Genomic DNA, 72,089 nt, shown 5'->3' with positions numbered 1-72,089 from the left:
TCCAACCTGGGAGTTGCTTCAAATAATTCGAAGTTGAAATTTCAGCTCAATCAGGAACATATCAATCCGAGACTGTAGAGCAAAGCAACATGCACACATTTTATTTCATCTGTAAGAGTTCTAGTGTTACTACGTCGAATCAAGCTTGCAAGATCTTCCGAAGAGTAGGTCGCGGAGATCAACTCTGCCTCACAACGGTTTATTATTTTATTTTATTTTCTAATCTTGTTCGATTCCGAACATTGGTTGCGATTCTTTGATATTGTGTGAACCGGATGATATTCTTGCCTCATCATGTCGTATCAGACTCTTTGCTGTATCAAAATTGAGTTATCCTTTTTTCAAAGTCACAGAATTTAACTGAGTTGAAAACATGGCCATCTGGGTACACGTAAAACCTCCATCTTTCCACATCTAGAGTTCGTTTAGCATAGGAACATAATTCTTCACGCATATTATGCTTTGGTATTGTGAAGAGGATTGAAGTTTTCGCAGGATCACTCAGAGAAGCTACCAAACTGCTACCAGCATAGATCATACTCTCCACAAGTTACTAAATCTCATGAAGAGGTGTTGGATGTCTTGTACAATAGAAGTTGGTTAATTAATTATTGTTTTAATCATTAGACACAATAGATTTACCTATTTGCTAATAAATGATGTTTTCAACTTACAAGGCCTTGTGTGAGAGATACAAATATAATGTATATATTTTGGAGATATAGTTTCATGTAAGACACCTCTTTAGTTTATAGAGATGTTTTCATTTGGGATAGTAAGTTTTTTTTTTTTTTTTTTTTTTTTTTTTTTAAATTCATATTCTATCAAACTTTTTGAGGTGGTATAATTCATTTGAGGTCTTCTATATGTAGAAGTTAATATGTTTTTCTGATTTTTTTTCATTATAGTCAATAAATCTATATAAGATAATTCAATCTATTTTTATTAATTATACCAACTCATTATCTAAATATTTAATCATACCATTGTTTTTAAATAATACAAAGGTAAAAACCTACAATTAGAGGTTATAAAATCTTTATTTCTTCAGTATATATGTATTATTTTCTAAATATAACTTATTATAAGTTGTAATCAAGTTAAAAGTTTTTTTTAAACCTTATTTGTTGATAATGTAAAATTTATTCATTCTCCAATTTTATATTTATTATTTAATAAGAAATTTTCTATTTTTTAAAATTCCTAGTATTATTAATAAAATTGTGCTTCTATGCATATACTATTAAAATTCTACTCTATATTAATTGAGTAAGTATTTATTAATTTATTAATTTATATTATATATATATTATTTATTTTATTTTAGTCTTATTTAAAAAAAGACCTTTTTATATAAGTAGTTTAAAAAAAGATCGATCTAAAAAAATCTACTTAATCAAATTATTTTTAGAATCAATCTTTCTATATCCTAGTATATATTGTGATTTAAATAATTACATGTATAATTTTTCTATTTAGAAGTTTTTTTTTATTATTTTTAATTTATTATTTTAATTAATTTTTTAATAAAAAATATTATTTTAGAAATAATATATTTATTTAAATTTTAGATTAATTAATAAAAAAAAGATTGGAAGTAAATTAAATCTAATTGATTGGAAGTCCTTCCATTCTCTAATCATGCATTAAAAACTTATGCACAATCAAATCATATTAGATTTAGAAATCTTTAAAATTGACTAAGTATATTTAGAGTTTGGACTTTAAAAAAAGTGTAAGTAGTTTTATTAGCTATAAAATTATTTTGGTTTAGATTACAATTTATTAAGAATAAGTTAATATTAAATCTACTTTTTTTTGATAGGACTTAGAATTTTTAAATTAGTTATGTCATATTATTATCTACAAAAAAATCCACTTAATTATTAATTTTAAAATCTTTTAGTCCATTTATATCAAAGATATGAATTTAGAAAAAATCTAAAAATAATATACTTATTTTTCACTAAAGATAAAAATAAGTAAAGAATTAAAAAATAATTATAAGATGCAAAAGTTTTAAAATAATTATTGCCAAATATAAAGACACTAGAGAGTCTTAAAGTAAGATTGGAATATAAGAAAGGTTTTGAAAAGAGCAAAGATGGCATTAATCTTACCTCTACACATAATTATTATAAAAAATATCTTTTGGAAGCTTCTTAAAAACTGCAAGGCTTATGGCTTAAGCATCAAGTTGTAGGTTGCATCTAATATGACTTCTTAAAAATATAAACTTTTGGAAAAAGTTTTAATATTTATATAGTATATCAATAAAAGTCTAAATGTGTAATCTACATCTAAGAGACTTTCTTGAAGCTTCTTTGAGAAGAAATCATCTTCTCAATATATTTTTATCTACTTTTATTTATTTCTATTTAATTTTATTTATTTAAGTAATATATACATCTTTTATATTACCTTCTCTTTCAATCAATAAGTTCCATTAAAGTTGATCAAATTATCTCATAAGTTAATGATGTTTAAGATCCACCAAATCATATTAGCAAAAAACTATGATCTTTATTTTATACAATGGTAGTTGATAGTTTCCTTTAAATATTAATAATGTCCCACTAGAAAGCAAGAAGACCAACTTGTTATTTTTTTATTATTAATGTTCTCATAATTGCCTTCAAACGACATATTATATATTCTATTAAGTGTGGTATCTACCTCCATTAATATTACTAAGCATCAAGAGTCTCTTCTAAGATTAAGGTATTAAATACAATATATCTTACTACCTATTTTTAAAAAATAAGTATAACTTAAATTTTTTATTATAATTCTAAAATCATTCAAGTTAAATAATTTATGTGATTTATTTGGAAGTTCTCCAAATAACAACTCTTAAGATGTATTTGCTGATTACATTGATTCTTTATGTAGTAAAGAAATTTTATGAGTTAATCCTTAAATTTTTTTTTCTATTAATTTATTTCATTGTATTATCAATGGGGGGGGGGGGTTAATTTTCATAGATGTTATTGTTTAAAAGCCTCAACAAGTTTTAATGAATTTTAAAGATTCTTAGATAGATTTTATGTAAATTTTCTAATAATATATCTATACCTATATTTAAGATATTCCAATTTATTTTGGTGCCATTTTAAATTTAATATTTATTTTAATTAAAAATCTTGATTTTCATATATTTTAACAAGATGTGGTAGTAATTTATTTCTTTTTAATATTTCAATTACAAAATAAGGATTAATAAGAAACAAATATAATATAAGATGGATCTTTATTGACTATAATAATTTTAATAAATATTCAATTTAATTAATTAATTTATAAAAATAAAACAAGAAAATTCTTTAATAATCCAATTTCTCATAAGGTTAATTATTCTTAAATTTCAATATGATAATTATATCTTCTTACCAACTTTGATACATATTGTTCTTTTTTAAAAATATTATATTAGCTTTTTATTTTTCTTGAGTCTTCTTTAGCTATATTTTTATTGTTGTATAATTTTCTACTATTCTACTTGCCAAATTCTTTGTTACTAGATTTTTAATATTTAAAATATCAAAAAATTTATAATATGATATTAAAAAATATTATAGATGATAATTATAATTTTTTTTATAGAATTTTTGAATATATAAATATATTGTAATATTATATAATAATAATTAATAATAAAAATATTTTTTTAAAACTATCTTAATAATAATTGACATTGCATTGCAAATACTACTCCAATATTTGATTTGTATATTTTATTAATTAATTAGATTAAAGATTAAAAAAATTAAATTAAAAATAATATTAATCTCTAATATGTAAAAAAATATTTTAAATCTTAATATAAATTGAGATCCTTGATTAAATATAATATCACTTAAAAGTCTATGATATCAATAAATATTAATTAAAACATTTTGATTTTTCTTTACTTATAATAGTTTTTTCATAAGATAAAAAATATGTCATTTTGGTGAAATAATCCACAATCACAAAAATAGAATCATGGGAGTTTGAGATTAGAAGAGCTATAAAATTAACCCATTAAAACAAATGACTATAGTTGCTTTAGACATAATAGAAGTTGAAGAAGTCTATAGGATTAATTATGTGGAATTTTTGCATAAGAATAAATATAATATAATTAAATAAATTCTTTGACCTCTTTTTAAATTTGAAGGTATTAAAAATTACTTGAAAAAAGATCCAAAGCTTTTCTTATATTCAAAATGTTCTATATTAAAAAATCATGTTGTACTTATAGTGCATATAATTGTGCTTGATCTTTTTAAATATATAAAATTCTTTTCTAATAGAAAGAGTTATCTTAAAATTTAAAATTTTTAGAATCATCATAAAGTTTATTTTTAACATCAAGGGATTTTTTTTAAACAAACTTAAACAAACTTCATCCAAAAAATTGGTCACAGCTAGAACATAGATTTAATAGTTTAAAGATGTAGTTATTTAGGATTTTTTATAATAGTTTGTTATTTATTATACATTTAATTATCTTCTTTTGATACAAGATAAGAATATATAAATAAAAAATATAATAATTTTTATTATATATATATATATATATATATATATATATATATATATATATTATAAATAAAGATATTCATAAAAACATGCTCTTATAGATTTGGTGACAATTTATGACATGTGTTAATAAGAAATATTTAAGTTTCTTGTCATTGAAAAAAGCAATAACTAGATAAAAGAACTTTCTAAGTAGTGATGCTATTATAAAAGAGAATCTATATTAACAAGAAGTTTTTTGTTATAAATCTCATAATTAATCTTAATTATTAATTTTTTTAAATAAAAGAAAATAAGATGATGTCTATTATTTATATCTATTTGTGATAAAACTACATTTAATACATGCATTTCTATAAAAAATGACTTCAAAAAAATTTAGAATAATATTAAATAGAAATTGAGGTGAAATTTATATTTAAACCTTCAAATGCTATTTTTTCATCTTTATTCTATTTTTATTTGACTTTAGAAGTTAATTTTTAAGGCATAATAGAAATTTAAAATAAATTTGTGATAAATATCTAATAATAATTTATAAATCTCAAAAAGCATTAGACATCAAATATTTTTTCCAAGATTATTTAATCTACAATATTTTTTTATCTTCTTAGAATTTAATCACAAATGGTTTTTTAAAATAATATATTCTATATATATATATACATATATATTTCTTTTGATATATAATTTTTTATTTCTAAGATTTTATAATATAAGAAAAATATACTATTTTATTCATATATATATTCTTTAAATAGATAAAAAAATAATTATGCAAGTGAAATATAAAATAATTATTTTAAAATTCATAAAATATATTATTTATCAAATAATAAAAAATAATTAAAATATTTGTAAGCTAAAAGATATAATAATATTTTTGAAATGGCTATGCATATTCTAGCATGCAATCTTTTATTCATTTCTTTTTTTTTTTGATACGTACCAAATTTTAGGATTTTTATAAATCTATCTTAATTTACAGCTTAGCTTCATTCTATAGATTTAAAAGCTTAATATCAAAAGCTAAGAATCCCAAATTCTTAATGGTCAATTTTTTGAGTTTATAATAATCTATATACATTTAAAAGTATCCATCTTTCTTCTTCATAAAGAAGATTGGAACATTTGCTTGATCTTTGGAATATTGGATAAAATTCTTTACAAGATTTTTAGCAATGTATTTTTTTATAATATTTTTTGTACGAAAAAACAAATTGGTGGTTGAATTCTTTATTAAAAATCAATTATATAATTATAAAGTTAATGTATTGGCAATATATCAATATTTGTTTTTCAAAGATATCTTGGTGTTCTATCTATTGTCATAAGATTCTACTAAAACTTTTATTTGAATAAAGACTTAATGATGTATAAATAAAAAAATTGATATTTTTTTTGTATGTTTTATAAAGGCTTTAACTTTGAAATATAAAATTTGAAATATTTTTATTTTATTTAGAATACATTTTAAAATAGCCTTTTTTAGTTTCCAATGAATATTATGATAATATATGTCAAATCAAGGAAGGCCAAATACTAATGAATTTGAAAGACATAAAATGATGATGAAGATAAATTGGATACTTGATCTTCTATTTTTTTTTTTTTTTTTTTCTTATTTTTTTACTATATAGTCTAACTTAGCTATTCATAATTCATTTGATTGTAGAAGGGTTGTATTAAATCCTTAAAGTTCTGTTTATAATTCAATTAGAAAATAAGGTTAAAAAATATTTGTCTTAATATTCTTAATTTTTTTTCAAAATCCTCAATTAATTTAAAAGTCTATCAACTCTAAATTATAAATATTTGCAATTATAAGAAATAAAAAAAAAAATCTTAAAAAAATCTTAAAAACTCCTACATAAATCCTAAGTAAGATCAAATCAATCTCTAATAAATTCTAATAAATTCTAATAAAATCCTAAAAAAATATAAGTAAAATATAAGTAAATTTTAATAAAATTATAATTTATTTTAATTTAATATTAAATAAATCTTGAATAAATTTTAATTGATCTTAAATAAATACTTAATAGATCCTATTAAATTTTGATAAAATTCTAAGTTGGAAAAAAGCTTAAAAAATATTAAAGGAATGATACTTATAATTTGAGAGAAAAGACAAAAATAATTTCTTGAATCTTAAATAAACTCCTTTAATCTTGATATAAAAGTCTCACTAGTAAGATTTTTTATTTCTATAATTAATATTCTTTCAAAAATTTGTGTGGTTTCTTTTTTTATCATGTCAAGTACTAATCTACAAATTTTTAGCTTAATCCAGCCAGAAAATATTTACAAAGCTCTAATGTTCTTATTTATCCTCAAACTACCAACTATTAGTATCACAACATACTTGTAATTCTCAAATCTCACCAACAAACTAAGCTAAAAGTTTACACATACACAAGTATATAAATAAATCTATTAAAATCTAAGCATGAATCTTTTATAAATTTTATAATATTCTACAAAGCATATATCTCAATTTAATACTAAAAAGAAAATTATCAAAATAATATCTTCACTTTACTTAACTCTTACAAAGTCATTGCATACTGAATTTGCAAAATTCTATTATACACAAAATGCCTTAAAATTTGCTCTCTAATTCTACTTTCTAATCAAAATGACTATAAAATCATTCAAAGATAGTATAATATTAAACTAAAATGACTATTGCCAAAGACAAAAAGAGTAGAAAGTCCTGAAACAAGACTGAGAACTAAAAAGGTATTGATAAGAGTGAAGAAGGCTTCATTCTTACTTCTATATGTATTATTTAACTAAGATCTATGTGGCAACATTATATACAACCTCCAATATGTGTCTAACTTGTAAAATATATGTCTAATTTTTAAAACAAGTTTCCTATATAAGTGCACATAATTAGCTTGTTCTATAAGCTACTAACACATGCAATATGTGGTTAAATTATTGACTAAGTTTCTAACCTATTAATTAACTACAAACATGTTTAAAGTCAAATACATATATATGAAGATTCTAAGAAGATTTTCTATAAGATAATATTAAATCTACACATATTTATCTTCTATCTAATATTATTTATCAAGGTAAATATATATGTTTGTGAAAATATCTCTCCTTTTAGAAACAAGTTCTACAAAGAGCGGCAATCATATATTGAAAAAGTCTAAGATATAAAAAATTATATTTGTCACATATTCTAATCTTTATTTCCTTTGAAGGTGGTTGATAGGTCCCTTCAACCATCAATAGTATATCATACCAAGGCAAGAAGACTATCCTATTATTTGATCATTGTTGAGGACTTTATAATTCTATTCAAATAAAATATTTAAAATACCATTTAAGATGGTTCCTACCTCTAATAATATCACCAAGCATCAGGAGTCTCTTCTAAAGTTGTGATACCAAACACATTATATTTCACCATCATTTTTGAAGATCTTCATTTCTATTGTATCATCTTGAAGGTTATGACAATCACAATGTCTTGTCTAATAACTCAACAAATAATAGCTTTAAAGTTTAATGTGCTTACAATTGGTTCTCTATCTCTTTATTACTACAAACATATAAAATCTACAAACAAAGATAGAAGATAGACTATAATTTTTTTAAAACCATATTTCTATTTTAATAAAGATTTTCTTTAGTATTGATAGATATTATGGATAAAAAGTATTAATCTTTTTTATTGCATTTATAAGATTCTTGGCTCACTTCTATGTACATTCATTAATATCATATTTATACTAATAAATAAGATATTTCAATCTATTTCCGTACTACCTTAAGTCTAATTCTTCTTCAACTTTATACTCTTAAATATTATCTTTTTATATAAGAAGAAGTGGCTTTTATTGTCTTTTTAATATATATATATATATATATATATATATATATAGATATATTTATGGCTCAAAAATAGATACATGTAATATAGAATGGATCTTCAATGACTTTGATAGGTATAATTAATAAACAATTGGATTGATTTCTTCACATATAAGAAATGGTCTAAGTTTACAATAATCCAACTTGACACAAAGGCAAATAGTCTTGATATTACAACAAAGTAACCATACTTTTTTGCCAATATAGAATTAAGGTTATTTCTTGGAATAAATATTTATATTAATCTTTTATCATTCTTAAGCTTCTTTTAATTCTATCTTTACTGTTGCATGTTATTCTGACAAATCTTTTGCTATAAGATTATTGATTTTTAAAAATTCAAAAGTATCAAATTATGGATGATAATCATAATTAATAAAAGAAAAAAATATTTATTAAGTAGAAAAATATACCATATTATTGTAAACAAACTTTATCAATTATAAAAGAATTGTTCAATCATCTTACTAATAGTTGATGGTATACCTCAAATACTACTTCAAAACTTAATTCACCTACTTTGTTTATCCATGAATTTGAGGATAGAAAGCCAAAGATATTTTTATGTCCATCTTTAGAATTTCGAAGAGAGTTCTCTAAAATCTTTATATAAATTGAATCCCTATCTGATATAATAACTTTTGGTAATCAATGATAGCAATTAATGATGTTAAAAAAAAAACTTAGCTATTTCTTCACATATATCAGATTTTATACCTAGTATAAAATGTGCCATTTTGGTGAATTGATCTACTATCATAAATATAGAATTATTAAAACCTAAGATTTAAAGATTGTGATAAAATCCATAAAAATAGAAGACTTTGATTGTTTTGGAATAAATAATGGCTAAAAGATAATATAAGATCAATGTCAAGGACAAGCTTTTGATAAAAGAAAATAAATAAGTAAGATTTTTTTAAAGAAGTATAACAAAATAGAAATAGAAAAGTATGTATGTTAAAAAAGAAATTCGAATGGCTATTGCCAAAAGACAAAGAAATTAGAGATTCTTGAAACTAGAGAAAAAATAAAAAAAGAATTGACAAGAATAAAAAAACTTCAGTTTTGCCTCTATATAAACTATTTACCTAAGAGGTCCTATATAACATTGCTATCTCTATGAAGCTTCTAAAATTTTTTTCTAAAAGATATTATAAAATTAATCTATCTTTATTTAATTATATCTATTTATATTACCTAAATAAAAATTATAATAAATATATGTTTGTGACATTATATATCTTTTAGGAAGAAGTTCTACAAGGATCAATGATCATATGTTAACAAAATCTAAGATACGGCAAATTATATTTACCATGTACTTTGATCTTTGTTTCTTCTAAAGGTAGTTGATAGATCTTTTCAACTATCAATAATGTCTCATTTTAGAATTAGAAGACCACCCTATTATTTAAGCATTGTTAAGACTTTTGTAACTTCTTTCAAAGAAAATGTTTGTAACACCATCAAGAGTTGTTCCTATCTCCAATAAAATCACCAAACACTGAAACTCTCTTTTAAGGTCGAGATATCAAATGTATCATATTTTGCCATCTATTCAAGGAAAAACATGTCATTTTTGAAAATCTATATCCTTATTACATCATCTTGAAGGCTATAATAATAACAATGTTTCATCTGATAAGTCAATAAATGATTGCTTTTGAGTTGAATTTGCTAGATGTTGATTCTCTATCTCTTAAATACCTCAATTATATAGAAATTACAAACAAAGATAAAAGCTAGAATGTAATCTTTTCTCAATTATGTTTCTTTTATAGCAAAGGTTTGCTATCTTTTATCTTGATTTTGATGGATGTCATTGATGAAAAGCTTTGATCTTCTCTATTATATTTAACAGATTTTTTGCTAGTTCTTATGTATATTTGCTAATATTGAAATAGGATTAGTCTATCTTTAGAGTCTAAGACTCTTCTAATCTATAGCCACATAAAATCTCATCATGATATAGGACATAGTGGACCAAAATAAAACTAAATAGAATAGGACACAAAAGACAAAATTGTGCAAATGGAAATAAAACAAAACAAAACTAAACAGGAAGGTGCAAAATCAAACTTTACTAAGAAAGAAGGTCAAAAGCCATACTTGACCAAATGCTTAAAACGTCTTAGCCAATTTTATTTTTACTTTGTTCTTTCACTTTTGACTTTTTAAAATATTCTTAGATAATGGATCTCATTTATACAACCGTCCTAAACTCCTTCTAGAAGGGTTCATAGTAGGTCCTACCTAAATAACCACCCTAAGCCTTTTTAGAAGGTTTTATGGTAGGTTCGACTTAAATAACTATCCTAAGCTCTTTTTAGAATATTTTACGATGGATCTTGTATTGTCTATTAAGTTAACCTCAATTCTAGAAACTTCCATAATTTTTCAAGCATGGTTCCAACTATTTATGTATATGTATCAATAATACAAATATCTTATATATACTCTATTATAAATATTATATATGTTCCAATAAATAATTTATTCTAACCTATGTTGATATTGCCTTGAGTCTAAGATTTTTTTTATCTTGAATTCTTCATTATTATCTACTTCTATAGGAAGTGGTGGTATTTGTCTTCTTTTTGAAATATTCAGTCTCATATAGCTACAAAAGAGACATGTGAAATACATGATGGATTTTAATAGACTTCGATAGATGTAATCAATAAGCAACTAGATTGACTTATTCACAAATAGAAATGCTCAAAGTCTACAATAATCTAATTTGTTACAAGGACAAATAATTTTAATATTATGACAAAGTAACCATACCTTATAACCAATATAAAAATCACGTTGTTGCTTATAATAGGCATCTATATTATTTTTTTATTATTCTTGAGTCACTTTTAGTTGCGCCTTCATTATTGTATGTAATTCAGATAAATGATTTGCCAAATCTTTGGCCATATGATCATTAACTTTTGAAAAGTCAAAAGCATCAAGTTGTAGATAATAATGAAATTAACAAATAAAGGTATTTATTATATAGAAGAATGTATCATTTTTTTATAAGCAAACTTTATCAATGGCAAAATAGTTGTCCAATCAACTTCTTGATAGTTGATAGTATACTTCAAATATTGCTCTAAAATTTGATTTATATGCTTTATTTGTCCATCAATTTGAGGATAGAAAGTTAAAGCTAATTTTATATCTATATTTAGAATCTTTAAAAGTATTTTTTAAAATCTTGATACAAACTAAATTTTCCTATCTGATATAATATTCTAAGCAATCCATGACAATAATAGATGTTGTCAAAGAAAAATTTGGTTGTTTTTTTACTTGTAATAGATTTCATACATAGTACAAAATGTGCCATCCTAATGAAATAATATATTATTACAAATATAGAATCATAAGAATCTGAGATTAGAAGATTTGTAATAAAATCCATAGAAACAAAAGACTATAGTTGTTTTGAAATGGGTAATGGCTGAAGAAGTCCATAAGGTCGACAATAAGGAGTTTTTGATGTTCAAAAAACATCACAAGATTTTATAAAATCTTTGATTTCTTTCCATATTTGAGGCCATAAAAATCTTTAAATATTAGTTTCAAAGTCTTATTATATCCAAAATATCTCATTGTTGGAAAGTTGTAATGAGCTTCAAAAATACATAATCAAGCTTTACTTTTTAGAATATATAAGCACCCATCAAAATATAATAGATTCTTCTTGAATTCAAATTTGGAAATATTATGAAACTTAAAAAGATTTTTTTTAATATCACAAATAAAAAAATGAAAAGATATATTTGACTAAACTTATTTAATGAAAGTTAAATCAATAGTTAGTATTGATTTCATTACTTAAGGATGAAGATTCTCCGACTTCAAGAGAATTATTTGTTATTGATCAAAAGTAGCATCTTCTTCTTTTGGTGCAAGATAAGATTATTCAGAGAATGTATATGACAAATTTTATTGTTTTTTTGATCAATAAGTGAACTTAAATTTTAATCTTGACAAAGATATGCTCCAACAAGCTTGGTAATAATTCAAAGAGATGTTGACATAAAATATTTAAAATTCTTATGATCTATATATACAATGACTAGACTAAGAGCCCTTTTTAGATAATGGTGCCATTTTTTGAAATGAATGCACAATTGCAAGAAGTTCTTTGTAAAGGAACTTGTAGTTAATCTTGAGTGTTGAAATTTTTTGGAATGAAAAGCTATTGGATGAAGTTTATCATTTATTCCTAATTGTGACAATACAACATCCAAAGTAAAATTTGATGCATTTGTTTTTATAAAAAATAGCTTAAAAAAATCAACACAATATAAGATTGGTATAAAAACAAAGGCTGTCTTTAAAGCTTCAAATATATATATATATATATATATATATATATATATTTTTAATTCTATTGAAGTTTTTTTATAAGTCAAACATATAAGTAGAGTTGCAACTTCAAAAAAGTCTTCAATAAAGATTTAATAGTAGTTGGAAAATTCCAAAAAATATTAGATATTTTTTTATTGAATTTGAAATCTTTCAATCTATAATAATTTGAATTTTTTTAAGATCCATCATAAGTCTATTATTTAAAATAATATATTTTAAAAATTTTAATTAAATAATATAAAATATATACTTTTCTATTTTGACATAGAATTGTATATCTTTTAGTTTTTGTAATATATAATGAATATGAAATTCATATTTATTTGCATTCTTAGAATATATTATGATGTTGTTTACATAGTAAACAAAAAAATCATCCAAAAACTTTCAAAAGACATCATTCAATAGATGTTGAAAAGCTGCTTGTGCATTTGTAAGTCCAAAAAGCATAACATTATATTCAAAATGTCCGTACATAATTTGAAATGTAGTCTTTTATTTATTTCTTTCTTTAATGCATACCAAATTATATGCCTCTTATAGATCTATTATTGTATAGTTCTTATCTTGATTCAATTAATCAAGAAGTCTAGATATCAAAGAAAGTAGATACTTATTCTTAATAGTGATCTTACTGAGTGTTCAATGATTGACACATATCTCCAATGATCCATATTTTTCTTTAAAATTAAAGTTAGAGCTCTTATTAGAGATTTGAAATGGCATAAGAGGTTCTTAGTTAGATTCTATTAAATATATTCTTTGAATTTAGCCAATTCATTTTGTGATAAATTATAGATTGGTCCAAATGGCAGTTGAGCTCTTTCTTGAAGATCAATTGAACAATCATAGGGATGATGTTCCAAAAGAGTATCTGCATACTTCTTCTCAACTATATCTTAAAAATCTCAATATTAGCTAGAAATGTCATTTGAAGTCTTTTCACCATTAGAAACAAGTGTGGCATAAATGACACAAGATGATCTTTTTTTTGCAATATGCAAGAAAGCTCTTGTACTAGCAAATATAAGTTTGATTGTACTAGACTTATGACTTTCTACTTCATTAATTATACTCTTAGTTATACTATAAAAAAAATTAAGACTAAAAGGAATTTAATCTATTTAAAGATTATATTTTTTTTAACTATTATAAACTTAAAATAATTAGATTAGAAAGAGATCTAATGATATTAAATACTAAAAAGCTAAAATAACCATTAGTTATTACTTTTAGAGAAAATATTTTATAAATAATATCTTTAGAAAATAATAAATGACCATCTATGACTTCTATATGAACAGATTTTATTTTTTTTATTAAATGTATGTTATATCTTTTAACAAACTCTTCATTTAAAAAATAAGTTGAGGCTCTTGAATCTAACAAGGTAAAAGATTTTTGATTTTTAGGTCTTAAATTAATATTTATTATAAAATAAGCAAAGAATTCTAAGGAAAGAATATAACCTTCAATAGGTATTTTGTAAGGTTCCAGCTACATTGTCTCTATAATAGCTAAAAAAAATTATTTTTTGGCATATTGTCTTCTTTGACAATTATACATCTTATTTTATGATTGTATTGTTTCTTTGAATATTATTGAATAGTGTGCTTTGATTCTCCACAATATAAATATAATCCTTTTTTACAATAATAAGTCTTTTCTTGCTTAATAAGAAGTTTCAAATATATTACATTAATTTATATACTTTTTACTTTTGAAGATATGTATTGAAAGGATGTTGGTATTACCATTGAATTGTAATAAAATTGAGGTCTATCTATGCAATTGTTAGACTAAAATTCAAAAAATTGATTATTTTACTTTATAGCAAAATCAATTGCTTGACTCAATGTTTAAAAATCAGATAAATTAAACATCATTTTTTTTATTTCATATTATAATTCATAAAGAAATTGACTAATGAGTGCAATATGATGTCATTTGATAGCAATTGTAAGTTTTCAAAATAATGAAGCATATGATATTATAGATTTATTTTTTTATTACAAAATACAAATCTTATTTGTTGCAATACAAACTACATCATGTTCTCCATACATAGATCAAAAATTTGCCAAGAAAGCTTCCAAATTGTCCAATATTGAATCATATTGTTCAAGAAAAGATGACAACCATGATAATACAAAACTAAAAAGTAGTGTTTCAATAAATTTGACTTGTGATCCTTGGATTGGATAGCTTTGGAGTTGAAATTTAATTGTTAGTTGTACTTGATTGATAAATCCTTAAAACTTTGATCTTATACCATCAAACTTCTCAAGTAACATAATTCTTGATTCTGTAGTGCTTGAATGATATTCCACTATAGGAAAAGAAATATGATTTGATGTAGATGTTGAAGCAGCTCCAATCATCTCTATATCTTTTCTTTCCATCATTCTTGTTCCTTCTTATGGTGGTAAATTGAATTGATGCATTCCAAGTATCGACTCCTTCAATTGTTCATGCATTTATGCCATTGCACTCTTCATTTTAATAAGTTCTATCATAAAAACACTTAGAAGAAAAAATATGTCTAATCTCACTTAAGAAAATTTAAAAATAAATTAAAAATAAAAAAATATTTAATATAATATTAGTTTAGAAGAAAATAATCCACAACTTTTAATATGGTTATGTTTTATCAAGAGAAACTACTAATTTTATCAAAAAAAAGGATAATCTACTCTTAATTAAGAAAAGACAAAGTTTTGATATTATAAGAGTACTCTTGTCAATCTATCAATAATAAAAATTAAATCAAAGCAAAGAATTTTTTTTTTTTTTTCAAAAAAGTATGAAAAATTAAAAAGAAGAAAGTATGTATATTAAAAAAAAATAGAATGGCTATTGTCAAAAGACAAGGAAACTAATGACTCTTGAAACTAGATTAAAAGCAAGAAAGGACTTGACAAGAGTGTAGAAGGCTTCACTCTTGTCTCTTTATATACTATTTATTTGAAAGTTATGTAGTAATGTTCTATAAGACTTCTAAAATGTGTTAACTTTATACAACACATCTCTTAACTTATAAAGCAAGTTTCTTATATAGGCACTATATAATTAGCTTATTTTACAAGCTATTAACATATGTGGCATGTGGTTAACTTATTGACTAAGTTTCTAATTTATCAATCAGCTATAAATACATGTAAAATAAAATTAATATCTATGAAGTTTTTAAAAAGCTTTCCTAAAATATATTATAAAATTAACCTATCTTTACTTATTTCTACCTATTCATATTATTTAAGTAATAATTATAATAAATATATGTTCGTAATAATCAATGACAAGGAATTTTTAATCTTGAATAAATATTACATGATTACATAAAGTCTTTGACTACCTTTTATATTTAGAGCCACCAAAAATCTCTAGATATTAGCTCCAAAGTCTTATTATATCCAAAATATCATATTGTTGAAAAGTTGTATCGACATTGAATAATACATAATTATACTTTATTTTTAAAAATATATCAGTGATTCTTAAAGTAGAGTAGATTATTTTTGGACTCAAATTTGGAAGTATCATGAGACTTAAAAGAATTATTCTTAATATCATGGACAAGAAGATTAGAAAACATACTTCACTCAACTTTCTTGAAAAAAATAGTTAATGTTAAAAAAATAGTTAATGTTGATTTTGTTGCTTACAAATGAAAATACTCTAATTTTAGGAGAATTGCTCTTTGTTGGTCAAAAGTTGTATTTCTTTCTTTTGATATAATATAAAAATGTTTAGAAAGGCTATTTGACAAATCTTATTTTTTTTTTGGTTGATAAGTGATTTTGAAATCAAATCTTAATAAAGATATATTCTAATAGTGTCATGTGTGAAAGTGTTTAGCTTTATAAAACTTCAAAACTTTATTGCAATTAGTTAACTAAGTCCAAGATTGATTATAATTTTGAACAAAAAATTATGATAGATTTGAGTACAAGATTGGATGAATAACTACAAAAAAAATTGGATGAAAATATCTTTGCAAAATAGATGAAATCTTGCCTACAGCTATAGACAAACCTCCTTTCATTCAAACGGCCGATTTTGATGTCTTTATTGCTTCAAATTCAAAGATCCTTGGCTTAATGAAAATTTAACTTTAAAGTGTCTTAGTTCTAATAAATTTTGTAGAAAACAAAGTTTTGAGCCATGAAAAATGTCTCTTTAAAGTTGGGATTTTCAAATTGCTATGATTGTAAATCCTCTTCTACTAAAAACAAATCTCTAAAAATTCATATAAATTCAGATTTTGGATAGCCTTAGCTTTTTGAAGAGTAAAAAATAAGATGCATCTATATAAAATAATTCATTTCATAGTTAAATAAAATTAAAGGACTAATTTAAAAAAAAATATGAAGTTCTTTATTTCTACTTCACTATTTTATAATTTTCAAGCAAATGAGTATACATAAGCCTCTTCAACTCAAATTAGGCATCATCTACAACTCAAAAAAAGTTAAATTATATGAAGAATGATTTCATATTCCTCTACATCTATTTTATCTATACATCACAAGAAGATCTAATTTTCAAAAAGCAAAGGAAAATTAAGCAAGATAAAAGAAAATATTCTATGCCAAAGAAGAAAGCATCCTCCTCCAAGAAAAGCCTCCACCCAAAGTAAAGGAAAAATCTTGGTATCATCTCCAATCTTTCAACCTTAATCAATCAATTTTTGCTATTCATAAGATACTCATTTTTCATTGGTCAAAATTCATCTTTTAATTGCTTATAAATAGTAGTTCCAAATGACAAATCAATTTTTTTATTGAATTCAAAACCTCAAAATTAATAAGAAGACCTTTTTTTTCTATCAATAATAAAATCCAACTTATAAATCAAATTTAATTCTAATTCTACTATTTTACCTAATGAATATCTAAAATAAAAATAAAAATTAATGAAAAATATTAGTAGTAAAAAAATAAATAAATTTAGATAAAATAAAGATTAAAAAAGAAATGAAAGAATTTGAAAGGAAATTATAAAATTTAAAGAATTAGAGATTCAAATATTGAACATACACTATACTTATCATCAAAATCCATGGTTATTACCACAACCTCCTTCCTTTTTCATTTATAATTTTAGCTAATTTTTAATTAATGTAGTATTATGCAATATAATAGTAGTGTCAAAAGAGGATGGAATATTTTATAAATTAGCTTAAATATGATATTAGTGAATGCACATAGAAGCCATCTAAGAAGGTTGATGCTTTTTTTTAAGAATATCCATCAAAACCAAGGTTAAGAGTCAAGAAAATCTTTGCTATAAAATAAAGTAGGTTCAATAAAAATTATATTATATCTTCTATTATTATTTATAGTTTCTTTTTATCTATGAGATTAAGATGATGGAGGATCAAAAATCAACAAATTTGATTTAAGAGTGATTTTTTGTTGAATTATTAATATTGTAATACATGTCATCTTATTTGAAAATGCATTAGGTGCATGGTTGTAGAAGATAACTTGTATTTTGTAACAAATAAATAACCTAATAATTCTAATACAATTTTAAATACCTTAATTAAACTTTAATAATTCTAATCAAATTTCAATCAAATAATAAAAAATCTTAAAGTAATCTTTAAAAAAATATTAAATAATTAATATAAAATATCAAAAATAATTTATAAAGAATATTAAAAGAAATCCTAAAGAATCTCAAAAAATTATGATTTAATCATAAAGAAATATTTATTAAAAATAATTCAAAGAAATTATAAAAAAGTATTTAAAAAAGTATTGAAAAAAATATTTAAAAAGAATTTGAGAGAAATTATAATTAAATTCTATATAAAATATAAAAAATCTTAATAAAATAATAAAAAACCATGATGATATTTAAAACAAATTTCTTAAATATTTTAATTAAATCTTAAGTAAATCCTAGAAAAAGCCTAATAAAATCTAAATCAAATTGTATAATATTTCATATCAATTACTTTCATTTTAATCTTCTTACTTATAAAGTAATATTGAATATCAATGAGTTTGATTCTTGAATGATGTTTTGAATTCTTTAAAAAAAGAAGGTATCTTTGATTTTCATACTTCATTAAAATTACTTTCAATTACACAAGTCCAATGTCTTCAAAAACTAGTCTTCTTTAAATTGCCTCTATTATATCATAGCTTGCTGATATGTATTCCACTTGTATTAGAGATCTTGAAATTGTTGGTTATTTGTTGCAATTCTATGTGATGGCTTCTATTTCAACAAAGAACATATATTCTATTGTTAATCTTCTATCATTTGTATCTCCAACCCAATCCACATCACAATAATCATACAAAGCAGTGTTATCACCTCCAATAGAACAATTTGAAGTGCTAAATGTCTTTTGAGTACCTCATAATTCTTTTGATGGTTGTCTAATGGATTAGTATAGCTTTTTATATGTGCTAACTCATAATACTCACAATATATTAAAGTTCTATCTTTGTGCCAACCATTGCATATATAAATAAATTTCTTCTTATCTTGTATTGAACACATTTCATTCGACCTTCAATATCAGCAAACTTTCCATTTGTGAGCTTTATCAACTTCAAATTGATCTCCAAAGGTGTTTCAATGGACTTGCAATCTCTTATGTTGAATTATTTTCACACTTCTTCAATATCCTTGCTTTAATTCATTATAATGGTCTTTTAATTAAAACTTCTTATAAATTTTATTCTTAAATAATATTCAAGATTTTTTAAATTACTCATCTTTTATTTATTTTTTTAGCTTTACATCAAATTAATCAATTATTTTTAATATATTAATTAAGATAATTAATTCATCAGCATAAATAATAATAATTAACAAGAGTTCTTTTAATTGTATTATATACATAAAATAATTAGCTTCACTCCTTATAAATATTTTATTCACAAAGAGTGTATCAATGTGTTGATACTATATCTTTAATAATTGCTTGAGTCTATACAAAAATTTCTTTAACTTACAAATAAGGTGTTATTTGTCTTTTTCAACAAATCGTTGACATTGATCTATGTAAATATCTTTTTTTAACTTTCTATTCAAGAAAGTTGTCTTTACATCCATTTAATGCATTTCTAAGTCTTTTGCTACTCTATTTGCCACAATAATTTTAATAGTGATGAATTTGGCCATTAAAACATATGTCTCATTAAAATCAATATCAACAACTTGTGAATAGAATTTGACAAAAAATCTTACCTTGTATCTTACAACATTATCTACTATATCCTTTTTGGCTCTAAACACCTATTTATAACCAATTGAAGATCAATTTAGTAGAAGTTCAGTTAATTTCTATGTTTTGTTGTCCAAAAGTGATTTTTACTCTTCTTCTATAGCCTTCTATGATTTCATTATATTCATGGACTTCATTGCACCACATAAAGTTAATGAATCAACAAGAAATGAAATATTGGCATATTTTTTACTTACTTAAGAAAAAATGTGATTCTTCTACAATTCACTAGGTCGTTTTTTTTTTTCATAGGATATATATTTTTTATTTGAAGAAGATTTTCTTTGATTTTTTAATTATAAGTAAATAATACTATTATTTTATAGATTTTATAAATATTATTTAAATAAAATATTTAAATATTTTTAATCCATAAATTTCATAATGATAGTAATAAAAATAAAATAACATATTTCTTATTTTATAATTTTAATTTTAACTTTAATAATTATGTTAGAAAGATAAAGTAAAAATATATGTAAAAATTTTAGAAAAATTAGTTAGAAGTTTTTTTTTTTTTTTTTTTTTTTTTTGAAGTAATATCAAATAAATATTTTTTTTCAAGTATCATTTATATTTTTTTTATTACCTTCTATGCCTTTTTATTATTATAAAAAATTCAAGTTGCTATTTGAGAAATTTAATATCTTTCAAATAGTTATTATGTCTATTTAATAAAGACATGAATCATAACAAAACTTTAAAGAAGTCATATACTCTAGTAACACTTAAAGAAGGAAAGTAGACAAATCAAAGATAGATATAAGATAGAAATTAGAATGGCTTTTGCTAAACACAAAGAAATTAGAGATTATTGTATTAAAACAAGAATATAAGAAAAATATTGATAAGAGCAGAAATAGCCTTACTCTTTCTTTTATATATACTCTCTAATTAAATACTTATATAGTGATGTTCTATAAGTCATTTAATATGTATCCAATTTGTAAGACATATATTTAATTCAAAAAGCAAGTCTCTAATATGTGCACCATATGGCCAACTTATATCACAAGTGACTTACATGTGCAATATATGGCCAATTTGTAAAACAAGAAATCAACATATGCAACATGTGGCCAACTTGTTGGCCAAATTTTTAACCCATAAATCACCTACACTCTCATTTACACATCGCAGACAATATTCAACTAGATAAGGCCATATTATATCACTTGTTGAAGAAAATCATATAATCTAAAAATGAGCTGAAAATAGAGTTATATCACTGTGTATAGAAATAGGAAAGCTTGATCCTAACTCCCAAGTTGTTCAAGTTCCTTTAAAGTGAAGCAAAGCTGAAGCTGAATCTAACTTTCCTAGATTTTTCATTCAGGTCGTGTGATTCTTACAAGAATGAAGTTCTAGCCACATTCGCTCAAGCTATGAAATCTACCAGGATATATTCTGGAGGGACATGAGATTCTTACCAGTTTTATTTTTTATTTTATTTTATTTTTTTTGCCCACTTTACATTTCAATAAACAATATGTGGAGGGAAATCGATCTGCATTCGATCTCCTGGAAAATGAAGATGAAAACTATTCACTTCTGAACATTTTTTAAGCGTGTAGTTTAATTCGATAACGATTTCCTTAGTTTTGGTCTTTTCAGAGGCGAAAGACTGAAACTATGTGCACGTAAGTCATCAGTTCAGACGAGTCGACTGAGCAAGGACCTCCCCCCGACATTAGCGTAGCCCTCTAATTCCAACTCATCTCCTGTCGATTCAGGACACCTTTAGTGGACAGCACAGATGTTGGTGGGGAATTCAGATGCACACCATGATCAGCCGCTGACAAAGATGCTGCTGCGCCTGCCAGAGCTGGTCTGCTTTGCTGCAGAGCCATGTACACAGTATTTTCCTTCCTTTCTCCGCACGGTGAGTATACACAGCCAACGACTTCATACTCCGACCCTTGTTTAGTTGTTTATTTACTTTCTTTTTACCATTCACAATGTGTGTGTGAGAACATGAACTCTACAGCTTCAGGGTACTTCAAAGCTGCCATCTCAAATATCTCACAAGATTCAAGCCTACTTCCTTACAAAGAGAGGAATGTGAAGGGTTGCCCAACAAGCCTGATGACTTGTGGGAGTAGTCAACCTGTACTGAATATCTCCCATAATCCAGAAACTTTCACAATACAACTTAACCTTCCTCATTCCACTGGGCCAAGTTACTCATTGTGTTTGCCTTTCCAGTCCCTCTTTTTATTTTACTATTTTTATTTCTAGGCCCTAATACTTCCTCAGTAAATAAAATCAATTAAATTACATTATTTTTCTGACAGGAACTATTCATTTTGCTTTTTACTCTGTGTTGGGATCACTGCTATGTGGACCAATCTTCCTACAAACTCAGGTTTGTAGGTTTTAAAAAAAATCAAAATCAAAACTTCAAATTATGGACCCTGTCCATCACATTATGTTGTCTGTCCTTTGTTGATTTGGTTTTTTATTTTTATTTTTATTCTTTTGGTTTCTTAAAAGATTTCCTTAGAGGTATGTCTCAAAAGCCTTTTATATTCACTGCATACTTTATATGGATAACAAGCCCTGGCAAGTGGGAGGTATTCTATATAACCCCCCCCCCCTTTTCATTGTAAGGTTGAGCAGACATATGTGAGCTCCCATCTAATGGTCCACCATGCAAACTCCAAGATTCAAACACATTTGAAATCAGAGAGTACATTGCACAGCAAAACAATAAAGACAAATCTTGTGTTTGTCATTACAGACACCATTATGGCCATTTGGATGGTATATGTCCTTATATCCATGTCAGTGTGTGTGGGTGTCTTCTGGATGAGCATTGACAACACTACATTTGAAACTCATATGCACATGTGTCAGGCAACAAGAGGATGTGAACGAGCCTGATGGTTTGATAAGCTTTCTAGAACTTATAACTATTGGGAGATTGCAACACACTGTTCCTTCTATTCTCTTACAATTCTGATTAGATATTATTGGTTTTTTTTTATAGAAACATTGGCAAACTTCAGGGATTCTCTCCCAAACATTCTTCAATGAGGAGGAGGCCAAGTCAACATTTATGGTCGGTTGCCAAATTGAGAAACAGAGCTGGATGGTTTTGTTGAAAAATCCAATCTCATCTGTTTGGAACATGAGGATAGGGAAGAGAAAGGGGCGAAAAGAATAACACATCCACATTCTCAAAAGCACAGACTCAGATGTTGCCGGCCATTACTCAGTCAAATGGAGGCCAGTTCCATGCCACGCAAACACAATCATAACAGTACAGTGATGCATTGAAAAATCTAGAGAGTGAGAGAGAGCAGCAGCAGCAGCAGCATTCGCTGTTCAATCAAAGATCAAAATGTATCTGACTATCAAACATTTGAAAACATATGTTTCATGTCTTTAAATGTATAGTTTTGGAATATCATAGGGTATGAAATTCACATATTTAGCTTTTTAGTGTTATGAGCTTACAATCCAAGAAACAGAAGCTGAAAGGGACTGGAAGCTAATTACATTGGAATCCAAGAAATTTAATTTTTGTTTCTACACCCACCACCCCTTCATATATATATATATATATGTATATTAAATTCAGATACTTGAAGAGTGGTTTATCACACACAAACATATTGGCATTTAAATACTGTATGACCCAATTGGTTGAAATTTTCACTTAATCTATCTTGCAAATGCTCTGTGTTTACAACTGGCATCCATGGAATTATAACCTGTTAGAAGACTATGAATGGAAAAATTATAAAAGCAACAAGGGTGGGCTTTCTTTCTCTGTAAAGCTCTCTATCCATCACAGCTAGGGATAGCTTCCCTTTTCTCACAAAGATTGTTATGTAGGTTTTTTCTTCTTCTTCTTCCTTGTCTAACATTCCACATAATAATTACCAACACTTAACTTTGGTTCGTTGGAAAAAACAGCATAATATCTTCTATGAAAAATGGGGTAATTGCATTGCCTGCGAGGATATGGGGAGATTGAGTTTTTGACTACCACTCTGACACAGCAACAGAATTTTGTTGATTCAGTTGGATTCTCTTACATTCTACAACTCTCACCCCTCCCTACCACTGCGAATCATGTAACAAACCTTGTTCATATCCCATTTCATCTATGAACCAGGTGCTTTGCCCTGAACCCCAAAGTGCTCCCAAGTAAAGTACTGGTACACTTAGATAGTTCTGGGTGTGACCCAATTCCTAATTTTTACTCAAAAGGAAAGTTAGGAGTGTTGGAAAACCCTGATTAAGTTGACCCTAGGGTTGGCAGAAGAGTCTTCATTTTGATGTGTTTCCAACTTGAGTAACTGGATGTTCATTTTTGGGTTTGTAGGGTGGTTTTGGGATATTGTAAGGGTCTTGCTAAAATATGTCCAGCTTGGGGTTGTCTTCTTTCTGTAACTACTTGTTATCCTGTCCACAACATCACATGCAAAACCTTGATGAAAATTTCAACACAATGGAACTCTTAATGATCAGTATTCCAAGGGATGCTGAGATTGGCACTCTATTTTGATTGGGTTTACTTCAATCATACTGCTAAAACCCAGTTTTGACCAATCTAAACTTAATCAAGAGTCCCATCCTGTGCAGCTAACTTTACATCTACTTTTTGACATCATGGAACCATATGCTCAAAGTGGTCAACCATTTGTGTGTGCAATGCTAATGAGGGGCTAAATGCATTGAAAGGTACCCAGAATTCTATTGCTCAGACTCATGAGGGTTTGTAATATTCAGGACATAGGATTCAAAATCTGAAACCCTTAAACCCTGTAAATATACTGTTTGTGATTGTTTTTTTGTTTTTTGTTTTTGTTTTTTTGTTTATTATGTTTTTTTTATAATGATTAATACTCTTGAAAGCAGATGAAATGAACAAACTCACAGAGAACCAGGTGCAGGAAACATGCATGAGAGGATTATGGAAACATGAACCACACCAAAAGCAACCACCCATTTCAAGAGTCAATGACATGTGGATAAATGAAACACTAATGCTTTGTAAGTGCAAAGGCCAAGAATTACATTCTTTCATCAAAAGTTTACTGCAAGAGGGGTCACACTGACTCTGGCCAAAGTTCTTAACGTAGAGCACACAAGGCAGTTCCTCAGAGTTAGTATTTATCACTTTTCAGGTCATAAAATTCGAACATGAAAAGAAATAGGCTTGAAAATTCATACTCTGGAAATGGAGCCATCCACATTTGTTCCAGCACTATGAAGCCATGCTTGACTTAGACACTGGTTGCATTAAAATCGAAGATCTTGAGGAGAGATCATAGACCCACTTTGAAGTTTGTTCTAATCCACACAAACTGGATGGTTTGAAAAGGTTTTTATTTTCCAATGCCAAAGTGGCAATGGAGGTCTAATTTTGCTGAAGACACATATGTACACCTCTGCAATGAATTCTGCTGCAGCGTGCCGCATTTTGTCAAGGTGTAAGTACCCCATTGCAAGGTGTGTAATCTATGCAGCAGCCCTTCCTTCACTGTTGGTCTGCAAATACGAAACGCTTGTGCATGTGTGTGTGTGTAAGTGTGTGTCCCTGGAGACCACTTCACCCAGTGCTCTCAGCTACATCTGGAAGGAGCCCAGTCAAACAGTGGCTGCGGCTGGGACACATAATCTCAACAAAGCTGGAGTAGCGGAGAATTTGAGGTTCTGAAGCCGACAGAACCTGCCTGAGTGTGAAGGTGACGAAGAATCTCGACCCACTCTGTAGTGGTCGTGAAGTCAGGCTTCCACGGGCTATGGCTATCCATGTGGGTCGAAACACCCAGAAACCCCACAAGGATACGAATCAACCGCCTCTCGGCATTGAGCAATGTGAATGTGTTGACTCCTTCCAGTGCTACTTAACAAGTTGTGTTTCATTCCACGACGGTGGCAGTGCGGATTGAAAGTTTCACTCGTTTTTTACGAAATTAAGAAAAGGGAGGGATGGGCTGGGTCGTGTTTGCTTGAGGCTGCGATCCGTGGCAGGATGCACGTCGATGCTGACCCAATGGAAGACCTGTTTTTTATTTTTATTTTGTTTATCATTCTTTTCTTTTCACTCATTCTTTCTTTCGATGGGCTAAATGGATGTCATACATCAGTACTGAAAGACTTTTGTACATGCTGAGTAGTTACTTGGCTTTTAACGCCACAAATGAGCTCTGGCAAAGTTTATGATTCCAAAGTTTGGATTGTAGATTCGGAGTACACAATTTCACGCAATATTCGGGTGTGAAAGCTGATGCCCACTGCGAGGCTGAGATCAGTACTTCGCAGTTCAGAATCTCATCACATGCCCAACTGCAGTTGACAGTCCTCTAAATCACGGAAGCGGCCATTTCGAATGGTTTTTAACTCTCACCACAGACTTAACTCACGTAATCTACTCAGAAGCCACCTCTTATAATTCCACTGAAATAATTAAGCAGAAGGAGGAGAAGAATTGGAAGAATTCCTCTCTTCCAGCTTTACTCACTGGCAAGCACTGGCCTTGCGTCAGAGGTATGATCTTCGGTGATCGGATTATTATGGCACTGACTTCGAAACAACAAGAAGTCCAAAAATGGAAAAAGAACGTAGAAATGAAAATTTCAATGCATTTGCGTTACCGTGACGTCACAGATCGTAGAGGCCCCAGGGCGACTCATCTGTACAAATAGTCCTCACTTCCTCCAATGCAACCATCTTTCCATTACCGCGTCTGTTCGTCACATTTGGTGATTGGCTGCTCTCAAATCCTCCACACTGATCATTCAGTGTGCCCTTCATTGTTTTGGCACACTCGTTCATTAGATCAGATCTTCGGTGTGTTCCATGTTTGTTTTTCGAAGCAATCTTGTGGTCCTTGTCACAAGAATGGGTTGCTCTTCTTGAAATTTGTCACAACAGAGCACTGAGTTGGCGTAAAATGCCTTGAAACTCGGGAATAACTCCATGTTCTCTGATCACTGCCATTGAGTTTTGAGTCCCTGAAACCTTTTTTGTTTTTTTCATTGGTGGTAGATCCTTCAACCATGGTGTCCTCACTATCCTTACAGTTCTCTCGGGCCTCTTGCTCCAGAACAATAAGGTCCACTTTGAATGTGCAGTGTAGTGGTCGAACTTCTAACCGCTGTTTTATCATTGTGTCGATGTGACCATTCCTGATCATTTCGGGGAGCAAAATCGCACGCGATTTTAAATCAACACCAATCACCTTGATTTACACTTGTGTGTTTGCTTGTATTAAATTTGAGCAGGTCTTTGACTTTCTGGAGAGGCTACCGTAAAGATGCCAATGTCCAGAGTTTGATTCCTTCGCAATGAAATGGAACAGCATGGAGCTTCAGCAAGGGTGCTTGACTTTATAACCCGGCTTAAATTAATCGTGGTTGTAGAGTCATGCACCTCTGCTGGCTCTCCTGCTTGGACATTATACTTGTGCCACCGGGATTCGAATTTTGGATATTCTTCCTCAATTAGTGCATGTAGCTCTCAGAAAAAGGTGGTTCGTTTTCCATTCCGACGCAATGTACCTCTCATTGTACGCGGTTGCAGAGTCATTCACCTCCGTGTTTGTGTCTCCTGTCCATTGGTTTCCCATCAATCAATTCAGGGCCAAGTTAGATAACTACCTCCAAATTCTGCTGCAAGAAAAGCATTAGGATCAAATGATCCTCAGGTGAGTCTATTGAGTTCTATAATTCAATGGCTAACCCGTCGGTTCAACAGCGATTGAAGTAGATTTGATTTTGAAAACGAGCGCCTCCTCTACGAAGCTAGACTTTCTTTCTAACCCACAATTCTGAGTCATATGTTCTTATGTGAATTTACCAGCTTCTGGGTTGATCTCCGGGAAGCACACGAGCATTGCTTTGTGGGAAGCTGGTTTAATGTCAGTTGACCGTGCACAGGTGGACTACCCTTCAACACAAGGCTGAAGGGTCAGCAAGGGTGTGTGACTCTACTATCTGAACTGTGCGATTTGATTGCCTCGTAATGAGGCGTACATAAAGCTTTTGATTGTAGAGTCATGCACCTCTACTGGGCCTTCAGTCTAATTTTTCTGCTCAAATCGACTGTGCCATAATCGCCGTGCACGCTGCCTGCAGTGTACATCATGTTGCTTTTGTAACAGAGGCTTGTGGATAACTCTACCGTTAAATCCAATGACTGGAAATCTCGAGATCTCTCCCTGATTCTCAGTGTTCTGCGCAGAAAGAGTGGTATTTTATGTCACCGCCATACACATGATTATAACAACTCTCCAAGGCTGGATGTCCAGCAAGGGTGTGTGGCTCTATAATCTAGAGCTAAAGCTAGAAATCCACTGCTGTTGCGATCGATTGTAGAGTCATACACCTCTACTGGCCTTCCAGTCTGTTTGCTCACAGCTTCCAACACTTGCCATCACACTGCCCTCTGAAAAGTATCGATTCATTCAAATACTCGTGACTAGCAAGGAAAGTAAGAAGGTCTTTCATTCTGCACAGAACTTGATTTTGCGGGTGAATTCTTTAGCTCACCTAGTTCCATGGTCCATAACTTCGAGATAATTGCATCTCCCAAAATTATATTAATTACATTAGCACTGCCCATGACAGGTTTAACAAGGTCTGCAGTGGAAGTTGATGAGGCGTTTTTGCCTCACCTTCATTCCTCGAACAAGCCGGCTGCGTGAGGAGCTTGGACGAACGGAGACTCAATCAGTCACTGGCTGCATCACCCATGTGGAATCCTGTCAACCGGTCTTCAAGAGATTCTCTGGAAACACATTTTAATAATGGTGTGATTGGCATCTGTGAATACAGGATTGTCACGTGAACTGTGGTCTTTCGTCGTAACTCCATGTCATTAAACAGGCCATAACTCCATGTCATTAACCAGGTGAAGTAAAGACCCCACAGCCCAAAAATTGAACTACTAAACATTGAACGACTTGTCTCTGCCTTTCGGCACATGCCAGCAGATGTCCACCATCTCTTCTATTTGAAGTTGCTTCACAGTAGTTCTTTCCTAGAACTCTAGAACTCTCAAATCAGCCGTAAAGTGACACATTACTGCCAAAGCTGAGTTTAGATTCGATGTCCTGCTGTTGCACATACCATACACCGCATCCTGGTGGGATAATTCACGCACTGCCCCCAGTTGTAGAGTGCTTGGTATAGTGATTAATCAAGCACTTCACCACAGAATCCTTGATCAATACACCGCGAAAGACAGTCTGGTACTCAACCTCGTAGAACCAGTCAAGTAGTCAACCCGGTAGAGAAGAAGAAAGAACCCATAAGTGAGAATAATATATCATAATTCGACAATGAGATATCATGAACTGAGTACCTCCACAGAGATTCGGCAGGTACAATTGGGTAGTGTCAGATCAATACCAAAGGCAGGAACATGCTGCCAGAATTATATATTAGATGTTACGGCACGAAGCTCGAAGGGCCCTGGCATTTCTTGAACGCCCACCACCTTGTTAGACTGGAACAGTTATGGTCCAGTAACTTTGCAATACTAAGTTTTTCCTCCAGAATACTGCGCCTGGAGTTTACCTGACAGAAGCTATTTACGCTTGAGGACATGCAACTGTATCACATATTTACCTGACAGAAGCATGTTTATACTACTGTATTTTTGAAGTTTCTCATCAATGTCATGCTCTATTGAAGATAAAAACACCCAAATTTGAATGCATACACAGAATGGGAAAACCCCACTCAAATCTTGATCTTTGAGTGGACAAGAATGCTAGTCTAGTTTTATAATAAAAGTCGATTTTCTGGACAAATGAATCGATTTCTTGGTCAACCACAGCGTGTGTGTATCAGGCAAAATAAAATCGTCTGTTTTGTTGACATAAATACTTAGGTGTATTGAGGTGTTCACTGAGTGAAATGAATCCATTTTGCAGTGATTGAAACTCCTGAAGCTATCGAAAACTTGTTGAATTGCAACCTATCTGCCTGTCTAGGTTTAGTACGCAATTCATGCTCTTCTTAGTATTCATACCCAATTAAGACTACTTAATCACAATGTGATAAAATAAAGGTACAAAACATGTAGACTTTGGGATGATGGTTTGAGTGTGTTTAGGCTTGAATCCAAAGTTGGAGGTATTGTTACATTTGAGATTAGAATATGTTTCTGAGGTGACACTTATAAAAGGGTTTGAAATACAAAAGAATGAAAGACCAATATGAAGCTCAAAATTGAGGTTAGAGATGACTTATTAAAAAATAAAATTTGAATCGGGATTTGGATAAGAACAAGAGAGTGAGGATAAGGGAAGGCAAGTTGTAATTCACGTTCAGATGATTGAGTTTAAACAATGATCACAAGAAATAAGAGTATCAAACGTTATAAAATTTCTTATTATCTCATTATTTATTTGTAAGAATGCAAATGAATTACCTTCATAGGATAGAATTTTATACTTTTTATCTATACAATATTAACTTCATAAACTAATTACGTAAATTTTACATTATATTAAAAAGAAATTAAACCAAAATTGAGTTTCATAGTTGAATTATGTTTTTGATATGAATTTTTATTTTTAAAGACTACTAATTTTGTTGATGCTTAAATTGTGAAACATATTTTTAGTAGAGCCACAAAACTTCTAAGATTTTTTTTTCTTAACCACTTGGTGCTTCAAAAATCCTTCATACATCCAACAAGCCATCTTTAAAAAATTTACAATTATTCACAAAAAAATATATTATCTCCTTCAGCTACTATAATAATTTCTATTTTTCTTGAATAATATTCATATTATCAATTTATTTCTTCTTTCTTCTTTTTATTTCATTTTATAAGAAGCAATAAGATTCTTAAATGTTTCACAAATTCATATAATCCAAAATATATTTAATAATTTTTTGTGCTAAAGTTATTTTATAATTAATACAATAGTATTCATAGACTCTTAAAATTAATAATATTCTATGTCTAGGCAAATAAACCATTATTTACTTAATTATTTTTGAAAAAACTATAAAAATCATTAAATATAGAATTTATTTCTAATTATATTACTAAATATATAAAAATATGTTAAGATTATAGTATCAAGATGCCTTAAGTAGAATCAACCTAAAAGTGATTAAGATGCATTCTAATAACGAATTTGAAAGCATTGACTAGGAAACACTTAGCTTGAGTATTTATTTCAACTTGGACATCAACCTTAATATACTATTTTTTTTTTTTCCCCGATATATTGTCTTGTACATAAGAAGAACCAAGCTAAATATAATATTTATTATAAAGAATTGGATTTTGTAATTGTATTTATTAGTCTCATTAATTTTTTGTGAATATATGTGTATGTGTATATGTATATATATTATTTCTTTTCAAGAAGAGATATATTTCTAAAAGAATAAGATAATAAAACAATACATACCTTAACAATAGTATCATATACCTTAAAATACTTATCCATAAAACTTGATATTATTTTATAGTTCTATAAGAATTCTATATTCTTAAATCTATAATAAAATTAGAAGGATTTTTATGATTATATAGTACTTCAAAAGACACTTATGTATCTTATTTACATTTAAGAGCTTTTTCAATGATTCTCAAGGAACATTTTATACACATATTTTATTTCTACTTAGATGTATTTTCTTAAAAAATGTAAATATTTGAAGTATGTAATCCAATCATTAAACTGATTTGTATGCTTTTGATTTTCTTTATTTGATTTGATTTTTTGATTAGGCTTTTATTCTAGTTTTATGTAATTACAACATAACATTATCAATTTAAAATAAGACTTAACATGATTAAAAAACATCATAGGAAAATTCATAAAATACTTATAATAAAATTTTAGAAATAAAATAATATTTAATATATTAAATTTAAAAATAAAAAATATTTTTAAATATAAAAAATCATATTTTATAAAAGAGAGTTGTTTATCTAATCTGGACATTCTCAATAATTTTTTATTTTTTATTTTTTATTATTGCAATAGAACAAAATAAATATATTATATGAAACATGACCAATCTATCTCAAGAATATAAGACCCTTCTGATCCATTGCAACATAAAACTTCATTACAAAGTATGACAAAATGGATCAAAACAAAATTGAATAAAATTAAACAAAATAGGATACGAAAGATAAAATTGAGCAAACCGAAATAAAACAAAACAAAACTGAACAAGAAGATGTAAAATCAAATTTTACTAAGTGAAAAGGTTTAAAGCCATACCTGCCCAAATGCCCTAAAACGCCTTTGCCAATCCTATTTATACTTTGTTCTACCACCTTGGACTTTCTAGAATGTTCTTAAATGATGGATCCTACTTTGATAACTATCCTAAATTTTTTTAAAAGGTTCAATGGTAGGCTCCATCTATATAACTGCCCTAAGCACTTTTTAGAATGTTCCATGGTTGATCTTATATAGTTTACTAACCTATCTCCAATTCTAAAAACTTCCATTACTTTTCAAACATGGTTCCAACTATCTATCTATATGTGTCAACAATATAAATATCTTATCTATACCTTGTTACAATTAATCCCTCTCCACTAATGTGGAACAACCTCATTTTGCTCTCGATGGTATCTCCAAATTATCTCTTGGCAATAGATGAGGTTCTATGTGAATTTTTACATTGCATTGTAGATGGAATAATCTTTCCAAAGAACTTTGTACTAAAGTTGTAGATGTCCATTGCCACGATGAAGGTAGCGATGCTCCTAAATATTTTTTACTTTATATTCTTCTTGGTCATCAACTATAATTGATAGTGGTGGTAGTTGATGTTAATCTGAAAAGTACTTTGGCTTAGTATAAAATTCCTTTAGTTGAGAAACATGGAAGACTCGACGGATTTGAATATGTAGCAGAAGCTTGAGGCAATGTGCGACATCAAAAATCACTGTAAAAATGTAGAAAGATCCAAGCCACTAAGGTACTAGTTTATGGATTTGAATTGATGTAGCAAGTGGCAAGTTGGCATTAGAAAGTAACACTTAATCATCCTATTAGAAGGTCTTGTATTATTGGTGGTTATTCCTATAATACTTCTTTTGATTTTTGGAGTAAAAAGGTAATGCCGTGCCTCTTATAAGGCCATTAGAAGTCATTATATAAACTCCTTCATTACTAAGTTGTTGGTATCGATGAGACAATGGAAAGTTACTGGCATAATTGGATGCTGACTAATGTTAAAAAAAAATGGTAAATAACTAGTACTTGCTTTATTACTATCATTATAAGTAAACTTCAAGGGTATTAGTATTCATCTAAGTCATTATGATGAACTATCACAAATTCTTGTAACATATCTTCCAAGGTCAAATTTATATGCTTTATTTATCCATTTGTTTGTAAATAGAAGGCTGTAGAGATGGCAAGTCATGTACCTAGTAGCTTGAACAAGGCTTGCCAAAAACTTTCCATGAATCATAGATTCCAATTTGAAATAATGACACAAGGTAATCCATAGTAACAAAAGATAATATCAAAGAAGACATGTGCAAGTGCTGGAGCATTAATATCTAAGTACACAATGACCAAATAAAGTTGCTTTAAGAATTGATCTATGAAGACAATAACTGCAATATGATTATGAAGCATCTACAACAAATATGTAATGAGATTCATACTCACCTACTTCCAACATGATGTATGTAGTGGAGTTGGTTGCAATAATATAAAAAATGTTGCATTGCATAACTTGCTACGTAGGCATGACTCATAGAAGCACACAAAAGCTCAAATATTATAATCCAAATCTATCCAAAATCATGTCCTTGAGATCCGTTTTAAAATCTTCTCTTGCCCTAAATGTCTAGATATTGAGATGTCATGTCTTTCTTGAGATATGCACGTCCAGAATATAGCATTGTCAAGTACATAAATTTTCTTCTTAAAATAGAGCAAGCCATCACTAAGACTGTAATCTTGATATTGTATATTGCCACTTTCAACCGATTACTAACCATCTTGAAATAAGCATCCTGATCCATAGCTTCCTTCTATTCTACTTCTTAAGTTAGGTTTGAAATGATATTACTAATGGTAGCAATTTCTGCCTTATCCCTCAATTTGGCCTTCAAGTATGGTCTCCGCGATAAGTTGTGTAGCACAATATGTTGTCTCCCTTATTTGTACTCAAGCTAGATATCAATAAGCTACAACTATTCTTTCTAATAATGATGTCATAATTTCATATTTTTCATATGCAAATTATAAAGAAAAGTCAATGGTCATTTCAAATAACCATTGGCTTTTCAAACAGATAGTATCACCACACCTTTGTAACATGTACAATCGCTAATTGCTCTCGATCACATGTAGAGTAGTTCCAATATACCCTTCTGAGCTTGTATAATTCATATTCCACAAATTGAAGGCCCCTATCAAAGTCTTATTGAAAAAATGCTCTAATAATAAAGTTGAAAGCATCAATATTAATTGTACAAGAAAAAATAGAATCATACTATTGTAATATTGAAGAAGTAATAAATGCATCCTTCAACCTATCAAAAGTGCTTTGTTGTTCTAATTTCCATTTAAATGGTGTACCTTTCTTAAATAGATTTGTCAATGAGGCAACAATGTGTGCAAATTGCTAAACAAAAAGATGATAATATTTAGCAAGGCTTAAAAATGAGTGGACTTTAGAAGCATCCTTAAGAGTTGGCCAATCCTCTGGTACTTTCACTTTATCTTGTTTCATGCGCATGTCTTTGGAAGATACTACATATTCCAAAAAGATGACTTCTGACTTCCAAAGTTTATATTTTTATTGCTTACAATAGAAGCAACTATCTTGTAGTTGGTGCAACACTTCTTGAAGGTGTTGCTCATGCTCCTTAGAAATTTTATTATATATAAGAATATCATCAATGAAGTCAACTACATACTTATCCAAAAGGTCTCAAAACAATCTGTTTATGTAATCCATAAAAGAGGCTTGAGCATTAGTGAGGCCAAAAGATAAAACAAGCCATTCAAAATATCCATAGCACATACAAAATGCCATCTTTTTTATATCTTCTCTTGTAATAAGTATCTGCCAATAGCCACTCTGAAGATCCAATTTGTTAAAGATAGTTGCACCTCAAAGTTGATCAAGAAGATCATCCACATATGAAAGTAGATATGTAATTTTAATAATATGTTATTGAAGCCTTGATAGTCAATGCAAAGCCGAAGTCTACCATCCTTCTTAGGTGCAAAGAGTATAGATGCTTTCCATAGTGATGTGCTTTCTTAAATGAGGTTCTTTTTCAAAAGTTCGTCCAATGTCTTTTGTAACTCTTCAAGTTTATTTGGTGTTAGGTTATAAATTGGCCAACTTGTTGGTTTAGCTTCAATCAATAGTTCTATTTGAAATAAGGCACCTTGATCAGAAAGCATACTACTAAGTAGGTCAATTGGAAAGACATCTCAATATTCTTATAAGAGTTGCTCTATCTATTTTATTCCTTTGATTGTCTTTTCTACCATTGATGCAAGATTTGAAACCACCATATAGATATATATATATATTGGTTGCTTGTACTATATTTTCCTCTTCATAAAGATCATTCTTATGAGTAAGTCTTTAGTTGCAAATTATTTTTCTTCTTCATTTGATGCAAAGTTACAAAGAGTCACCTTATGTCCACTATCTTTGAAAGAGATTGTTCTTGCTATTCAATCAACTTGCTTATTTTCTACCACTAGCCATGACAAACCAAGGATAATATCATATGTTAGTTTTTTTACTTTGAACCTCTCTCTTCAGACGTAGGTGTCAATCAACCTCAAGGTTTCTTCTTCACATGTCTCACTCAATATGTTCTTTTGATCATCTGCAAGGTATGTAATTCCTCCCTTGATTACCTTAGTTTTAATCCTAAATTAGTTGATAATTTTGGTCAAGATGCAATTTTTTGTAGAGCTACAATCCACAAGTACTTGACATCGTTGTCCTCTTTGTAGTCTCATTAGATACATTAATTCACTCTTTTTATAGTTGTCCAAGGCTATGCCATTTGTCTTTGAAAAACAATAGCTATTCCTAGTACTAGCCTTCAATGCCTTTACTAGGGAGTCTCATTTCCCTATTTTGTCTTATTATTGACTTGATGAGTCTTGAAACTATGGATTTTGTTGGTATTTGAATTTTGACATTTTGTTGGTATTTGAATTTTGACATTTTAGACAATCTCCAAATCTAATAGCTTGACTCTCAACAATAGAAACACAATTCTTTTTATCCCAATATTTGTCGTCTTTGTCATATCAATGATCCTTGTAAGGCATCAATCTCTATTAATGTTGATTATTGTGCCATAGTATTAGATAGCAACATAGAACTTCATGCTATGGGTCATGCTCCATGATTTCTAAAATCTATAGCATCGATCTTCTCTGCAATCCTAATTGCCTATTCAAATATTTGTAGATCCTTTAATTCTATTTCTCGCTACATCCCAAGTTTCAAATCTTATAGAAATTGATCTATCATCTCCTCTTTTGAAACATTGCAAATTTAGAGATATAGGAACTTGAATTGGAAGACATAATCTTATACTGACTTAGATTGTGTAAGATTTGCCAATTAATCGTGTACTATCTTCTCTGCATTGATTGGCAAAAATTAATTTCCAAACTTGGTCTCAAACTCCTTCCAATTACAAAATCTACCTTGAGCTTATAGCTTTGTACTCAATGTTGCCACCAAATAGTTGTCACATCTCTCAAATAGTTGGTTGCATACATAATTCCCTAAGTGGTATTTGCTCCAAATAGTTGGAGGCATTGTCCCATGTTGAAGAGCAATTGACATACATCTTTTTGCCTTAAAGTCTTAGAATATGTACTAGGCTTACTCAATTCAGCCTAGTAGATGTTGACTCTTTTATCCTAAAGGCTTCTATTTGCCCTTGCAAAATAGTTGTTTGGCCTAAGAGGTGATGTATTTGAGCCTCTATCTGGGATTGCTCTGCCATATCTCCCATGTTGTAAATTTTCTACTAGACTCCACTATTGTAATGCCTTCTCATCTCCTAGTTGACTTTTTAAGAGTAGCTCGTGGTAGCATCAACACAATATCTAGTGTGACCATAATAACTGACCTCAAATTAAATAATGACTATTGACATACTACCAAAGAAGAATCTAACACTCGCTCTGATACCAATAAAATAGGATTAGTTTATCTCGAGAGTCTAAGACCCTTCTAATCCACTGCAACATAAAATCTCATCACAAAGTATGACAAAATGGACCAAAATAAAATTGAACAAGACTAAACAGAATATGACACAAAAGACAAAACTAAGCAAATAGAAATAGAAAAAAACAGAACTGAACAAGAAGTTGTAAAATCAAATTTTACTAAGAAAAAAGGTCTAAAGCCATACTTAACTAGATGCTTTAAAAGGCCTTGGCTAGTCCTATTTATACTTTGTTTTATCACCTTGGACTTTCTAAAATATTCTTAGATAATCGATCCTACTTAAATAACTACCTTAAATTCTTTTTAGAAGGTTCTATGGTGGATCTCACTTAGATAATTGCCCTAAGCTCTTTCTAGAAGATTCCATAGTAGGCCCTACCTAGATAATTGTCTTAAGCTCTTTCTAAAATGTTTTTATAGTAGATCCTACATAGTTCACTAATCTAGCCCTAATTCTAAAAATTTCCATAACTTTTTAAACATGGTTCCAACTATCTATCTCCATGTGTCAACAATACAAATATCTTATTTATACCTTGTTATAATATATGTTATATGTGCATATTTGTATATGAATATATTTATTTATTAAATAGAAGAAATTACATCAATATTTTTGGAAGATGACTTTATTCCAACCAAACATGCTTATTGGAAGCTAGAGAAACTTACAAATTTATACATGCATACATATATAGTATATTTCTTTTGCTCTATTTTGAAGCATGTTTTCTTAAAATTAAACCTTTTAATATTTCATGTATGTGATCTTTGTTTTTTTTATATATATATATATATATATATGCCTAAAAAAATTCCATTTTCCAGAAAATTATGAGAATTATGATGACCTCGTAATGTCGAAAATTAGTGTGGAAATAAGAAAGTACTGTTGTAAATCGAAAAAATTGAAAGGTCGCCGATGATCTGTTTTCGTCCATATTTTGACGAAAAAGTATATTTCTCGTTCGTTGGTCGCCGTCACTTGGCCAGGCCCCGTTTGCTGGACAACGCTGAGGCAGTGGCTTCACTTTAGAAATTCTTCAGTCAGGAATTACGGTAACAGCGTGCATATGATGGCTGCAATTGTATCTAGAAATGTTTACGCAACGCTTTACTTAAATCAACTGGATCGCTGCTGCCGATCGAGATTTTAGGCGCTCTAATTGATGTAGAATAGAGGGTTTTTGAGCAAGCCTCTGAATTGTATGCTCGCTTTGTTTGACGAATTCGTGGGAAGGTCTTCTGATTAAGATCGTACCGGCTTGAGAGCTGAAGTAAGAAGCATGTGGGTTGAAAAGAATGCAGATGGAGCACGGGTTTAGAAATCTCTGGATACTGGTCCCTCGAAGTATGTACAACAGCAGGAGGAGCTCATTGATGTTTGTTACACAGCAAGGGGAACGGGCATTGCTTTGCATAAGCTGATCTCAGCGCACCCTCTTTTTAAGTTTGGATCGATGTGTTTCCTTCGATTGCTCAGGTGTATTGTCTTTCGAAATTTCAGTTATTTCATTGTCGCAATTTGAAAAATTATCAGAGTCACGTGTAATTCCTTGAAGTGTTTTACGCACATTCCATTCTGAGTGAATTTGAAGTTATTATCGGTTCCGTTTGTAGGTTGCCTTGAAGCTTACTTGTACTCAATTTGAAGTGTTGGCCGCCGTTTTCTGTGCACAAATATTTAGCTCAGTTTTTTCGTCAGTCTATGAAGATCAAGTGATGTTGGTGTTTTTCACGCTCTGTACGCTTGCTCACTCTGGCACGAGTTGGTGATGTTGGTTGATACAAAGGCAGGATTACCGTTTGACGTTTAGTGACAGAACATGACAGAGCCCAGGTTTTAGGGTTTAGGGTTTAAGATTTAAGAGCACTTGTAATTGGTTTTCTTAGAAATGTGTGCACTTGATTTCTGAATGCTTGCTGAGGATTACATCACTAATTGAGATGGGGATACTCAGATTCATGTGTGGTGGTTGTGAAAATTTTGCATGTTTAGATCGATTCTGTCTTCTGAAAACTTTCCACCTCGGCACTACCTGCAGGTACATACGTCGTTGGTGGGTATAACTGATACATCTGATTTTTCCTGTCAGAAATTGGTGATGTATTGGCCTATTTGAACAAAGAAGTGCTTCCTCTCTGAGAAGGACATGAACTGTTAGGGGGTTAGGGGAGTTAGAGGAATTCATTTGTAAGCGAGCCATGGCTGTTGGCGCCTTCCTCCGTTCCTCTTTCTCGCTTGCGAGTCGCTTCTTCGCTACCTCTGCCAAGCGTGCACCATTGCAGGAGCGCAAATTAGTGGATCGCTTTCGCCTGAGCGTTCGGGGTGGCCCTGGAGGCTCTGGCTGCACCAGCTTCCGCAAGAGTCGCCATTCACGCCATGGCACTGCAGATGGTAAGCTTCATATGTTGTCATACACCTGTCTAATTAAGTAATTACTGGATTTTCTTATGTCATTTATGACTGCTTGTCGACATCTGCTAACGCAGGAGGCAATGGAGGTCGGGGGGGAGATGTTATTTTAGTCAGTTCTGCCGCCGAATGGGACTTCAGCAACTTGCAGCACCACCTCGTACGTTTTGTGCCTTGAAATTCTTTAATGATGACTTGTCGATGTCTTGATCCTTGTTCACTTTTGGACTGAACAGAATTTGAGATTGGCCATCCGATCTTTACTTTTGACTTTTTGGCAAGAGAATTGAGCTTTGTTTCACACTTGCTGATATGTGTAGAATGGCAAGAAAGGTGGCCCAGGTTCGTCGAAGCGTCGAGTTGGCAGCAGAGGCGTTGACAAGGTACATTACTTCAACACAGGGTTCATGAATGATCATTAATTATTGTATTAGCGCTTTGTGAATTGTCTCAACCGTTCATCCCTATGTACTACTAATGTTTTCTGACACTCCTCAGATAGTGCGAGTCCCTGTGGGTACAGTTGTGCACTTAGTGTCTGGATCGGTTCCCTCGCTAGAGTTGCCTGCAGTTACTCCCGACCGAACGATGTGGGAACGCTCGATGGTCCTTGGGCATACAGATAGTGGCGGCGCGACGGCCGGAGACGAATCACCAGAGATGTCAGCGGCATGGTTAGACAATTTGTACCTTGACGATGCCAAAGCAAGATTTCTGGCAAAGAATAGTCAAATAATGACTGACACGACGGTTGGTACTCAGCAACAAGCTGAGTGTGGAGATCATTCTGATTGGACTGGAACTGCTGCCCCTGTTACCACCGGAGCACAGGAGGTCCCAATTGCAGAAGTACCCCAGAGTTCAGGTGATGGCGAGCACTTGGTCATAGACGATAGCGAAGTTAGCGCGGAAGATGCTTCAGGTGACTAACTGCCGCATTGCTCTAGAAAAGGGCATGTCATTAACATCTTTTGCATATGAAATGGCTTTACCCGTCCTCACAGAATCATTTTCAACTCCTTAGCTTCTGTCAGTAGTTATCTGAAGTTTTCTATTGAATTAATTGTTGAAAATTCCGAATGACACCATAAAAACTTGTTTTGGTCGAATGTTCCTTCTATATTTGAGTCACTCCAAAAATGTTGCAGGTAATACGCGCGATGAAGTTGAAGATGAGGATGATGATGATGAGGACGAAGGCGAGGACGAAGATGACCTCGACGAAGAAGCTGATGAACTTAGTGAAGAGATTCCTAGAAGGAAATCTACAATTACCAAGTATGCAATCGCTGAGTTTGTGAAACCAGGACAGAGTATAATCGTAGGAGCTGGAGGTGAAGGCGGCCGAGGCAATGCAGCTGCTGCAAGAGGTGTTGGTAAATCGAAATTACTTCCCAGCCATGAACACGAGGACGGATCACCCGGCTCGGAAGCAATCTTAGTGCTTGAATTAAAGACCATAGCTGATGTTGGGCTAGTAGGTGCTCCAAATGCTGGAAAGAGTACATTATTGGGAGCTATTTCGCGAGCGAAACCTACAGTTGGGCACTATGCTTTTACAACTCTAAGACCAAATATTGGGAAGTTGGAGTATGAAGATCATTTTTCACTTACGGTGGCAGATATTCCTGGACTGATAAAGGGGGCACATGAAAACCGTGGGTTAGGTCATGCATTTTTGCGTCATATTGAGCGAACGAAAGCACTAGCATACGTTTTGGATCTATCAGCTGATATAGAAGATAATAAAGGTCCTCTACCATGGGACCAATTCGAGGAGCTCAAGTTCGAACTGGATAAGTATAAAGATGGTCTCTCCGCGCGGCCAGCCCTTATTGTGGCTACTAAAATCGATGAGCCAGGGACTGAACTGGCACTGGAGGAGCTTCGAAGGAGAGTACCTGAAGAGGTGCCTATTTTTCCAGTTTGTGCAGTCTTGGAGGAAGGAATCGACGAGCTTAGAGTAGGATTGAGAATGTTGGTTGATGAGAAAGGAGCTCCTAGAAGCAGAAACTTAGTTCGGATTAGACCCCAACCGGTGGTAACCTAGAGTCAGACGCTCATGTGAACGAGGAATATCTTTAATGAGATGTAAGTGAAGGTCAAGCTTTTTTATTTGCTTGCTCATGCTTGGTAAGACGGTACTGCGGTTCTTTTTGGGATGCGTCGAAGGAAAACTGGTGTGTGGTTTTGCATAAAACTGTGGAAATAATCTCATGTGCAACACGCAGGTCAATAAAGTCAGAAGTAAAGGCAGTACAGACAAATACCCATTGGTTAATACATTGCAAGTCTTGCTGTTAAGTGATACCTCTACTTCCACAAATACATCTCACAAGTTAGAGTTGGTGTTGCTAGGCAAATAGCTTAAACTGGCTTTAACTAAAACGGGCCCTCCATTGTCGACTAATTTCTGCAACTTGAACACCAGAGCCATGAAAACATTGAAATTTGTTGGTAATTCAAATGTCTTCTTTGACACAGATTCAAAACTCTCAACGTTGCAAAATCAAGTAAGCTCGTGCACCCTTTTGTGGCAGGGAGGACAGGGTTTGAAGGATTTTCCTCCACACTTGCAAGTTGGACTTGGAAAGAGTCAAATGACAAAATACAAGAGGTCGAGCACACCTGGATTAGTCTACTTAACAAACCCATCTGGAAGATTGCAGTGAGAGAAGAACATGTAGGAGTATCGCTTTTCTTGGAGAAGCCATAGCTTTTTATTCATTTGAGAATTTAAAGAGATAATTTTTTACATTTTTGGTAGAATTTACAAAAAAAACTATTTGTTAAATATTTTTTACTTGATTAATGAATTATAGTCTACCACTAAAGTATTAAGTTTAAGTTTACCAATTCAACATATTTGAACAATGTTGAACATAGAAGAGAAAGGTCTCGAGTCTTATAATATGTCCTTATAAGAGTATACAAACACACTCCTTTTTGCTTAAAAATTTTACTTGTAAATCTTTGAGACTTTAAAGGTATTTGTTTAATATTCTAATGCTGAGAAAGTGTTGAATCTTGCATTATATAATTTATATCTATAGATGCTAGTAATACTAAATTATAATTATAGATATAAAAAAATATAGACAAAGCATTAATATCTATAATTTATAATTCCAATACATTATAATAAATAATATTATAGAGTATATATATAAACAAAAAAAATATTACATATATATATATATATATATATAATCTTAAAATATTAAAATTTAAGATATTGGTAATTATATCATAGTTTTTGCTATTGTCACCACAACCCTCTATCTACCACATACCACCTTTGATAATATCTTTCAAAACATTTGATTCAACAAAAATTTAATTAGAATAAAATAACTAAAGAAATATATTGAGTGGATAGTTGATTGTGGTGGCATTAGCAATATCTAAAATTTAATGCATTAATTATTAAATATTCTAGACATATTAGTGCATTGATATCAAATACTAAATAAACCAATTTTTTTTACTTATCATATTTTTTTGGTGTATTACATTTTATACACCATCATTTATGTTGTATTCATTACTTACAATTAAAAAAATATCATTTATGTTATCCAAAGATTTATTGTAATATCATATAATAAGATATTATATAGAATAAAACATATTTTCTTTCAATGCATAACATGCATGTCATTTTTTTTTTTATATTGTAATTGAATACATAAATTTCAAAAAATTTAGAATTATTTTTTTTATATGAGTCTAAATTGAATGTTGCTTTAGAATGTTGTTTTTTTACTGTCGCTTATTTGTTGCATTCTAGTGTGAATTCTAGACGTCGATTCTTTAAGTTCACAGCCCTCATTGCTGATCAACACATCGGCTTCACATTCTTTTTCAAGCCTTGCACTAATATCGTCTATCAAGCTTGGTATAGCCTTAGTGGAAGAGCTTGCAATCTAAGTGGCCACCACGGATTGAAACGCCAAGTAAGGGTGCCTTGTATCAGATGGATATTTGAATGTATGTGATAGTTGAACTTGGTCATAGAGCAACAATTGAGTGAATGTACTAGATGAATGCATAGTAATAGACTAGACACAAATTTTGTGCACAAATAAGAAACGAGATTAGTTTTTCAAAGTCTTAGAATTTACCGGCATGGCCTCTGAAGGTTCTTTTTTGATTGCAAATTCCAACAAACTTGAGAGAGCCTCCAACTACTGAGTGTGCAAAATCAAGATGAGAACAATATTGAGAGAGAAGAAACTTTGGCACTATATCTATTCTAAAGAAGCCAGAATTATTGTTGAACTTGGTGAGGTCACACTTAAAATGGAACAAGAAAGGAGGGACAAGACATCAATACTTATCATACTTTCACTAAAAGATAATGTTTCAAAAAGTGATGACCTTGTGGTATGCTGAGACACCTTGAAGAATATCTTCAAGGCAAGAAATGGAGCCAAGACTCTTCATTTTAGTAACAAGCTTGAGAACATCAAAATGATTAAAAGTTCCACTACAAAAAACTTCATCAAAAGAAGGAAGGAGTTGGTAGTACAACTTGCAAGTGTTGGAGATGTGGTATTAGAAACTAGATTTGTCCAAATTATGTTAGGAGCTCTATCAAAAAGCTACAATGTTTTTTTCTAAGCAATATTATACTAAGATGATCTACCAACTTTGAAAAAACTTTATGGCAAACTGATCTTAGAAGAGACAAAGAAAGAAGATGATGTAATCTAAAACAAAGCACGTTTGATGGTTAGAACTGAGAGGCATCTTAGAATATTTGATAAAGGGCCAAGAATGTACAATGAAGCACAAAGAAGAAAAATGACAAGAAGAAGATTAATAAGCATTACAAATACAAAGACATCAAAATGTCATAGACCCATGTATTGACGCTATTGTAACAATTGTGGTATTTAGAGCCACTTTTCCAAAGAGTGTGAAATCAAGCACCTAATACATTGATAGTAGGACTAGTCCAACTTTCACCCAATGCGTCATTTATATCAAAGGCAACAAATCAATGTTTTCTAAGAAGACTCAAGACTAGAAGAACCAATGAAAACTTTAGAGATGTTGGAAACCACAATACTTTTAATGGATATTAATAATAACAACACTATCTAATAATTAGATTCCTAGGCGACCAAGCATACTATAAGAGACTTATCTAGAATGTATGAATTAAAAATAATTAAAGAATCCAATGTTTAATCTATTAGTAGGACCTTTCACAAAATAAAAGGTAAAAAAAATGTATTTGTTGAATGTAATGGAAAAGTAAAGAATATTAGTAATATTTTGTATATCCTTGGTATAACAAAAAAATTGTTGCTAGTAGTTAATATTGCATATGAAGGATACATTGTTACTTTTGAATGAATGCATTGTCAAATAGTAAATACAACTCATCCAACAAAAGTTATAACTAGAGGAAAACTAGATTCCACCAATAGGCTATATAGGTTGGAGTCCAATTGCTATGAACCTTGTATCTATTTAGTAGCTAAAAATTATTTAATTTTTCTATAGCATGTGAGGTTAAGGCATCTAATTTTAGGATCCTAAATGAAATAAAAAAAAGTATAGATAGACTTTAATATTTATCAATAGAATATAGACTATGATTATATTATATAGAAGAAAAATATAAAAGAACAAATATTCCAATACAACATGTTAGAGAGTAGGGCCACACAAAGAAACATAATCGTTCATTTAAATCTTTGTATGCCAATATCAATTCAATTACTGTCCAATTCAAAATATTTTATGACATTAATGGATGACTATTCTAAAAAGACATGGACCTATTTTTTGAAAGTAAAGTCTCAAGTCTATTAGACATTTAAGTATTTTAAATCTATGGTAGAAAAAGAAACAAGGGACCACATTAAAATATTTCAAACAAACAAAAGAAGAGAATACATTTCATTGAAATTTGAAAGATTTTGTATGGACAATGGCATCATACATTAAAAAACATAATCACACACTCTTTATTAAAATAGAGTAGCAGAATGTAAGAACATGATCTTCTTTCAGTAAGTATGCAATACAAGTTTTGTATGTGATGCACTGGCCTATTTCTAGAATAAAGCAATCAATACAACCATACACATCATCAACAAATGTCTTTTTAAAAAAACAATGGAATCACATCTAAAGAAAGGTATACAAGTTGTAAACCTACACTCCAACATTTCAAAGTTTTTCGATCACTTGCCTATGTATTTTCCTAAACATTATTAGAAAAAATTATAGCCTAGATCAATCAGATGTTTCTTCTTGGACTACAATTCTATTACCAAAGCATATAGATTATTTTATTCCTTGACAAGAAAAATCATCATAAGTAAAGATGCTATCTTTGATGAAAGAATCTTAAGAATCAAGAAAATAATACTTCCTACCTCAATGGAGCAAAATATAAGGTTAGATCTTACTAAAAAAAGTAAAGATGCACTTATTGGTTCTTCTAATGCAAATATAAATACAAATGACATACATCCATAGTTTCATCAAGAATAATAGCACAAAGTGATCATTAAAGGTTAGACTCAACATTAATAAATTAATAAGATGATTGCTGATACAATTAGAAGATTACATTTATGTAATCAATCTTAAGGATTCTAATTCCTTTAACGTAGCTAGATAATATCTCAATTGAACTAGAGCTATATAAAATGACTTTAATTCTATTCAAAAGAATTAAATGTGAGAGCTAGTTATCAAACAAGTAAAAAAAAATACTATTATATCAAAATAGATTTTCAAAACTAAACTAATTGTTAATAGGAAGATAAAAAAGCTGAAGGCAAGATTGGTTGCTCAAGGATTTGAACAAAAAAAAAAAAAAAAAAAAAAAAAAAAAAAATCTATTAACAAAATACAATTGCATCCACAATAAAATGGGCAATGCTAAGACTTATAGTGATCATGGCAACTAAAAAAAAATGGAACATTTAATACTTGGATATTACAACAACTTTTTTGAACAAAGACCTTGAAGAAGAAGTTCACATAGAACTGCCTTAAGGTTTGTTTCTTCTTTGGATAGAAGATCAAGATAAAGTATGTCTCTTAATAAAAGCAATCTATAATCTCAAACAAACAAGTAAAGCTTAATACATCAAAATTCATATTTTCTTAATAGATTTTGGAATGGTGAGGAATTGAACTAATGATAATTTATATTTTTGTCAAGAAGAAGAATTCACCATAATAGTGCTAATATATGCAAGTAATTTATTAGTCACAAGAAATCAGATAAATTGGATAGAATAATGACAACAAAACCTTAAGAAAAGATTTGAGATGTTGAAATTATGATTATTTACCTTCTACATTAACATAGAATTTGTATACTTTTTTTAAAGGATATTAGTGATTCAAAGAAGCTATGTTCTTAATTTACTACAAAAATTTGGCATGTTAGATTATGGATCAGTAGTAAGTCCAATGGAAGAATGCACAAACTACATATGAACATGGATGCAAAATTTGTAGATGTAATAAAATACCAAAGCTTAGTAGGGAGTCTAATATATATGACTCATACCAAATCAAACTTATCTTACTTAGTTAGTTGCTTTAGTTGGTTTATATTGGCTCTACAATAGCTGCACCTTGATGCCACTATCAAGGTTCTCTGGTACATCAAAGGTACATATAGTCAAAAAATATTCATACCAAACAACACAATGCAGGAATTAGAAGTTTTTATTGATTTAAATTAAGAAAGGGATCTAGTCAAGAGAAAGTTAACATCAAGAATTTTGTTCAAGATGGGCAATGCACTACTACATTGGAGCAGCAAATTGCAACCCATTGTAAAGGGCCCTCTTTGATAGAGTGATGGAGTGTGAGAGATCATATAGGTGTACATCTTGCTGGTTGAATTATGAGAGTCAAAAAAGCCAACAAGGATGTTTTGCAACAATCAAAGCTCTATAAAACTATTAAAGAATCCCATTCTACATACAAGAACAAAGCATATTGAGCTACAACACCATTACATCAAGAAAAGAAATGAAGATGGCAATATTAAAGCTACTTACATCTACATGAATAAGTAGCAAGCATATATATTCACAAAACCTTTAGAAAAGTGTAGAACCAAAAGAAGAGAACTTCTTTGCTCTATTCTACAACAATGCATGTAACCTTAATTTTCTAATCTTAGGAGGGAAATGACCTGCCACTCAAAGGACAATATAAAATCAATTCGAAGAGAACACTCACCAACCTCAGCCGTCGGAAGCAATGCAAGATTGGGAGCATGTCTGCCTCCACATCCCTGCCGTGTTGAACATCAGCCATAACTATCATTAGGATGCAAGTTAAGGTGTGAGGGAGGGAGTTGAAACTGATCACATCTCATGATACAATACCAGAGACGTCAGCATTGAATGAATTGCATAACTTTACTTCGTCCAATTTGCCTTTACAAGGAAATAGCCAAAAATAAGAGCTAGCTAACGCTTTAAGCTAGAATTACTCTCAACCAGTGTACATTGGAAGTAGATAAGTGTTCCCAAGTGTATATATACAATGCCAATATCATAATCTATACACTGTTAAAATTACATTCTGCACTCTTGCGATAGTGTTTCCGGATTAACACATTGTTGAGCTCGGGAGGCATCATTGCCTCGGGATCCGTGGCTGATACAGCACCTGTAAACTTATATGGTTACCTATGTTGATGAAGCTTGTGACTTGAGAAGCAGTTCATCATCAAGTGTGCGTGCATTGAAACAATCTGCCTGGTGATCGCAAGTCTGGAATACTACGAGCCTGCTTAAATTTAGACTGTCACCAGTTGTTTTTTTACTTCTTGCTGATGTACACCAAAATGAAGTAAACTTGCGCTTACAAGTGTGGGTGTGCGTTGATTTGTTAGCAAACTCTCTCTCTCGTATTTGCAGAATCCAATTGATCCTGGCGCTCGTGCCATCCACATAACAACAAATGACCTTGTCGCTTAATTCATGAGAAAAGCTATCACACAGGATGAGTCCTTGGAAACTTCAAACATGGCCCTCAATTCTCCCCTTTACGTTACTGAATTATAACACTCATCCGACTTCGTATGCCAAGCTTGATAATAGTAGCACATACTATCCTCGTATGTATTACTTAAATAACTTCAAATCGTTCGTATGAAGAAACTTCCCCTTTCTTACAGTGATGCCTCTTTGAACAATTGAGAAATCAACCTTGAAGCCGTCGAAACTTCATAGATAGATCTTTGAAAGCAACCAATTGGCTGCTAGCTGTGGACAACCTTTTCCTCGCAATATACTCGGAGTGTACGCAAATGCTCATATTTCTTGCTGTAAGTTTTCACTTGCAATCACGTGATGTGTGGAGCAATTACCAGCTACAATTCGAAAACGTAAACAGGTCCATGTCAGTGCGTTTCTAAACCAAACACGTAGTACAAGAAGAAATCGATCAAGTTTCACAACGCAAAATTTAGGAACTTAATCAATATTTTCAGGAAGTACCTCGACAAATAGAACACGATGTAATGGTTCAAACTCAGAGAGCGACCTCAAGTGATTAGTACCTGCTGGAACTTGTGACTTAGTGAATTAGCGAGAACGAATAAAAGAAAAAACCTGGAGTTTGAGGTTGACACGTTAATAGACGGTTCTTGGAAATGCTCAACCAGAAAATGCAATTACGGTGTACTCACTTTTTCCGTTTGCTCTTCAGCTCAGAAGATGATGACAATGGATTGCTGTGCCAGTTCCGCTTGCGTTGGTTTATGAACCAATTATTCACTTGCTTCAATTCCAAACCTGTCTCCTGAATCAGCCGCTCCTTTTCATCCTCCTGGTTGAGGAGTGCAAAACAGAGGTGGAAAAATCAGCATGTCACCAATACGTATATATATATATATAAATGGAATTCTGAAATTACGTGAACTAGAACATAAAGCATGAATGGATATACGTAGTTCAGGATTCCTGATGAATTTTTTGATACCGTGGGATATGGCCACTTTGAATGTGCTTGCCACCAAGCCTTCAAGACTGTTGTAGTTCCCTCAGGCAGCTTTCCAGCACGCCGTTTGCGTAGGATCTCCTCTCGCACATCAACAATTCTTGCTCTGTATCCCTGGTAATGGTAATGCATAACGACGAAATCTTAAAGATGATACTAATAGTAAATTTTCTTGGCAAAATTCTGACTCACTAATCAAAAATCTGCCTGACCTGACATAATTCAAACCAAGAAATTAGCCAGGTATACAATCTCAAATTCGTTGGACAGAGTATGAACGGTCTTTACAATTAACTACTCTAATAACGCACAAATACAATTCAAATGGTAGATATACATCATGTTAGTAATAAAGATTGTGGTCCACAACACATGCCTGCTTCAGCTCGTACTTGAGTTCTTGGCGAACACGTTCCATAAGAGTTCTCTCCGATTCAGTAGGCACCAGAGGACCAAAACCTCCGCTGTCTTGAGGATCCATGTGTGCATCGTATGCACCATAATCACTATCATAATCCTCATCTTCCTCAGACATTGTCGCACCAGTGCTTTCCCCTGCAGAGACTCCTGCATAATTGAACACCAAGATATCGCTCACTCGTACTGCGGGTTTTCACAAAATGAAAGCCCCGTCGAGATATTGAAAGGTGCAACACATCTAGGGCATGTTTTTACATGGCTATTATAAAAATTCCAAGCACACATTCACTTTGACTTCAGAGGATCAAACTCGTGACGTGGGGTAAACTCCCTAAACTTCTATATCTTCTTGAGGAAACTGATATTGAACTCTAACCAAAGATAACTTGAAGGTAGGGTGACACTCTTTAGGTAACTTACAGGGGAATAACAGCATTTAGTTAGTGTTTTTTTACTCAAACTCATTGCAGGAGTCTGAATAGCATTGAGATCAGTTTGAGAAGGCGAATGAGAATGATTTTTTAGGGACAGTATATGGAAACATATTTGTGCCTAACCTGCCTCAACTCGGTGGCAGTTCACTTCTTTTTCAGGTAAAGACAATTTGAGGTTTTGGAACTGATCAATTTGCAATCTAATAATGTGAAGAAAAAAAGAAAAAAAGAAAAACAATACGTTGGCCCGTAAACAATTGTTTTTTCACTTACCAGTGAGATTGTGTAGTGCTTGCTCCAACTCCCAACAAGACATCATGGCCTCAGTAACATCATAATATACGTGTTGTTGAAGGTGATCTTTGAACGAACAAAGGAGCATGATATACTGGGCCTGCAGTCAACATTCATTAGGTTTTCAGATTTTACTGTTATGAATGTGAAAGGTACAAAGAAAAAATTAAGTTACTAATTTAACACTAAGGGTCTTTTCGAGGAATTCTGTCCAAGATTTGTGGAAGAATCTCTAGATTATTGAGCGAAAGACCGTAATCTGCTCACTGTCTGGCAGTGACAGCAGGAATTGTGTCCAATATCCTTGGAAGGACGCATACGGGTTTGTCCCGTAGAAGCAGTACCTATTCAAAGACGACAAAGAAACTTTCGAAGGGCTGTTTAGCTCGTTGCATTGACTAGAGTTTCAGAAGTGCTGAAAACATTACATTGTGAAATTGGGACTACATTTCGAGCACAACCTATTTAGTGATTGAGCTCTCATGAACGACGATTCCTAGTACTATACACACTTACCATGAATTGATCAAGTTCTGTTTTTTCATCCTCGGTAATTTCGAGGTGATCGGGATGAAGTACAGAGTATTTGCTTGTAACATGTCGAGCTTGAGTTAACTGCGCCTCAATATGTGGAAGCTGATCTACCGGGGTCCCCACCCGAAGACAAGAAGCGTGTGCATTCAATAAATCTGGATATAGTGGATGAGCAACAATCAGAAACTTGTCTCTGGCCTGCTCCCACTCCATCTTTTGGGTTGCTCCCTCCCAGTCGGTCTGTAGTAAAGATATGAAAAAATCGATTCAAAATTCGAGAACCTATTTAAAAGGTTCCTCATGCAAAAGGCAATCAGCTCCACTCCATGGGTTTTCATATGAGGTCGGCCGGCCAGCCAGCCATCGTAAGATTGTACAGAATTTGGTCAATTCCTTGGAACTTCTACTCGGCCATTGGAAACAATGATAAAAGAACCAAAACTTGGTGGTTGCTCCTTCACAACTTCACTTCATCGTATCATTGTCATTAATTAGTAATGAGAAGTAAATTTACCTGATGTTCGGTTCTTTCATAATCTTCAGCATATCTAGAACCACCTTGCGCTACAGAATGCCGCGGGTCTGTAAACAGCGCATGGTTGTCTCTACCATGCCCTGCTGGAGACAAGTTCAGCTCTGTCGCCATTTTCGTCGATTGAGGGCTGACTGTAAAACCTGCAGCTTTCGCATCAACCTCCCCCCCTGTCCGATGTTGAGAAGCTAGCATATTAGCGCCTTGCATCGACAGCCAATGGGTGTAGGTACTCTGATTAGGAAATGAGATCGTGCTGCTATCACCAGCATGCATTGGCATGCCACACATACAAGACTGTGAACCGCTCGCTGAACAGACAGGGCACCATCTTTCGGCTGCATTATGATCGCCGTAACCTGATCTATCTTCACTAGCCTGATTCTGTTCTCTCAGTAGAGCACTATTGAGCCAAGTACGACCATTCTTCACTATCCCGTCCTCTGTTCCCAAGAGATGATTGTCGTCTTCTCTGTCATCCGATTCATTCACTACAGGATTCCTGCCCCTGCTACTCTCGTCACCAATTATAGTTGCGTTAGGCTGGATTTCCATTGCAACTTGATGCAAGTTAGTATTAGGCTCCAGCGGCTCCTTGGGAAATTGTGTATCGTCAAAGCCCTGTGTGTGCTGATCAGCGTCCAGAGTGTCATGCCTTTGAGAGAATCTAGAACTTTCCCAAAGCTCTGGAAACTGCTGTAGGGATACATCATGTGATAAATTGTTGAAAGCCATCATTTGTCGCCCACAGTCGCGATATCTATACAGAGAAACCCTGAGGTTCCTATTTTAACGCTGTTGATATTGACAAAGAAGCGGAAGCGATCATTCTACTGTAACGACTTACTCCATTAGATCAACACCCCTGCTGAGAGGTCACAGATCCAAGCACCTAAGGAATAAGTACTTTCATCACGCGACAATCAAACACCTCAAGGGCGGACTTCCGCAGAATTCATCAGATTCAGTGTGTGCCATGCTAACTCAACATTGGTTGCACTAATATCCAGGAATATTCGAGTTTTATGAGTTCATTTCATGTCGCATGACTGCGAAGGATATTGACAATCGTGGTGAAAGGTATTTCATGCATACTTCAGATTCTCCGCGATACAAGAATTGTCCATGCAGTGCGAAATATTCAAAGTAAGAAGCATCCTACCTCCAAACTGATCCAATATTGCAGGATCCAAGCTGGAGCGCCGGCTTCTGGATTTAAGGACAACCACAACCAAGTTTTCAAGATAAATATTAGCGATTTTCTTATTGACGTAAATGAGAAGGGGCTTTGAACATATCCAGTGGACAAGTGACAATCAACGCACCGCCCATCTCATGACGTGCAAATATGGTAATGATACACAATGAGTACTGGCTGTCTTTTTCCAACGGCTACACAGGTTTGTATGGTCGATTTTCTGAAACTGAAAGATTAGAAGAAATCGTAAATACGATAAATTATTACGTCAAAAACCATCAGACGGAAGTTAGCTTGCTGTGAATGAAACCCGTTTGTAGGGAGCTTTTCTTTCAGATTCGCAGCTTCTAATAGTTGTGACGAGATCATCGTAATTGTACATGCTATCTACTCTCTAAAAAGGAGCACTCTTGTAACAATTCAAATGAATATCATCGGGCAAATACATGATTGGGGGTTTGCCTGATTGGATCATCTGGCGAGTCCTTTGCCCTTCGCATAATATGACCTACAGAGAACCCCATACATAGTCTTTCGCAAATTAGTACGCAGCACCACGTTTCTCCGTACGAAGTGGTACTTTGAGCTCATGACTTGCTGTGCCACTTCGTCATATTTGTAGCCAGAATTCATGGGTACTACAAACAGAAACGAGGTTCCCTTTCTAACATAGACGACTAGATTTATACGCAAGGATCGGACCAAAGCCAACATAACTTAACAACCAGCGATTCTCTGCGAAAGATCAAGTCCTAAGTTGTGTAGGCACGAGCTGCTCACAGAACTGGTAGCCTAGCGTCCGGAGTTGCAAAAAAACAACACTAACATGGGCTCTAGTGTGGATTCGGCTCGATGACGTTAGCGAAGTTATTTAAGATGCCGCAACTTTATCGATAGCTAGAACCGAATCAAGAATGAATTGCAAAGAGATGCTATTATGAACAAGTTGACTCATCGTTTAAAATCCTATTTCGATCAATATTCATCATTGAAATCGATCGGGAACAGGCCTTGCTCTACCTCGGAAAATTCGTTAGAAAGCACTGGTTTATTCTTAGATGATGCACAGCACGATGAATCAAAGAGAAGGGTAGTACGGCTTTTCAAACTCGCACACGTGAGATAGTATTTAGAGAAGGATTTGAAAGATCTTCCGAGTGATTGCAGTAAGTAGGATATGCAGGGTGTATGGACAGCTACTTGTAAAGTTCGCGATGAAGTCCACCTACACCGCGTTGTGCGATAAGCTCGTCAGACAGAGACCTCTCTCGATGCAAGCAGTCAGATAGCAACGCCACCCTTGGCTGCATTCGACACATCAACTGTCAGAGGATAGATCACGCTGAACTTCTCTCAAAGCTACCGCTCAACGTGACAGACGAGACCACTGCAAGAATTTCAAGCGTCCAGAAAATTGAGGGTGCACAATTACTCAATACATGTTCACGTCAAAGAGAAACAATCTTCTCATCCAAGAGATGCAAACAAACACACAGGTAACACACTGATGTTGAACGGATAGCAATGCACCACAGTTTATCCGTCGTTACCTGACGAATTATCTCACGGCTGGGCTCTGAGCTTCAACCTTCACGCACCACCGCCAAGATCAATTGTTAAATCGATTGCAATGCGAATAGACAGAATAAACCCCGTTCTTCGCACAACCACGACCGATTAGCACCGCGCAACGGTAACTGCAAGTTCTCTGTCATGCGAGACGAGACTCAACAACAACAACCACAACAACAACTACAACAACGACGACGACGTCAAGGAAAGACTACGATGCACAATTACTTCACACAGCTTGCGATGCCCACTTAAGCATCCTCTCGCCATCGCCACTTCCCGCCTTTCAACTACGACAACGCTGTTGCTAATCAAGCACTAATGCTCCCCTTCCCCCCTAATCTGGGTTAAGCCTTCCTAATCTCCCCTGCGAAAGCACTAATCCCACGTATCTTCTGTTCTATTCATGTCGCATGACTGACGAGTTGCTTCTCCTCCCCTCAATCTAGTAACTTCTTGCAAGCTGTGTCCTCGTCCTAGTAGAGGGCCAACTAAGGCTGAAGATCATCAGGGGGGGCTTAATTATTTCGAGATTAGTCTTAATCAGGCCTAATCAAGATTTTTGTGTTTGGGTTAGAGGGGTATAATAGATCCCTCTCAAATTCACGAATGCTGGTTGGTGTCTTCGTTCCCGCCAATTGGACCCCCCCCCCACCTTTTGTCCACGTGTGCTCAAGGTTTCCATAAAATATTCACACAAAAGATTTCTTAGTGCAATTTTGGATAATTAATAATACAATAAATAATATAATTACTTGGCATTGTCTGAGTAGGAGGAGGGAAAAAGGCCAATAGAAAAATATCACACCAAAACCCTGATTCCTGAGTTTCCCAGACTTGGAATCATGAGTAGTATTATTATTATCATATGAGGACATGGTGGCTGGCCAGGGGGGAAAGGGCCAAAAGACATGGATGGATGAATGAATAAATGATGGATGGGTACTCGAACTCTCTTTCTCTTTCTCTCTCACTCACTCTCTCTCATCATAAACATGGGGTTGTTCATGTCTTTGGTGTGACAAGACATGAGACAAAAACCCACAACTCCATCTCTCTCTCTCTGATGTGTACACATATTGTATTTTTATTGTTTTTTATAGTTTAATGAGCTTGAGTGATAACATTGGCATGTGTGTGTGTGTTTTAGAGTAAGTGTGTGATACTTTCTAAAAATCATTCCTAGGAAGTGAATAAAGGAAATTCCACAAATATTATCAAGTCACAGTTTTGATAGGAACAGGGGGGGAGGGGGGGTCTAGCAGGAAAAGCTTGCTGGGGCACGAAACAGGTGGTGGTCCAGCCCAGTCCTTACCTGATGGATGGATGGATGGATGGATGAGAGAGAGATTGTGACTTGCCACCCACTAGTCAGTGTTAATAGCCTGTTCACAATAATAAGTCAAAATGCACTATATATGTATATATATATTCAAAAAAAAATGTGGATAGATAAATGAATAAATAAATATTTTCATGGTTCACACTCCACTTGCCAAGAAAAAGCATGTGGACCTAGAACAGCAAAATTGGAGCGGTAGCTTTCAAAAAACACAACCCTGATTTTACATAACCTTGGATGATGGGAATATCAATTTGGGGATTTAGGTAATTCAAATCAAATAATGTATTTCTGTGTATTTGATTAATATAAAAAAATATTAAAAAAATGAATTGATTTTCCAAAATATCACAGTAATTTCTTACAAAAACTCGTAATAGTAGTTATTATTATTATTATAAAAAAAGAGTTTATTGAAATTTTATAATATAGATTTAATTATTTTTAACGTACAAAAATGTGGGAAAACATAATCAAAGCTATCCGTATTTGATATCTCGTCAGTTTAGAATGACCAATAGATGGCTAAAGAATGAAACCTAGATCTAAATGAATAAATAAACAAACTGGTATGGATTGTAATACTGATCCTGTACATTGTTAAATACCGTTTCCTCTACTACATTTGTTCCAAACTATCGACGAAGAGCCTTGGTTTAGAATCTCAGACTCTCCACCATGACGGTAAAAAAATGTATTCGTCCATTGACAACAATCAAGAGATACAAACTAAATATGCCGAAAATTCTGTAATTGTGATTGTGATTGTGTACTTAAGTTGTGTGTTTTGGAATGTTGGGTCAAGTCTTGATAGACACAAGCAAGCTCATCGGACATTACATTGTAGAAACTGATGCAAGGACTTCTGAAGAGGTCAAGCAAGAGCAGTTGAAAGAGATTGAGCACCAATGGCAAATGACTTGACAATGAACTGAACCCATTTACTAATGCAAAACAACCACATTTAAGTGTGAGTGCTAAAGGGGGTTAAGATTGTGGATGCAAATTCAGTGTAGAATACATTGCTTTTACAAAGAGTGCAAGGCAAGGCCAGATCTGTTTCATCATCCTAGACCAAGTTGTCAGCCTTGCTTTCACATTTGATGGAAGAATTCCATCAGAGCATCGCCATTATATCAGGCGAGACCTATTATTAAAACAATAAGAATAATTATGTACAACAAATGAGTTACTCTCAAATGGGTAATCTCGCTAGAAATTCATTACAACAGGAAACAACCCCAGCTACTGGCTTCCATGTGATGCACACTAGAGCAGTTCTAGTGACCCATATACTCCGGAAGGATCTATGCCATCCTAAGAGCAGTACTTGAACCCAGAATCGGAGCCATCCACATCATAGGGAATGGGAGACTGTTTCGTATGTCCACTTTCATCTTCTGTTTGAAGTGATGTAATCCATAAAAAGCGTCTCTTATTCAGTTTAGATGATTTGCAACTGATCAAGGCCTGCGGACAAAACGTGACTATCATCCTGCGATAAATGGACGATGCTTCATTCCTGTGCCATTGCGGGGAAACGCTCCCACAGAGACCTGGTCTTACAGCCTAATCCCAACGTTTGCCCATTTGAGCTGTTTTGTAAAGCCATTACATCGTCTTCAGTTTTTAAATAAACGCCATAATAATTAAGATGGTCAGCAATGCTGTTGCCAGTTACAGATCTGTCATGATCCACAAAAGTACTGTTATTATCAAAAACAGAAAATCAAATCATTCATTAGATGACACTCTCCACAGCGAAAACCTCAACCAAAGTCACCAACATGTTTATGACCTGCAGAATATGTGCAACATAACGATCTGAGCTGTAGGAGTAGACCTGCTGCAGGAAGTATCCTCGCCAGAGCCGTCACAAACTCGCTCAAACTCGTATTGCAGCCGGCCTACAGCAACTCTAAATATCCAGACCTGCAGCAGTGTGCCACATCGTCTTAGTAGAAATTACTCAAACACTGCCGCGAACTTCATCGTGCAAACCAACAGCAGCCACGGGTATCCTTACCACATTTCAAGAAGCTCCAGCTACACTTAAGTCATTTTGCTGAAAGAACAGTAATCCAATGTATATCATAGACAAAAATAGTGTAGCCAAGGCTTAATAACAATGACCTCAAAAAAATAAGAGCTTCAAAATGATAAGAAAGTCCCAGAAATACCTCAGTAGCAAAGTGATGGTAAGTCTTTTCTCCCAACAATGGATAATAAGGGGGCAGATGAGGTACTATGTCATGTGCATGCGTCACACGGATTGTCAATGGGACATACGCATTATAGTACAGTGCGAAAGCATAATTTCCCACACGAGGCTGCCCAAACGTAATGACCTCGACATTCTTAAAGCCATAATTCGCCTGTAAAGATAGCAATCAATGAAATCAATAATGCTTAACATGAAGGTTCTCACAACCTTAAAAAACTATTGAGCATGCTACTGGTAAAATGATATCATATGAGTAACACAGATATTCTGCTCCTACTATCTTATTCTTGCATTAATGCTTGCCCCATCAGCGTTCCCATGATAGTTAGCTGACTCACAGAAAGATCAAGTGCACAGAAGGTAGCCATTGCCCCTCCCATAGAATGTCCTGTTATAATAACACCAAGGTCACTCCTAGCTTGCCGAATGGCTTGTATTGCATCAAAAACTCGCTCCCGTAGTGTTGTGTTGTGATAAGCTGCATAGAACCCACTATGTACCTGCTGAGAAAAAGAAAGAGATTAAAACCATTTTTTGGGTCTGCATTCCTTCATAGCAAATACAAACATCCGATGTCAGACTGCACTTTAAAAATAAAATAAAATAAAAAAACAAAAAATAAAAAAAGCACTTGACTCTGAGCATGATATCACAAGAAAAAATGCACCAAAAAGTGCTCAAAACTTCAATCATGATCGCCTTCAGCTTGATACCAAGTAGCAAGTCAAAATAAGATGAAAATAGAGAGGTATAACGGGAATATTATTATGAGACTGATATTCAGATTACGTACCATTGCATCAATTACTCCTGGATAATGCAGATCCAGCTCTCTGAAATATATGTCCTCGGCCCAATTCTGGATGCTGCACACGAGTATGAAATCTATCAGCACTAAGTCACTTTTCACAAGGGCTGAAGTCAACACTTCATGAAGATACTAATCAGTGCTTTGCGTCTTAACATCAAAAGCTAATAATAATTGTAGCAAGTGAAAGAACACAGAAGCACCTGGTGTCCTGAGTTCCACGAAAAGCAATTACAATAGCATCCAAATTTTCCGCCACACCCACAAAAGCCTGCACGGAATATGAACTTAAGTTCAGCCAGCCTCGCAATAAGTAAATTATGAAACAAAATAAATAAACTGGGCACACAAGTATACACATGTATAAAGAGGTACTCATAACAAGGGCATTGTTCATTGTCAATTATACGTGATGGTCGTTCATACTTTTACAACCTTGAATCTAACTTACTCTGATGAAAACGAACCAGAAACAGCAAGAGTTACAGACTCAGCAACCAATTTCCGGATTTCTTGGAAACACTAAGTGGTAAACTGAACTCAACGTTAGAGCAGACTTTAAGATGAAATACCTGAAGACAATGTTGAACATCCACGATTAGTGTATGGATCTTGAAACCCTGCCCCATCAAAAACACCACAACATATAAAGCACTAAACCATGGTGAATAAGAACACGTCATTCAACATGTCAAGAAGATGAAGAACGCGTCGCGTTTGGAAAAAGTAGTGTTTTTGAGGATTTAGCTGCAGTTGGTAGTGGTTATATGCCCAGTCATTACCACTATAAAACACAGATTTAAATATAATTCCAAGTGTTTACAATTAATAGGTAAACCGCCAAACTGAAATCTGCTCAACAAACATTGGCGCACCTTGGTCAAACCTTTGCAACGGGAACATGTCCATGATAGAAGTGACAGGTCGTCAATTGTGTAAACCTGCCAGGAGAACAAAGCATTACTTCGACATATCACAATACTCAGATATTATCAACGAAACAACGCAGAATGAAGAGATACATATAAAAGACCCTGACAGATATACAACTGCACATTTGTTGTTCAAGATATTCAAGAGAAATAGACTATGAACAATTGACATACATTCATAATAACAAGGGATCACTGCAAGAAATAGGTAAGTCAAGGCAGGCATATACCGCAGATGCATACTCCACAAGATTGAGCGCTTTTGTCCTATTATATTCACAAATCGCAGTTTTCCGATCTATACATGAAAGGCCAACTTGTCTTACTCTCCCCGTTCTACTCAGTATGATGCAGAGCGTTCACTCCAAAGGTACAGTGATGGCATCAATGCTATATATCAAAGCGCATATGACAAATCCCGCACAACATCAAGAATTCGAGGATGACAATCCTGTGGAGATTTTCGTAGCAATTTGATGAATCAATTAAGTCTGAAACTACTAGAAAGAAGAAAACACTACATGTTGAATGAGATGATCTACGTGGCAATGGTAAAAGTCAAGACTGCCATCACAGGTATTTCAACGATACACCATGCAAGAGGGGAATAAGTAAGCTCGGCACTAACCTATTTCAGCAGATGCTGCACACATCGCAAGTGATAGAAACAGTATGATGAATCCATACTGCTTCTTCCAATCATATCCCATTCCTACAACTGATCAGAGCATCCACAAAATATGCCATTGTTAGAACAAAAAAGGAACGAGGATTTATCTGTTATAAAAGTCGCAGGATTCAGACCATGTGGGATCTCTGAAGAGAACTACAATCGGAAAAAATAAAGTCCCCATGACAATCAAGACACCACGCAAAATCTAAGAAATAAAATTAAACAAGAAAACACAAATAACGACCTTCAGAATCGACGTGAACCCTAGATGCGGAAGAACATGTAGATTCAGCTGTTGGAGATGTCTAACAGAAATAGAGAAAGCTTAGAAACAAATGCACCAGAGCAGGAAAAGGTAGAACATGCGAGCATCCCTTCGAAGTATCATAAAACCTACGATTAAAAAAACAAAAACCTCCTTTCAAAATGATTTAAGCACTGTTCGTTGATCAAGAAACATCGCAGCATCTTTACAAGGCTGACATTGTATGCATCTTGTATTCAACGTACTCTAACAAAGCCCTAAATTCCCGATCAATCAACAAAACAGGGAACTGAGTGACATCGACGGATCATCATTCAGGGACTACCGGTTTGCAAGTAAACAAGAAATGTACAGCTCTTTCATCCTCTACAATGCAAAAAATAAATAAATAAATAAATAAATCGGGTATTATTGTGTAACTCGTTTAAAAAACTAAGCTCAAGCAACGGTCTCATTGTGACGATAGCATAATCTCCAGTATATCGACTACGAGATGTATCAATAGCAAAAATATCCTCTTCTAAAATAACAATTCGAATTCCCTAAGGGATACAGACTGCATGACGACCAACCACAGTTAATAAACCGACTCAGATGATGAGGGATTCCAAGTCGACTCCATAAATCCGCCAATGAACTATGTAGACCCAAAATTCGAATTATGAAATACTCTTCTCCAGTTGTATCAGTTCGAATTGCTTCAAGGAAGACAAACTCACCACTACAGAGGCGCATTCGACCGCCTTAGCTTGGTCATCGTCAGGTGCTGAAACAGAAGAAACTCAAAGCTGCCTCCCATGCTCGCACTGCGCGCCGGCCTTCACCGGCGTCCACATTTCTGAACCGTGACACTAAACAAGTCGCACCACATCACGACGCAGAATCTCGACCACTTGGAAACTAATTACACGGAACCAACAAGGTTCTTCAAGTATACGAACAACCTACCAGAGATACTGAATCCTGCACAAAGACGGCATAAGGGAGGCCGCGGTCAATCTTCATGGAACGTACACTTCACAAAAAACTTTCCACGACAGACCACGCCACAAAGAATCTTTCACACCACTACACTTCCACGAACACGCTCCAAACCCGGAAATTTTCACAAACCCACCTCAAAATAAAAAGATTGGACATGATCGGAAGTTATCAGAAACGCTGACCAGCATCAAACTTCGAGGGCAGAGAATCCTCAAACATAAAAATTGCCACAGGACACACTGATGCCATCGAAAGCGACATTGGTGGGCCCAATGAAAGCTAATATTGGAAGGCCAATATATAAACTTTCCGCAATGTGCTAAACTTGTGGAATTTCGAAACTGTGAAATGCAGAAACCGTGGAGATTACGCAATTGGGTGGGATCGTTTCGCGGATGCGGATGAGGTGCTGGCACGATAAGAATCGATAGAAGCTGCTGCAGAAGGCTTCGACGACCGCCGTCCAAGTCGAGCTTCGTCCCCTCGACGAAGTCTCCTTCGTCGAGAATTCGTCGACGATGACATTCTGTGGGGCTGGGGCGACGAAGTTTTGATCGACATCTGTCGTTTGCCGCCTTCGACTGGATACGTATGTAATATTCTACGTATTCTGAAAACGGCTTGGGTATCCAATTCTACGTATATATAAATATATATACGTTTGTGAATACGCACTTATGGGTAAGTCAATCACACTTCAAAGGATTTAATTTCATGCAGCATTGTACGAATCTATACCAACCAAGTCATTCTCATCCTTAATTCTAAAGCATTGGCTTGCAAATTAGTTTCTTTTAGCTTTACTTACTTAGACATCATTTATATTGATTTTGTAGAAAATCTATTAAAATATTTATATTAATTGATTATTTCATTAATTCAAAAAACTTAGAATTCTTTGTAATAAATATTCTACACTTAAATTTGTTGTAATCTATATGTGTTTTATTTTATATATATATATATATATATATATATATATTTTTGTTCATGTTTAACTAATTTTTTTGGATAATTTTAATTATGTGTAAAATTTCTCCCAAACAATTAATCACTATGATTCCTAGGATGGTACAATTTATTTAGATTAAGATTGCACCTTTATTGCTTTTCATGTTAAACTTATTAATTCTTTATATTTCTATTGATATATATATATATATATATATATATATATATAATAACAACAAAAGTAAGGAGAGAGATGATGCATTATATACATATGTATATAGAAGATTATATGTCAAGGATATGAATCTAGATAAAACTCAAAAGACAATATACTTGTGTATTATTGAAGAAGGGAGAAGTAATACAAAAAGAAAAAGCTATGAGATTTTAAAAAATAAATAAATAAATAAATAAAAACTAAAAAATAAAATAAACTAAACTAAACTAAACTAAAATAGCTATTGCCAATTACGAGGAGACTAAAGAGTCTTTAATCAATGTTGAAATACAAGAAAGATATTTCTAAGACTAAAGAACTTCTCACTCTTATCTCCGTTTATATTAGCTACCAAGAAGGCCGTATGAAAGCTTCTTAAGAACCACAAGACATGTGGCCCAAGTGTCAAGTTGTAGGTGGCTTCTAATATAGCTTTTTAAAAGTAAAAAACTTGTGAGACAAATTTCAATAATCAAGTGGCATATCTAATTAAACTAAAGATCTAATTTGCTTCTACAAAACTAATTTAAAGTTTCTTAAAGAATATATTATCTACTTAATATATTCTATCTACTTCTATTTACTTCTACTTACTTAAGTAATATAGGCATCGATCACATTATAAAAAAGGCATGACATTTTATAACTTTTTTTTGGAAAATAGAAAAATTTAAAAACTTAAAATAAGTTAACATAAATTAAAAGGTAGCATTGATAAAAAAAATAATAATAATTTATAGAAAATGAAAGACAACATAGATATCTTTTAAAAACTAAAAATTTATATTTATTTTAATTAAAAGCAGAATAATCATTGCTTCTATATTTTAATAATATGGAACTAATATTTATTCAAATTATGTTTAAACATTTAGATGTATTGCACTTAGTTAGTTAAAGATTTACAAAGAATTATATTCAATATAAGGTATATGATTATTTCAAAAAAAATTATATCTATTTTATATATTATTTTATTGTAGAAGATTTAAACTAGTGCATATAAACTCAAATTGATCTATTTTATTCTTTAAACTCTAATCAAGATTAAATTTTGACCTAAAGAAAAGTAAGAATTTTGTTATCAAGAAGAATATAAAGTATGTTGAAACTACAATCTATATATATATATATCATATATATTTTATATATTAGATGTGTTATTAAATTATTTGAAAAAAATTAAAATTAAAAATTACAAAAAATATCATAAAATTTATTTAATAATATATATATATATATAGATAGATATATACATATTTTCTTTAAGCATAAAAATCAATAAATAAATTGAATAAAACTAAAAGAAGAATAATTTTTGTATAAGATAATAATATACTATAAAGTATTTTTAAAGAAATATTTAAAATAATCATAAATTAAATAATAAACATCCAAAAATAAATAAAAAATACTAAGATGTTATTGGATATAGCTTCAAATTTCTAAAATACAAAGTAAGTAAAAAGGTATAAGTACTAAACTAAAAAAATATATATATTTATGACTAAAATTATATGAGACATATTTTGATGGTTCCAATTTTAATTATAGTCTTGGCTATGAACATCTATGTTTTATTGATATAAAATAAAAATAAAAATAAAAATAAATTGTTGTTGATGATTTTGTCTTTAAATATTCTTATAGATAAATATATATATATATATATATATATATATATATATATGTATATATATAAAATTTACTATGATATAAGTTTTTTTAATAAATAAGAGATAATTTATAAATAATTAATAAAATAAACTTGACTTCTACAAATAAATAAATAATGAAAAAATTCTTTGAACAATCTATAGAAAGCTTTAAGATCCATAAATAAATAATATACATGCATATTGCATATGATTGAAAATTATCAATACTACATAATAAGTATATAATCAAATTATATACTTAATTATTTCTTACAGTATTTTAAAATGTGACAATGAAAATAATAAAAAATAAATAATATAAATAAAGTAAAATATTTCTAAAATTCACAAATATATGAGTATTATCAACTAATTTCAATCACTTTGATATACTATAAAATTGTAATAAAGCAATATCAACATTTGAATTAAAATAATAACTTTTCAATTAAAAAAATTAGAATGAATTTATTATATAAAGAATACAATAATATAAGATGATAAATCATAACATATTATTAAAATAAAAAATATTATATCAAAAAAGAATTTTTTAAAATTTTAGATTCCAAATATATCAAAACTTTGTATAGGAAAGATTGAGGTATTCCTTGTCTTACCTCTTTATGTCATGAATATACACATTTATTCAGATAATTACTTACATGATTAGATAGAAATAGGTAAATATAAATTAATTTCATAATATTGTATAGAAAAGCTTCCTAAAAGCTTTATAGATGTGGTTTTGACTTTACATATGTTTGTAGTTGATTGATAGGTTAGAAACTTGGTCAACAAGTTAACCACTTACTACATGTATTAGTAGCTTGTGGAACAAGCTAACTATGTGGCATACATATAGATAACTTGTCTTATAAGTTAAAATATATGTCTAACAAAGTCAACACATGTTGGAGGTCCTATAGAAGATTGCCTTGTAGCTCTTAATTAGAGATTATATATGGAAGAAAGAATGAAGCCTTTTTCACTATTTTGCAATATCTTTTTAGTCATCAATCTTATTTTAAGACTTTTTAGTCTTCTTGTCTTTGGCAATAGCTATTCAAATTCAATATATTACCAACTTTGAGTATTTTTTTAATCTTTTCAAGTAAAATAAGAGTATATCAAGCATATCTTTTTTTAAGATTTATATCCTTAAAAATTTGATAAGAGTGCTAATTTATTATTTTTCTCTTTTTTTAGAAGTAAAAAGATTATTTTACTTTTATTATTAAGTTTTGAAGGTTGTAGACTATCCACCTTTAAATAAATAATTTAGTTTTTTAAGATTGATTTTTTTATTAAAGAGAGTGGATTATCTCTCTTTGTGGATATTTTTATTTGATATTAGAGATTACAAATTATCCTTCTTTAATTTAACTTTATAAATATATTTGAATTATCTATAAAAAAAAATATTATAGATGCTATTCTTTAAAAAAATGATAATAGATTTACAACTATTGCATATCTTTACAAGCTTGTCAATATTTTAAAAGTAGAAATCTCACATATTTCTAATGTAAATCATAGAGGTACTATTACTTTACATATGGAAGAAATCTAGAGTTTATGCCAAGAATTTGTACACTTAGAAAAAGCAAGTCAATTAGCCTCACAACTAAATTCAAGAAGTCACTTCTATAAGTATAAAGAAGACAATAATTAGTATGACTAAGAAGTTTGATGGAACAAGATCAAATTTCAAGAATTTTTGCAATAAATTAAGCTTTATTTAAGTTTCTATCTTTTTCAATATCTCAATGGATTTACTTAAATAGGATTTATAGATGCACTTTTATGAAGAAGTGCTCTCTCTTGATTTTGTCCTTTTGGGATATACAACCGCTCCTCAAAGTATAAAAGATCTTCCTCCACCTTGAACTTGTCGTCATTGGCACGCTGCTTGATATCAATGGCTACTGAATCTTCAATGGTCATGGCACGTACCTGATTCAGGAAGTCAACATCAATTGGCACAATAGTAGCGCAAAGTTGAAATTGCTCTGGCTTCAACAACGTCGTACATTGTTGATCAAATGCTGCTTCTCCAGCCTTTGGTATAAGATACGATCTCCTCTATAAGGCATCAGATAGTCCTTGTTGCTTTCCAGGTCGATAAGTGATAACAAAATCGAACCTAGATAGCAACAAACTCCACCAAGCTTAACGTCGATTTAGAACTCGAGCTAACATGAAATACTCCAAATTCTTGTGATCTGTATATACGATCATTGGATGTGCAGCTCCTTCAAGAAAATGACGCCATTCTTAGAAAGAATCCACTATAACAAGAAGTTCCTTATTGTGGATCTCATAATTGATTTCAACAGCAGAGAACTTTCGAGAATAGAATGCAACTAGATGGAGCTTCTTGTCTTCTCCCATTTGTGAAAGTACAACTCCCAAAGCAAAATCCGAAGCATCAGTTTCTAAATAAAAGGCCTTTGTAAAGTCTGGATGTACCAAGATTGGAGCCGTAGTAAATGCGATCTTCAGGTCTTGAAATGCCTTCTTAGCTAGAGGTCTCCATTCTAGCTTATCCTTGCATGTTAACCAAGTGAGAGGAGCAGCAACTTGAGAGTAATTTTTGATGAAGATCCGATAGAAGTTGGCAAAACCAAGAAAGCATTGTACGTCTCTAACCGTCTTCGGAACCTCCCAGGACACGATTGCTTCCACCTTCTTGGAATCCATCTTCAAGCCTTCTATAGTCGCAACGAACCCCAAAAACTCCATCTCTATTTGGTGAAATAAACACTTCTCCAACTTGGCATATAGTCCTCGCTCGCATAGTTTCTTCAAGACCAAACGAACGTGCTTTTCATGCTCTTCCTCATTTTTGGAGACTATCAGAATATCATCCAAATAGATGACAAAAAAATCATCAAAATGCTCTCGAAAAATATCATTCATCATATGTTGAAAGACCGCTGGAGCGTTGATAAGACCAAAAGGCATGACATTATACTCAAAATGGCCATACCTTGTACAGAACGCTGTCTTTCACTCATCTCCTTGTTTGATTCATACGAGGTTGTAAGTTCCCCTTAGATGAATTTTTGTAAAGATCCTTGCACGTCCAAGTTGTTCTAAGAGACCAGAAATCAAGGGTAACAGGTAACAATTTTTCTTTGTTACCTTGTTGAGGCCTCGATAGTCCACACACATCTGCAATGAGCCATCTTTCTTCTTCACAAATAATATGGGTGCTCCAGTTGACGATTTTGAATGACGGATGAAGTTCTTAGCTAGATTCTCGTCGATGTACTTTCACAATTCCGCCAACTCCATCTGCGATAGATTGTAGATTGGGCCAAAAGGCGATTGTGCTCCTTCCTGCAAGTCTATGGCGCAATCATATGGTCTGTGTTCTGATAGCATGTCGGCATTTTTCTTTTGAAACACGTCTTTGAAATCCTTATATTGCTCCAATATACTTGCTGTCGAGATCTTCTCCCTAGTAGTTGGAGCTGCATAAATGACAAACAGTGTGCCTTCCTTCGACGATCTTATAAATACTCTTGCTCCAATGAATAAGGATTTCTTTATTCGGGGTTTTCTACTAGGCTTGTTCTTGGGTGGTTTTGTGGGAAAGGTCATCTTCCGCAACTTCCAATCTATGGATGGGTTATGCTTTTCCAACTAGGAAAGACCAAGAATAACAAGATTTGATGGGGTTCTAATAATATTGAAAATAATATGATTACTATGGCCCTTAAACATCACTTCTATAGGTTTTGATTCATGGGTGAGACTACCAAACAATAAAGGTCGTCTATCTATGACCTCAACATGAACAGGTTTGGATTTTTGTACTAAAAGGATCTTATGATGCTTTGTAAATTCTTCATCTAAAAAACAAGCAGATGCTCCTGAATCTAATAATGCTATGATTCTCAGTTTCTGAGGGCCAATAAGTAAAGGGATTGTAAAGCAAAGGGCAGGTTGAGGAAAAAGAAAAGAACCTGATTGTTGTTGCGATATTTCAATGTCCAGCCGCACGGTTCCTATTGTGGCTGGGCATCCTCGTTTTCCTGAACAAACGCGCCCTAGTCCTGTCAATACATCGATTCTGCTTCTTGGGGCAGTTTCTAACTTTGTGGCCTTCTTCATCGCAATACAAGCATAGACCTTCCTCCATACGCTGCTTTTTTTCTTCTAGAGTAAGGGATTTGATACGTACCGCATCAATTTGCATGTCTTCTACATTTGAATGTGAATTCACGCTGCTTGCCGACATAGTTGGGACGTGGCGAATCATAGGTTGTCTTGAACGTTGGTCTTGGCGGTGTTGGAATAGGCGATTATTGCACTTCATAACTTGACTAATAGCTTCATTGAGCGTTTGCGGATCACGAAGAGTTAACAGAAAATCTTTAACATCGTCCCTTAAATCCCACTAGAATTGACTCATCAACGCTTCTTCATTCCAATTCATGTCACATGCTAATTGCCTGAAGTCCGATGCATAGACTCATGTAGAGCGCATCCCTTGTCGTAGTGACCGGATCTTTGCTGTAGTCCATTGAACCTTGTCGTGTTCACCAAATACTTTCGCAAATACCTCCAAAAAGGTTTCAAAGTTGTTTAGTATGGACGATCGTTTCTCAAACAAAGGAGCAAACTATGATAGAGCTTGCCCTGTAAGTAAGGTTTCGACAAGCCCAACACGTGACTCCTCCGTTGGATAGCGTTCGGGCTGTAAAACTGTTATCAACCTGATTTGGTTGACGAATCCTTGAAACTTGGAACGCGTATCATCAAACTTGTCCGGAAGGCTAACTCGGGGCTCCTTATGTTGTAGAACCAGCGGTGCTTGTCGAACCTGAGGCAAAGTTGCTTCTCCAAGTGCAGAAGTTTGAGGCTGGTGCAACCTAGATTGTGCCATCCCAGATGTTCCATCATTATGAAGCCTTGCCATGACTCCTTCAATCTCTGCAGTTCTTTGCGATAACGTAGCGAGGGCATTCATGATAGCATCTAACTTGGACTCTGAACTTTCTGTCATACTAATGTCTTGGCCTCCGGCCATTCTAAGAGAAGGACAGAAATGACTCTATGAGAAGATAATATTGGTTTAGAGGAGGGTACTCCACAACCTCTAAAATGCCTTAAGAGCTTCAAGAAAAGGGGTAATCCATTCTCTCCAAGAAGAATAAGACTCCAATATTGTAACAAAAGAAGTATCAGTTTAGAGGAGGGTAATCCGCAACCTCTAAAATGCTAGTACACTTCCAAGCAGAGGGGTAATTCACACTCTAACGAGGAAGAAACTAGCTTTGATATCTGAGGTGAGTGAAGTCTCGATAAACTGTCACGGACACAAAAATACAAACTCGAGATCTAACAAGAAGTTCAAGAAGAACTGGCAAGAACTAGATTAATCAAATGAAAACAACACCAAAGAGGTGAGCTAGAGCTCCAAGAGATGTGTTATCGAGGCTGAAGAGTTCTTCAGCCTCGATTCCAATATATACTCCTATTTAGGAAGCTTCTCAAGCAACTTCTATCAACTAGGAAGCTTCTAGAGACTTGCTTCTAGAAGGTTCTAGAAACTTGTTTCTAGAAGATTCTAAGGACTATGTTCCTAACATCTTCTACCAACTAAGAAGCTTCTAGAAGGTTCCAGAGACTTGCTTCTAGAAGGTTCTAGAAACTTGTCTCTAGAAGATTCTAGAAACTTGTCTCTAGAAGGTTCTAAGGACTATGTCCCTAACAATGACAAGGATCACATTCAACTATTATATATGTTGCTAAATTCCAAAATCTTGCTTGTGACATAGATTGGAATGGAAAAGCTCTTATTAATCAATTTTGATATGGATTAAAACATAATATTAAAGATTTATTGCTAACAATACTAAGAATAGATTCATTAAAATAATTTATTACTCAAGTCATTATATGTGACAATCAATTCTTTAAAAGATGTTAAGAACAAAGATTTGCTTGGAGAAGTACAAGTCAAGCTATAGTAATACCTTCTAAGTTTTCAAAAGCTTACTTGTTTAGGCCAAAGCTTATGCAAATTGACATGATATGTTTAAAATCTCTTATTAAAGAAGAAAAGACTTATCAATGTCAAGAAGATTTTTGCTTATATTATAGAGAATCCAAATATATTACTCAATATTGACCAAAGAAGCAATGGAATCACAAAATGAAGAACATGGTTGCCTTAGAAGATGATGTGTTGGAAAATAAGTTTTTCAAGCTACAATAAGGATTGTGTAGTTAGAATCTTACATAATACCTATTATAGGTCTTATTTTCTCATAAAATCCCTCACCTTATTTTATAATAGAAATTTATTTAGGATCAAAAAATTATAAAGTCTTAGCCTTATTAGATTCAAGATCCTCAACATGTTTTATAGACAAAGACTTCATAAAAAAAACTAGAGGTATTATTAATCAAGAAAACTAAATCCGTACATATAAAAGACATAAATGATTGTTTGTTGTCTTCTAGAAGGATTACTTATGAGACTATTCCTTTAGATGCAATAATTAAAGATCATAATAGTTTAGTAATATTTAATGTGATAAGATCTTTCTTTAATCAGGTTATTTTAGGATTATGGTGGTTAGAAAAGTATAACCCTTAGATAGATTAGATTTCTTGTCATCTTAAATCATCTTATAGTTTGATTCAAAATTTCATTAATTAACTAGAAATACATAAGCTTAGTATATCTAAATTTTTATTAATAGGTACAAAAGTTTTTTTTACTATAGCAAAAAAAATATCTTCTTTTGCTATAAATTCTATGCCCATTTTTAATGATAAAAAGATATTAAGTGGTATTCCTATCCAATATCAAGTTTTTTGAGATATTTTTTAAAAGAAAAATATAGATATTCTTTTAGAGCGTTGATTTTATGATTGTTCAATTGATTCACAAGAATGAGCTCAACTACTATTTGGAACAATCTATAACTTATCACAAAATGAATTGGTTGCATTAAAGGAGAAATTTGATAAGAAATTGGATAAAAACTTCATATAGTATTCAAAATCTCCAATAAGAGCTCCTATCTTATTTGTGAAGAAAAATGATGGATTTCTACAAATGTGCATAGACTATCAAAGACTTAATAAGAATACCATCAAGAATAGGTATCTCCTATATTTGATTTTAAGACTTCTTGATTAATCTAATCAAACAAAGATCTACACAAAAATAGATCTACGAGGATCATACAACTTGGTCTACATCACAAAAAGAAATGAGTAAAAGAGTGTTTCCAGAACTAGATATAGATATTTTGAATATAATGTTATACCTTTTGAACTCATAAATTCACCAATTACTTTTCAACTTCTCATAAATGATATTTATTGTGAATTTTTTGATGATTTTCTTATTTATTATTTAGATGACATTCTAATCT

At 31.9% G+C, this 72,089-nt stretch overlaps 3 protein-coding genes and 1 long non-coding RNA gene across 18 annotated transcripts; 2 read left to right on the top strand and 2 right to left on the bottom strand.

Moving 5' to 3' along the window:
- Positions 1-26,774: 26,774 nt before the first annotated feature.
- LOC141045390 (uncharacterized) lies at positions 26,775-29,813 on the top strand. The gene is made up of 2 exons (XR_012217501.2): positions 26,775-28,489; positions 28,627-29,813. It is a non-coding gene; the product is annotated as an uncharacterized LOC141045390 (long non-coding RNA).
- An 8,462-nt stretch (positions 29,814-38,275) lies between these two features.
- On the top strand, positions 38,276-41,764 carry LOC112282121 (putative GTP-binding protein OBGM, mitochondrial). Of its 2 annotated transcripts, none has more exons than XM_090250798.1 (6): positions 38,276-38,716; positions 39,279-39,631; positions 39,727-39,809; positions 39,970-40,032; positions 40,148-40,571; positions 40,798-41,764. In XM_090250798.1, the coding sequence occupies exons 2-6, from the start codon at positions 39,439-39,441 to the stop codon at positions 41,697-41,699; spliced, it is 1,665 nt and encodes a 554-aa protein (XP_090106924.1). In that variant the 5' UTR covers positions 38,276-38,716; positions 39,279-39,438; the 3' UTR covers positions 41,700-41,764. The 2 variants fall into 2 exon arrangements, with proteins under 2 accessions (XP_090106924.1, XP_024375129.1); XM_024519361.3 differs by having other exon boundaries at positions 38,583-38,716; positions 39,330-39,631.
- Positions 41,765-48,041: 6,277 nt separating this feature from the next.
- Positions 48,042-55,052, bottom strand: LOC112282224 (homeobox protein knotted-1-like 3). 9 transcript variants are annotated; one of them, XM_090250796.1, is made up of 10 exons: positions 54,611-55,046; positions 54,261-54,364; positions 53,025-53,071; positions 51,845-52,730; positions 51,313-51,570; positions 50,776-50,896; positions 50,025-50,215; positions 49,631-49,762; positions 49,338-49,477; positions 48,042-49,019 (listed from the first exon to the last, which is right to left on the bottom strand). In XM_090250796.1, the coding sequence occupies exons 4-10, from the start codon at positions 52,598-52,600 to the stop codon at positions 49,013-49,015; spliced, it is 1,605 nt and encodes a 534-aa protein (XP_090106922.1). In that variant the 5' UTR covers positions 52,601-52,730; positions 53,025-53,071; positions 54,261-54,364; positions 54,611-55,046; the 3' UTR covers positions 48,042-49,012. The 9 variants fall into 9 exon arrangements, 8 of the variants coding, with proteins under 8 accessions (XP_090106922.1, XP_090106921.1, XP_090106918.1 ...); XM_090250795.1 differs by having other exon boundaries at positions 51,845-52,727; XR_002969820.3 differs by adding an exon at positions 49,147-49,208 and having other exon boundaries at positions 51,845-54,364; positions 54,611-55,052.
- A 1,893-nt stretch (positions 55,053-56,945) lies between these two features.
- On the bottom strand, positions 56,946-62,241 carry LOC112282880 (putative feruloyl esterase A). 6 transcript variants are annotated; one of them, XM_073534300.2, is made up of 12 exons: positions 61,994-62,241; positions 61,596-61,839; positions 60,567-60,656; positions 60,169-60,236; positions 59,882-59,947; positions 59,579-59,626; positions 59,210-59,277; positions 58,992-59,064; positions 58,537-58,698; positions 58,155-58,349; positions 57,818-57,906; positions 56,946-57,659 (listed from the first exon to the last, which is right to left on the bottom strand). In XM_073534300.2, the coding sequence occupies exons 2-12, from the start codon at positions 61,609-61,611 to the stop codon at positions 57,491-57,493; spliced, it is 1,044 nt and encodes a 347-aa protein (XP_073390401.1). In that variant the 5' UTR covers positions 61,612-61,839; positions 61,994-62,241; the 3' UTR covers positions 56,946-57,490. The 6 variants fall into 6 exon arrangements, with proteins under 6 accessions (XP_073390401.1, XP_073390400.1, XP_090106915.1 ...); XM_073534299.2 differs by having other exon boundaries at positions 57,773-57,906; positions 61,596-61,727; positions 61,994-62,149; XM_090250789.1 differs by having other exon boundaries at positions 61,596-61,727; positions 61,994-62,149.
- Between the last annotated feature and the right edge of the window lie 9,848 nt (positions 62,242-72,089).

This window comes from Physcomitrium patens, chromosome 5 (assembly GCF_059467195.1).
Source record: "Physcomitrium patens ecotype Gransden chromosome 5, ASM5946719v1, whole genome shotgun sequence".
NCBI classification, from domain to species: domain Eukaryota; kingdom Viridiplantae; phylum Streptophyta; class Bryopsida; order Funariales; family Funariaceae; genus Physcomitrium; species Physcomitrium patens.
Note: the sequence above shows the minus strand (reverse complement) of the source record. Positions and strands in the feature narration are given on the sequence as shown.

Excerpts from the sequence above, each read along its gene's own strand:
- LOC112282224 (XM_024519600.3), bottom strand. The coding sequence starts at position 52,600 with ATGATGGCTTTCAACAATTTATCACATGATGTATCCCTACAGCAGTTT. Across the intron at positions 51,571-51,844 it reads ATGAAAGAACCGAACATCAG|ACCGACTGGGAGGGAGCAAC; the intron begins GTAAATTTACTT and ends TCTTTACTACAG. Across the intron at positions 49,478-49,630 it reads CAAAGTGGCCATATCCCACG|GAGGATGAAAAGGAGCGGCT; the intron begins GTATCAAAAAAT and ends CTCCTCAACCAG.
- LOC112282880 (XM_073534299.2), bottom strand. Across the intron at positions 60,237-60,566 it reads TGCAGCATCTGCTGAAATAG|ATCGGAAAACTGCGATTTGT; the intron begins GTTAGTGCCGAG and ends TTTCATGTATAG. Across the intron at positions 59,278-59,578 it reads ATGTTCAACATTGTCTTCAG|GCTTTTGTGGGTGTGGCGGA; the intron begins GTATTTCATCTT and ends TATTCCGTGCAG.
- LOC112282121 (XM_090250798.1), top strand. The coding sequence starts at position 39,439 with ATGGCTGTTGGCGCCTTCCTCCGTTCCTCTTTCTCGCTTGCGAGTCGC. Across the intron at positions 40,033-40,147 it reads GCAGCAGAGGCGTTGACAAG|ATAGTGCGAGTCCCTGTGGG; the intron begins GTACATTACTTC and ends GACACTCCTCAG. Across the intron at positions 40,572-40,797 it reads TAGCGCGGAAGATGCTTCAG|GTAATACGCGCGATGAAGTT; the intron begins GTGACTAACTGC and ends AAAATGTTGCAG.